The sequence below is a fragment of the Gouania willdenowi genome, chromosome 18 (genome assembly GCF_900634775.1).
Source record: "Gouania willdenowi chromosome 18, fGouWil2.1, whole genome shotgun sequence".
Taxonomy (NCBI): domain Eukaryota; kingdom Metazoa; phylum Chordata; class Actinopteri; order Blenniiformes; family Gobiesocidae; genus Gouania; species Gouania willdenowi.
In genome coordinates, this window is record NC_041061.1 from 25162348 (window position 1) to 25231224 (window position 68877).

The 68877-nt window shown below is 38.8% G+C and overlaps 4 protein-coding genes and 1 non-coding gene across 5 annotated transcripts; 1 reads left to right on the plus strand and 4 right to left on the minus strand.

Annotated features, from left to right (window-relative positions):
• Positions 1 to 6943: 6943 nt before the first annotated feature.
• mblac1 (metallo-beta-lactamase domain containing 1) lies at positions 6944 to 8986 on the minus strand. Its single transcript, XM_028474966.1, has 2 exons — positions 8389 to 8986; positions 6944 to 7309 (listed from the first exon to the last, which is right to left on the minus strand). The coding sequence occupies exons 1-2, from the start codon at positions 8809 to 8811 to the stop codon at positions 7037 to 7039; spliced, it is 696 nt and encodes a 231-aa protein (XP_028330767.1). The 5' UTR covers positions 8812 to 8986; the 3' UTR covers positions 6944 to 7036.
• Positions 8987 to 23002: 14016 nt separating this feature from the next.
• mpdu1b (mannose-P-dolichol utilization defect 1b) lies at positions 23003 to 34443 on the plus strand. Its single transcript, XM_028475318.1, has 7 exons — positions 23003 to 23148; positions 26071 to 26136; positions 30936 to 31068; positions 31145 to 31230; positions 33097 to 33215; positions 33351 to 33461; positions 33970 to 34443. The coding sequence occupies exons 1-7, from the start codon at positions 23031 to 23033 to the stop codon at positions 34102 to 34104; spliced, it is 768 nt and encodes a 255-aa protein (XP_028331119.1). The 5' UTR covers positions 23003 to 23030; the 3' UTR covers positions 34105 to 34443.
• An 11935-nt stretch (positions 34444 to 46378) lies between these two features.
• sox19b (SRY-box transcription factor 19b) lies at positions 46379 to 49171 on the minus strand. The gene is made up of 2 exons (XM_028474255.1): positions 48328 to 49171; positions 46379 to 46942 (listed from the first exon to the last, which is right to left on the minus strand). The coding sequence occupies exons 1-2, from the start codon at positions 48981 to 48983 to the stop codon at positions 46681 to 46683; spliced, it is 918 nt and encodes a 305-aa protein (XP_028330056.1). The 5' UTR covers positions 48984 to 49171; the 3' UTR covers positions 46379 to 46680.
• Positions 49172 to 59049: 9878 nt separating this feature from the next.
• Positions 59050 to 64789, minus strand: LOC114480274 (eukaryotic initiation factor 4A-I). Its single transcript, XM_028474254.1, has 11 exons — positions 64693 to 64789; positions 63647 to 63689; positions 63406 to 63538; positions 62952 to 63091; positions 62658 to 62826; positions 61746 to 61855; positions 60888 to 61031; positions 60665 to 60802; positions 60507 to 60596; positions 60152 to 60231; positions 59050 to 60064 (listed from the first exon to the last, which is right to left on the minus strand). The coding sequence occupies exons 1-11, from the start codon at positions 64713 to 64715 to the stop codon at positions 59920 to 59922; spliced, it is 1215 nt and encodes a 404-aa protein (XP_028330055.1). The 5' UTR covers positions 64716 to 64789; the 3' UTR covers positions 59050 to 59919.
• Positions 62433 to 62572, minus strand: LOC114480909 (small nucleolar RNA SNORD10). Its single transcript, XR_003676194.1, has one exon. It is a non-coding gene; the product is annotated as a small nucleolar RNA SNORD10 (small nucleolar RNA).
• Positions 64790 to 68877: the final 4088 nt, after the last annotated feature.

Consider the following 68877-nt stretch of genomic DNA (forward strand, 5'->3'; position numbering starts at 1 on the left):
GGGTTAAAAATTGTTCCCCTTTTAAGGTTTTCTGTGGGATTAATATTTAACATTAAGACATAAAGACACACACACGTTGAGCATTACTGACTTAATAACGCCTTTGTCACTGTTACTAGTATAATAGTATAGTACAGTATGTTACTAATTTTGGTAGCCTCAGAGCAGGCCTAAGACTTGCACCCCCCTTAAGATCTTTGGCTCCTCCCCAGGGAGGTCCCAGACCCCAGGTTGGGATCTAATGGATGAGGAATTTCTCCATCATAATAACAGTATCTAGCTAGAAAAGACCCTCTTGTCTCATCAGTTCTGTTGTGTTCTGACACCACATTGAATAAAGATTGATTGATTGCTATAGCGATCAGTTTTAGTCGTTGAGCTACGTGCTTTATTTGTTCACTGTCATAAAGGAATATGACTCTGCTTTGTAATTTTCATGAGAAAAGACGCCACGAGGTTTGTGGACTTCTACGTGGTGTCTGATAATATGGACACAAAATGCCAGGGCTGTATTTTTGTCCCAGTTCATCACTGGTTGCAGCATTCTGAGTTGCCGAGTTCAGAGGTTTGGGATCAAAGGTGAAGAGCAGCAGAATTATCACTATGACAACAGAGTCAACAGGGACTTCCTGAACCAATACCAGCCTCTAGTAATCATTAAAAAGCATTGTGATTTGACAATGGACAAGAGATATTCATTCACATTCTGGTCTATCTGAAATACATCTACATGTTTCTTCTGAGTTGGCATGGGAGTACCCTATGACCCAATACAGTATATTTATATATATTTAGTCATGACTTTAATATGAATGTACAAATACAGTACATATGCACTTATGTCTGGGACTGCAACAAATAATATTAAGAATTGAATTAAGCAATAAAAGAATAGTTTCTCAAATACATCAGCGAGAGAGAGATTTTTTTTAAAAAAAGAGTGTGTGTGTAAAAGAATTTATTAATTTTTTTTTTAAATAATAAAACACCTGTAATGAATGTGATGAGACCCCAGGAAGAATAGCGATTTTCAGAAGCTAATGGGGATCCTAATGAAATGAGTTATGGAATATGACTGAATGACTAAACTGTGAGGTGTGGGAGACTCCCTGCTTTACAGTTGAAACATGAGATTTATTGGCTCATTTAGCCAATAGAGGCCTGCCTGCTTTACAGCTTTATGGTGCTTGTGGCATGTTTAATCACCTGTGTACCTGGTACCACCAAGCACAAACATGAAGATGATGCATTGAGGTGACAGATTAAAGCCAGAGTCCAAACAGACTCTGTAAACAGGCTTGATAATAAAATCACAAGTGAAGTCTTTTACCGCTAGATGATCTTAATGACAGATTAACTAAGTTCTTGTTCTCATTATTACAGCCTAGATTACGATAGTTACTTAGTTATTCTAACATCGCCACTTTTTTCAGTAACACGTAATCTAACATGTTACGATTTGCAGATCAGTAATCGGATTAAAGTTACTTATTAAAGTCACTGTATGTTACTATTTCTGTCATTTTTCCTCACGTATGCAACAAGTGCAGAGGTGACAAGGAACAAATACTTTGTTACTGTACTTCAGTATTTTTTCTGGTATCTATGCTTTTGAGTATTTTTTGGGGGGGAGCAACTTTTTACTTTTGCCATGGACCAGTTTTCTGAAACTCAAAGCTTCCCTGGGTTTTATTGAACATTTGCACTTTTTTTTTCTTGACACATTTTATACACAAATTTTATCTATAAATGGTAAAATCTCCAGGTATTCATAAAGGGTAACATATTTAACTTGTTTCCATGTACCAGTATTCCACAACTTCTTAAAAAAATGAAAGATATGGAATTTGCTGGTTTAAAAATGCTGTTTTATTATTGAAGGGATGTTTGTTTTACTTTTTTACTGAAAGTACATTTAGTAGTAGGGATGTAACGATTAATCGTAAGGCAGTTAAAAATCGATTCATAGGTATCACATCGATTTTTTGAAAATTGAATTGCAGTACTTTTTTTAACCAGCAGAGGGCCAAGTGTAGGCGGCGGGCAGAGTCTGCTAATACTTTCTTTCTGGCTGCCTTCAACTCTTAAATATGTTAATAAATGATTCATTACCCCTTTAGCACCGAAAGAATATCTGTAATATACTTGAATATTTGTAAAAGTCACGTTTTTCTATTAGCTCTGTCTGCTAGCAAAGCTTCTCTTCTTCACTGCAAGATATCTGCATGCCAACCGACCACTGTGTTACCAGCGCCCTCTGCTGGTCCAAACAAATATGACATAAATCAGCGCAATCACGGTTTTTTGTTTTTTTTTAAGTTCAATTGTTAAGGCACAAAATACATTTTCAGTTGCACTTTTAAAAGAAAAAGAACTATTATGCAGTTTTGCATTGTTTATTATAGAACCAGAATTTAAATTAATAGGCTTAATTTTCATTTGTATTATAACTTTATTTATTTCATTCAAGATTTATTTTTAGTTAAATTGCATTGTTTTGAATTGTTTATCAAGGAATTCTTTTGACAATGAAAAATAAAAAGAAAATAGTACAGTATTTTCTAGTTTTTTTCCCAAAAAAAAAATTGTCTACAGTCCCATTTTGTAAAATAAATCGTGAGAGAATCGTATCGTGAACCCAGTATCGTGAATCGAATCGTATCAAGTAAGGGAGCAACTTCAACGCTGTAACTTTTACCTGAGTAATTTTTTATTCAAGTACCTATACTTTACTTGAGTACGGAAAACTAGTGCTTTTGCTACCTTTGAACAAGTGATGTTTTTCAAGATGAGGACAACTCACATACAAAATATGTCAGGTACCTACAGACAAAATACTTCATTTTATATATATTTTTAAGTATTTATGTTAAATGAAGGGTTTAGGCGTTTGTTGAATCAAACTAATAAAGTAAATTGTAATTTTTAAGGTACCTGTAGCCACACTGAAGACACCCTACCTGCTTGTTTGCATGGAACACATCGGAATTTTACAAGTCATTAATAACTAATGCTGTGGCACAGACCTGAGCTCATTAGTGCTGCTTTATGGGGCTTTAAAGGGCGACCGTGGCTCAGGTGGTAGTGGGTCGTCTTCTGATCGAGAGGTTGGGGGTTCGATCCCAGTACCTGACTGTGTGTCGAAATGTCCTTGGGCAAGACACTGAACCCTAAGTTGCTCCCAGTGGTCGACTAGCGCCTTGCATGACAGTCCTGTCCCACTGGTGTGTGAATGTGAGAGTGATTGGGTGAATGAGCTGATATGTAAAGCGCTTTGAGACTGCTTCAGTGTGGTGATAAAGCGCTATATAAAATCAAGGCCATTTATCATTTATCATTTAATTCCAATGAGGTCACAGTCAAAGACAATCCAGCCGTGGATCACGGGATAATGTTCTACACTTTAACTTGTTCCAAAGAGAACGATGGTCAGTGTATGTTGTGGTCATTGGATTTTCCGTTCAGAAAGACATTTAGAAAATAATAATAAATAATCTGTGTACCCTTCATTCTTAGGTTATTTCATTTTAAAACCAAATCAAAAAAACAAATAGCGTGGTTATTTTGTTTTACTGACTTAAAACCAAAACTGAAATATAGAAAAATTAAAAAAAAAACAGACAAGCAGCGTTTTTCTGTTTTAAAATTCAATCTCTCGTTTGTGTGATATTTGGTTTTTTACGGGGAAACTAGGATAAGAGCTTCATGTTTTAAGCTCACCACACACAGGGACCCACAGATTATTGTTGTACTTTATACATAGCTGAAATCAATGTTAACTCCAAAATCTTAACGTCTTCCAACTATTCTCGTAAAAGCCTGTGTGTCCACTCTGGCTCCCCTCATTACACATCATTCATTCCTCAGTCACCATTGGAACTGTCCCCTCCTCACTAAAAACAGCTGCTGTCACACTGATACTCAAAAAACCAGGTTCAGATCCCAATAATCTATGTCCTATATCCAACCTGCCATTCCTCTGTAAATTACTCAAAAAAACCGTTGCCTCACAGCTTCATACCCACCTCTCCTGCAATAATCTTTATGAACAGTTCCAGTCTGGTTTCCACCCACTCCATAGCACTGAAACAGCCCTACTCAAAACCACCAACGATCTCCTCCTGGCTGCTGATTCAGGTCTCCTCTCCATCCTCATCCTGTTTGATCTGAGTGCAGCCTTTGATACCATTTCACACACCATTCTCCTTGACAGATTTCCCTCTATTGGCATCACACACACCGCCCTCAACTGGTTTAAATCTTACCTTTCATGCCACACTCAGTACATTCAACTAAAATAATTTACATACCACCCACTCCCACTCACTGCAGGTGTTCCCCAGGGCTCTGTCCTGGGGCCCCTGCTTTTTATCATCTACTTCAGAGGTGGGCAAACTTTTTGGCTCAGGGGCCACATGGACTTTTAAAAATTGACAGACGGGCCAGGCCAGCACCCGATGCATACATACATTCTTCTTCTTCTTCTTGTCTAAAGTTCAAATTTATAAAATTTCATAACAAATCAACCATATGCTACAGATTTGCAACTTTCACCCAAATTTAGCCCCAATTCTAAAGAAAGATTTGTACATTTAAGGAGAGACAGGTCTGTTAGTAGAGCAGTGCTTCTCAATGTGTGTGGTAGAGAATGGAGACATGACAGGTTGAAATTTTCAATTTCATGCCAATCTTCTTAAAAACACTTTCTTCATCGACAATAAAGATCATTACTAGGCAAATTTAGAATCCTAAAATGTATCAGAAATTAAGAGAACATTCAATTAAGACTGCATTAGATATGTGACTGAGATCTAAATGTAACGTGTAACTAAAATACAAACATAATGATTTATGTTGGCATGTGACATATATATATATATATATATATATATATATATATATATATATATATATATATTGTGTGTATGTAAAAGTAGCTCAGTTAAATAAAAAGTATTTGCATGAAAAAACCCTCCAACATAATTTGTTAATAATGGTTATTTGCATAATTAGGAGCATGTTTGGAGGAAAAGTGACGGCTTTAAAACCGCAACAGCTTCTTTGCCAATAATAAGACATACAGCCATTGACAGGATTTCAGTGAGAAGTATTTACTTGTCCATTCATTATTAAACACTCAGCTCTCACTGTCGACTCTTCTTTTCTTTGGGCCACTCATTGTTGTAGATGTATATGGCTGTGTCAGCGACGCAGTTTTGCTCCGTCAACCTCCACCTGGTGTATTCACGCGACACCACGTGATCCCACAATAAAACATCAACAAACAGCTTAATTTGATGATCCGACATGGAAGAACTGTTTGTCTGGCCAGATATCCAAGTTTCCGCTTCAAACATGAGTAAGTTCTTCTGCCGCTTCTTTTTCTTCTTCTTCTTCTTTGTGGGTGTGTTATGGCGGCGACCATTCTAACTCTACTTTCTTCCTCATCTTACATTTTCTGTCCATACCAAGTAGGATGCCAGGCATCACAGGACTAAGTCAAAAGAATTCAGTCATAATTATGATATTATAACGGACTGAGTCCCAATGTAGTTTATTCAACGAGTGTTGTGGTTTCCCATGGCCGTGAAGGCATCATTGTTACATGCCGCTTTCTCTGCCAATGTTCGTCTTTGTTTACATGTGTTCTGCGTGTTGATTGGCTGGGAGGCTGGAAAAGGGCGGGCGTAAACGGAGAACGGGAGAACATTTGGTTCCCACGGGTGTTGAGAAAAATGACGGAGCAAGACGGTTCATTTTGTGTTTTGTTTATTTTGGCTTCGGCGGGCCAGATTAAAAAGACCAATGGGCCGGATGTGGCCCGCGGGGCGTAGTTTGCCCACCTATGATCTACTTACTCCCTTTCGGCTATTTTTTCATCAGCACCACATCAATTTCCATTGCTATGCGGATGACATCCAGCTCTACATCTCCACCAAGCCTAATATCTCACTTCCTCCCTCCTCATTATCTCACTGATATAAAATCATGGTTCACATCCAACTTTCTGAAATAAACAGTGAGAAAACAGAAGTTCTATTAATCAGTATAAAATCCACTCTAACCAAAGCTGACAGTTTCTCTAAAACCATTGACAACTCCTCCATCTCTCCCTCTCAACAGGTTAAGACAGTACTCTTTCATTCATTTCTCATATCAACATCACACGGTCTGCATATTTTCACCTCTGCTCATCTCTCACACCTCCTACTGCTGCCATACTCCTTCAGTCTGGTCACCTCCCGTCTTGATTATGCTATGCAATTCCCTCCTGTTTGATCTCCCCAACAAAACCCTTCATAAACTTCAACTCGTCCGGAACTCAGCCGCCAGGATCATCACCAGGACCCCCATTACTCACCATATCACACCCGTCCTCCAGCAGCTCCACTGGTTACCCATCACACATCGCATACATTACAAAATACTTATAAGGCCATCCACAATCTGGCTCCCCCATACCTCTCCAACCTCATCCACATTGCCATACCCTCTCGCTCACTCAGATCATCCTCTTCCATCCACCTCAGTGTCCCCCCTGCACGCCTCATCACCATGGGGAGCAAAGCTTTGGAACTCACTCCCTCCTGACCTTCAAAACGCAGATCCACTCACCACTTTCAAACCCCAACTCAAAACCTATTTGTTCAAACTTGCCTTTTCCCTCTGATCGACCATTTTTTCACTGAACTTTCGTTATTGTCCACCTTATTTTGTCTTTGTATTTTTTGTTGTTTTCTACTGTTTTGAACCTGTTTTACTGTACGGTGACCTTGGATACCTTGAAAAGCGCTTTTAAATAAAATTAACTAATAACATCATAATAATGATGGTAGAAAAATGAATAAAAACTGTGAGCCAAATAATTCTGTAAATGTGTAAAAATGTAGCTAAAATATAATTGAACAAATCTGAGTGTGAACTTCAGACAAAGAAAAACAGCTTTAAAATAATACTTTAATAAAATATTGTATTCGATAAATACTTACAATCTATTGCACAAATCATTCCAATATCAAAAATAGCTGAGTCATGCTTATGTAAGGGGCTTTTCCAGCTCAGTGAAGGTGCAGGAGGAGACCACCTTAAATGGGAGTCCATGTCCTGGGATGATTACATCAGATGTACGTAGCGCCTCCTGGCGGCTAACTTCTTGTACTGCAACATTCATGCTGAGATCTCGCCAGGTATTTTCGTCCGAGCAGCACTCAAATAAGTCCCCGGAAACAAGGACGGTGCCTGCAGAGGTCCCCTTCACTTGGACGCTCACATCCTGTCCTGAGTGCCCCGGGGTGGGAATTACAGTGACCTGTAGGAGAGAGCAACATGATGACATCACCAGCTTTCATGTTTGTTAGACCCTCAACCCACCAGCAGGCCTGCACCCAATTCTTTAAACGTGATTCGTCACCATGCTCCATCACGACTGCATTATTTCCCAGTAGTTCTTTGTACCGTCATCTATTTCAATTTAGGGAGAACTTCCTAGTCTTTTTAATATTTAAAAACAAGATTAAAGTTAAAAAAAAAATACTTTTCATCTGATTTTCAGCAACAATTCGAATTCATTGAATATCCTCCTAGTCAAAAAAACAAAAATTCAATTAATTCAATATTTCAAAACTGTAGAATGTCACCACACCAATCCCTAACTTTTTAAATTTGATCAAAATATGGCAATTAAAAAAGTGCATACACATTGGAGCCTGACCGATTAATTGGCATTCATGGCATATATTTAGGTATTAAGTGATTGATTTATTAATTGCATATATATATATATATATATATATATATATATATATATATATAAAATTTTATTTTATTTTTTTGTATAGGACGTTGCATAAAGCGTCTACACTTTTAATGCACTGTATATTTGATGTGAATATACATATATACATTTTGCTATGTCAGCTGTATATTGACGCTTTTCAGAACGTTATATATATATATATATATTGTTGTTTTTTAAAATAATGTTTTTTTGAGTGAATTCCGATTTATTTTTGGGGTTTTTCATTTTCTGCTTGGTTTTAGATTCTCAGTGTGTATTGTGTTTTGGTCCGTTTTTGTTTATATCGTCTTGCGGTGGTTTTTCCTTTTTGTCTTTTTGTTTAATTAATAATGGAAAACGCCACAAAATAGTCACATATTTACTATTAAAATATTTAACAAACGTCGTATGGTCTGTTTACATTCAAATATCACGTCCCAGGAGCTCTGTCGTAAATATTGCGAGTAAATAAAGTGACTTAGTCTACGCGCATGCGTACAAAGGATCCGAAAGGATCAGGCTCGACACGTCAAATCAAGTCACGTGACCAAATGTATACTGTACACAACTTTATTAACTCTACAATTCAACATATTCTGAATTAAACTCACGTGCTCGTCCAGCGAAAAAGGATGTCCGCGTGCTAGTCCGTTGGAGCGGTACGTGTCTCCTTGACTGACGTCATAACCCACGATAAGCGCCGCCGCGGGGAAAAGGTTGATGTTTCCGATGTGATCGGAGTGTCCGTGGGTTCCTACCACCCAGTCCACGGACCCGAGGCTCAGACCCCGCCTGCTCAGAGTGAGCAGCAGCAGGTCTCGGTCCCACGGCCCCCCGGTGTCCACCAGCACCACCTTCGGTCCGGTTATCAGGCTGATGGTGCCGTCGGCTCGGAACGTGCCGTCGGTCTGTGGCAGACTGTAGCCCACTTTAAGAACAGACACGGAGTACGGCTGGCCACAGAAGTCCAGCTGGGAGTCCGGGAGAGGGACTGTATGGTAGACAGAAGGCGGACTCTGTCTATCTGCCGCCATGTCCCACGTTGGTTTGGTGTTGTGTTTAAAGTGGTTAACGTCTCAAATGATGATTCGCAACGGCCTACATCGCCTGTTTTTTGTGTTTTTTTTACAATGACAATATACAAGTCAAAACGCATTTACAAATACTACAACACTGTATGAGGCCGTGTAGGAAAAAACACAGTGAAGACTAAAAAAACACAATGAAAACCCTGGGTTTACACGTTAGATGGCGCACTTTTACATTGAAATCCTTTTTTTTTCTTTTTTTTTTTCTTTTTAATATACCCACAATTTACATCAGATTTTTTTTTTTCACAATGAAAATGCGTGTCTGAATTATTTTGAATTATTTTTTCACATAAAAAAAAACAAAAACTTGTGCATTCTATCCATAGGCAGTGAAAGATTACCTAAAGGGCTAGACAAAGTCCACATATAGTTCAAGAATGGGTCCCAGATTTTGAAAAATCTATTAGCAGATTCGTTAAGGTGTATCTGATTTTTTTCTAGCTTGATATTGTGCATCATATCTTTGATCCATTGGTTGTTGTGATGGAGGGGTTACATCCTTCCATCTGCATAGTATTAGTCTTGCTAATAGAGAGGAAAACGCAATGACCTTCTGAAAATACGGAGGAAAATGCAAACCTGTTGGAGTTGAAAACACACCAAAGATACCCACAGTAGAAGAGGACACAACCATGCAGCCATAGAACTTGGAGAGAGTCGAAAAATGATGACCAGAACTGTGTAAGTTATGAGCAAGACCAAAGCATGTGATAAGCAGTTGCTGGAGCCTGTGTACACCTGTCACATATTGGGCTTAGATTAGGAAACATTTTTGCAAGTTTTTCCTTAGAAAAATGTAGCCGATTTAGTCCCTTAAATTGTATTAAAGCATGTTGTGCACATATAGAGGATGAATGAACCCCTGCGACGACCAGGTTTCACTCTCCATCCAACAGAGGGACACCAAAATCGGTTTCCCACTGCTCCCTGTTATGAGCTATCGGAGCAATAAATTCATCCATGATGTGTGAATATATCATTGAAATCCTACCCTTATTAAGTGTGTTGACCTTCAACAGAGAATCTAACCAAGACAGTGGGGGAATAGATGGAAAGTTCACATTTTTCTTCTGTGCAAAATCTCTGATTTGTTGCTATTCCTAAGTCCAAACTTTCTGGATAGTTGTTCAAAGCTAGCAAAAGTGTTATTGATATATAGGTCTTCAAAACTATGGATACCCTTGTCATACCTAATTTTGAAGCCTTTATCGAGTAAAGATGGTTGGAAAAGATGATTGTTTACAAAGTGAATCAATATGTTTTGAGGTCCCAGGCATTTTCTAAACTGTCTTTTAATGCCAGGGCTCTCAAGTTTTGAACTCAGTTCAGAGTGAGACTTTGGCTGCAGTGGTGGTTAGGGTACTAAAATCTGATAAAAGACATACATTTCTCCAAATAAAACTATTTATTTAGCATTTAGCATTTCTTACTGCAGGAGTGCTTATTGTGTGCGCGTGTACGTGCATGTGTGTGTTTATGGTTAGTGTTGTGTAATGTACGTGTTAGTGGCAGGTTTTGAGGCCTTCAGCACAGGGGAAATGACGTCCATTTGCATGTAATTGTAATGGATATTATGGATGCATAATAACCTCATGGGAGAGATGAAAAGTTAATTAAAAAACACCATAAATATGTTTAGAACTACAAATAAACTTTCTTCTGTTTATTCTTGTTTTTCTTTTTTTTTTTTGCCATTGAAAGAGGCCATTAAGTCTCAAAATAACTTCACTAATCAATCAATCTTTATTTGTATAGTGCCAATTTATAACATGTGTTATCGCAAGACCAATTGCACTAACATTGAATGTATGTATGGACAGAATGATTAATGAAAGATTAACATGTTATGCAGAAAAAAGAGGATATTCAGCAAAATATCAGAGTAGATTCATAAGAGGAAATGCTATGGATCCAGCTTTATGTTTAGAGCACAAAATTAGGAGGGCACAGGCCAATAAAGAAAGTTAAGTGGAAGTGTTTTTCGATATAGAAAAAGCTTACGATATGATGTGGGGAGAGGGATTGTTAATCAAACTCAATAGCTTGGGGATTAACGGTAGTATGTTTAGATGGATGAGGGATTTTTTAAAGGAAATTCAAGTGAGGATAGGAAAGACTTATTCAAGGAAATTTGGAATAGAAAATGGAACACCTCAAGGTAGCATTGTCAGCCCTTTGATTTTTTTCTCTAATGATTAATGATGGTTTTATGGAATTAGAGTGGGATGGGATTTTCACTTTTTGCATATGATGGAGCAGTTTGGAGGAGGGGAAGAAATCTGGAATTTATTGTGGGAAAAATGCAAGGCGCTATTAAGAAAATTGAACAATGGTCATATAAATGGGAATTTAAATTCTCTGTTGATAAAACAAAGACAATGTTCTTTACAAGAAAAAGGATTGGAAATGAGGTCAAACTTCAACTTTACAATCAAAAGATGGAGAGGGTGAAGCAGTTTAAATTTTTAGGAATATGGTTTGATGAAAGGTTGACATGGGCAGTGCACATTCAGAAAGTAATGAACAGATGTAAAAAGGTGTCAAATGTTATGAGGTGTTTTGTGTGTAGTGAATGGGGGGCAGACAGGAAATCACTTGATATCTACTGTGGACTAATAAAATCAGTCTTGGATTATGGTTGTGTGGTATATGGATCTGCAGCAATCACGTCTTTAAAAAGTTAGACAAGAATCAATATCAAGCATTGAGACTTTGCACAGGAGCTTTTAAAACTACCCCAACTGCAGCATTAAGGTAGAGATGGGGGAAATGCTGTTAGAACTTCGGAGGATGCAGTTAGCGTTAAATTATTGGGTTCATCTACAAGGTCAGGGACAAGATCATCCCACTATGTGGGATGTATTGTTTATGTATTACAGCCTTGCTGGGAAAAAGGTAAGAAGTTTGTAAAAAGCTTTGCGTGGACAAAAACAGAGAAGGCAAAATAATTTAAAATTGACCAATTAAAAGTGAGTCCTATAGTGCCAGTGTCAGCAATCCCATCTTGGATACTTCCAGATGCAGATGTTGATTTTAAATTATTAGACCAAGATAACAGGATAAATGCACTGTGATATATAGGTAGTTATTATGAGTATGTACAGGTTTATACGGATGCATCTAAGAGTTCATCAGGTAAAGTAGGAGTAGCATTTACCATTCCAGAATTTAACATTCAAGTGGCAAAAAGGGTCAGTGAGGGGGTTTCAGTGTACACAGGGGAGATCACAGCAATAGTGATGGCTTTGCAATGGGTAGAGGACGTTAGGCCTCAGAAAACAATTATTTGCTCAGATTCGAGTGCATCGACTTTAACTTTAAAAAATGGTTGTTCCCAGGGTAAAAAGGACATTCTGCTGGAAGTACAGCAACGTCTTTTTAGATGTCGGATGATGGGCCTGTCACTGGTTTTTCTGTGTGTCCCAGCACACAGTGAAAGCAAAGGAAGCCACAGAGCATGGAAATATTGACTTAGTAAATAAGCTCAGCAAAACAGAAGTGAGGACTATTATCAAACAGAGGATAAAGGAAAGGTGGCAAAAGCAGTTGGAGGAGAAGAGAAGAGGAAGATGGTATTATAGAATACAAAGGAGTGTTGGGGAAATGAGAAGAGCAGGAAGATATTATTTAAAATAGGGAAACATGATATGTAGCTGTGGAAAGACTGAGACAGTGGAGCATGTTATTTTTGAATGTGGGAAAGAGGTAGTTTGGTTAGAAATCTAGAGCAAATTAGAAACCACATTTACACCTATTTTCAGCACCCCTAATTTAATAGCAGTCTTTTTTCCCAGGAGTGGTTCACCATTACCTCTTATCATAATAAACTCAGCCTCCTCAGTCCTATTACCAATTTTGATTTCACATTTAAATGCTCCTTTAAGAGATAGTGACTGTGTTGAGGAATATGCATACAAATTCCTCTGCCCTGCAGGTACCTATGAATGACATTTTATTTTTTCAGCTTTTAGCTTTTCCCACACATTTTCTCCCATGACATTACTTCTAGCACCAGAATCTATTAACATTTTCAACTCTACTCCCCCAACAGAAAATGTTAGCTTTTCAGACACATCATTATCTTTTACAATGAATGCATAATCAACTTGTTCCACCACGTTCATATCATGCTTTTTATGTCCTCTTGTACGACATACTTTTGAAAAGTATCATGCTGGGCATTTGGGATCCTTACCCATGTGATCAGTATAGTCACACCTGTAACACTGTCTGTCCATTTTACTTCCATCCTTCCATTTTTCTTTTGGTTTCATGTATTCTGAATTAAATCAATACACCAAGCACTGTCTCGGTTGGTTTCTTTATTCCACCGGGCACAATCAACCATTAACAAAACATGTGGCTCCTTTTGAAGTGTCTCTGTGAACTTCCAGCAAGATGGCAGCCTGAGCGATCCTGTCTTCTGCTAACTCCCGGTTAACTCCCTCCAGCAACCAAGATATTGACTTTTATTTCCCACTGAATTAATCCCAAACTTTTATACATACTTTACAAGCATCCTGAGACAAAATGTCTAAAATAAACGCCAACGCACCCTGGATTTCATTGAAACAAAGTAACCACGGGTACGCTATGGAAACGGACCGAGGCAGCGACAAGAGAGGTCGGGAAGACTCGGCCCTCCCTACACCATCTAAAGATCATGCTCGTAAGTTGACAAAACCTAATGAAGATGTGGTATCAGGCTTCGTTATCCTTGCTGCTATCAACAAGCTCACTGAAAAGTTTGATTCACGAGAAGAGAGAGTTCATTGCTAAGCTAACGCAAAACTGTGCTTTGTTGGTTAGCCTCACCAAGATAACCGAGTTCAACGCAGCAGAAATAAAAGATTGCAAACCAAGATTACCACTTTAGAGAGTGAAACAAGCTGCCTGAAAACTGAAATTGCTGTGCTAAAAGAAAAATGTAGAGAACACGATATAAAAGAAGATGGAACCTCAAGATAAAAGGAATGAAAGAGGTTATGAACGAAGACGCCAGGCATGAAGTCATTGAGCTCTTTAAGAAAATAGCATCGCACTGGGCTGAAAAAATGGATGAATATGTGGATATAGCTTGGTCAGAAGGAGAACGGGAGAGTAAGGAACATCATCGTCCAGTTCCCAAAACGACGTCGCAGAGATGCATTTTGGAAGATGACCAAAGATTCAGGGATTTGCCAAAACGCTGGTATCAGGTTTGCCAAAGGTCTCACAAAGGAGGTCAAAGATGCCAGAGAGATGCTGTGGCCACGCATCAAACAAGCACGTCAGGAAGGAAAGAAGGCCAATTTTCGCGGGCCTTTTGGATACATCAATGGCCATCGTATCACATACGTATTTCTCTTTTCCAATGTTTCATGTGGGAGAACACCAACAGGAGGGAACAACCACGTTTACCTACTACCGTACCTACACCTTAACTTGACTCTTTTGTTCATTTTTGTATTGCTGCGGGATTATCCAGCTGATGAATGTTTTGAAAGCCAACTTAAGTTTTGTTTCATTGAATTCAAGGGGTATTAAAGACAACCTAAAAAGAAAAGCCATTTTTTTGCACTACAAAGGAGTTAAATGCCACTGTGTCCTTCTGCAAGAAACTCACTCATGTGCTTCGGACGCCACCTACTGGTCAACACAATGGGGAGACAAAATCCTCTTCAGCCATGGAAGTAATCGATCAGCTGGAGTTGCCATCTGCTTTAACAAGTGTCCGGGTGAGGTAATTTCATATAAGGCAGATGACAATGGACACTGGCTGACAGCTGCCATAAAGATTGACAATGCATACATAATTCTAACAAATGTTTATGGCTATATTAATACCACGCAAAACAAGAACTTAATACAAGAAATCACAAACGTTATTTCTCAGTATAAAAGGTTGTATCATACAGACTTAATACTTATCGGAGGAGACTTTAACTTAGCACCTGATGATTACTTGGATAGGTATCCATCAAAATTCACAGATACACATTTTAGTATCACTTTGATTTAATTTTAAACACATTCTAATTGCTTGATATCTGGAGAAACAGAAATCCAAAGCTCAGACAGTACTCATGGATTAAACCTAATGGGTTATAAGATCTAGAATTGACTTGTGGTTGGCTGCTCCAGAATTGGTGAACCATGTCTCAGATGTAACTATCTCCAATGCACCGTTAACCGACCACTGCCTGTTGTACCTTAACTTAAAACCAGATATAATTACTAACAAAAGGAATGTGTATTGGAAATTTAATGCAGATTTGCTGAAAAGCCAGGAATATTGCAACACAATTAAGGACTTAATTTCAGAAATCAGATATGATGTAACTATTGGTAACTACCGCTGTAGATGGGAATTTTTTTAATTCATGGTCAGACAGGTTTCAATATGTTTTGGAAAGGAAAGAAGCAAGACTTTGAGGGAACAAGAACTTAAACAAATACAAGATTTGGATGAATATTGTAAGAAAACTCCAGTGTTGGACTCGGACAAAGCTGCCTTTATAATTCTCCCTAACCACTGCTGCAGCCAAAGTCTCTAATTAAGTTCTCAAAGAGCCAGAGGAGCTTTCGTTAGATCTAGACCCAAATGGATTGAAGAAGGTGAACGTAACACAGCATATTTTTGTGGCCTTGAAAAGAGGAGACAGGAGAGGAATTTGATTGACACACTCATGATTAATGATGTTGAATGCATGGATCCCAAAGTCATTGCTGAGGAAGTTTATGAATTTTATAAGGATCTTTATTCATCAACCTCTGATAAAGACTCATCTCTTCTGGACAGTATAAAAACAACATTCCTACCATCATCCTGGATTTTAAGGACATGTGTGATGCAGACATTGATATGTTTGAGTAGATACTGCAGTTAAACATCTCTCCCTAAGGAAATCCCCTGGTCAGGATGGCCTCTCATCAGACTTTTACAAACACTTCTGGGAGGATATAAAATACCTTTTTTTCTTTGCCATATAAGAATGTATCAAAGCTAAATCTCTGATGAACACCATAAAACAAGGACTCATTTCTCTGATCCCCAAAAGTGGTAAGGATAAAAAGTATTTGAACAATTTAAGACCGATAACCTTACTCAATGTGGATTATAAACTTTTTGCTCATGTTAATTGCTAACAGACTCAAAGAAGGTATTTCACAAATTATCAATGAATCGCAATCTGGTCTTCTCAGAGGTTGCTCTATCCATAACAACATTAGGATGGTGTCTATAGACTTATTAGATTATCGGGACAAAATTGAGGATGATGGTTTTATTCTTTTCTTGGACTTTTGTAAGGCATTTGACCAAGTTGAACATTTGTTTATGATGGATACATTGCGTCAATTTGGTCTTGGAGACGCCTTTTGTGAAATTATCAAAATATTATACAGTGATATCAATAGTACTGCATTGCTCCCTTTTGGTACCTGTAAACGATTTGATTTTAAAAGAGGTATTCGACAAGGATGCCCTGCATCTCCTTTACTATTCATTATGGTTGTGGAAATTCTTAGCATTATGATCAAAAACTGTAAAAAGGTGAAAAAATTAGATGTTTTAGGAAACCCATTAGCTATAATTCAGCTTGCAGATGACACCACCCTTTTCCTTAAAAATGAGACACAAATACCTATAGCTCTACAAGTAGTCAGTTGCTTTTCCAAAGCCTCTGGTCTTCACTTAAATATTGATGAATGTGAATTAATGGCAATTCATGACCACCCTCAAATAGCCCTGTATGATATAACTGTTAAAGACCAGGTAAAATACTTGGGGATTACCATCTCAAAAAATTCAGAAGTGTGATTAAAAATCAACTTTGATAATACAATGAAAAAGAGTAAAACTATATTAAATACATGGTTACAGAGGGATCTCTCCATATTCGGTAGGTTATTGCGCTGTAAAATGGAAGGTCTCTCAAGAATCATTTACCCTGCATATTCTCTGGACATACCACAAACTGTTATTAAACAAATCAATCATAACAACTTCAAATTCATCTGGAACAATAGACCTCATTATATAAGGAAGAATGACATTGTCAAGTCTTTAGAGGAAGGTGGTCTTAATGGACTTTGAGCCGATGAATAGTGTTTTAAAACTAAGATGGTTACAAAACTTCATGACTCATGTGAATACCATAAAAATATCAAAATTCCATGAACAAGTCCTACAGTCCTACAAACGAGGTTGGATGTAAAATTATCTGTGTTCAAATTAGGGGACGGATCTGGATAAGCATAATGCTTTTTTCCGTCGCCCTTTCCGGCATGCAAAAGGACAAAAAATAAATAAATAAATAAATAATGATGTGATTTTGCTCTGAATGTCAAATGAATTCTGTGAATGCAACCATGTCGGAAATGAACTGAATAAATAAAAAAATAGTACTGGAAATTAATATATAAACATAATTTCACACCCCATAAAGCACCAATTTGGAACAATCGGTATATCCTTATTAAAAAAAAAAAGTCATTTTACTTTAAAGACTGGGATGATCAAGGAATATGGTTAGTTTAGCATTTAATGGATGAGAGAGGGCATTTACTTAATTTTGATGATTTCAAGCGTTAATACAATATTGCTTGTACAATCCAACAATTTTCTGATGTTATTAATGCAATACCACAAGATATTATTTGCACTCTAAAAGGTTCTCTATTGTACTCGCATCTTGTCCCTCATGTGCCCTCCTTACTGGTCCACTACTGCCCCTTTGTGGACAAGAAATGTAACAACAAGTTTCTCAGAACAGTGCTCACCAATGCATACTTCCTCTTTATCTCTTTGAAGACGAAATTTAGTACAAAGATTTACCAGTCAAAACGTTAAAAATATTAGATGCAATTATCTCAAATTTCCTATTTCACCTAAAGCTAAAGAAGTGCATTTTAAAACTATGAACAATATTTATCACTGTAAAGATTTTTTACACTCAAAATTTAATATTGGTGAAAATGACTGTGTTGTTTGTACTAACAACATAGAAACTGTTCCTCCTACGTCATCACATCAGAACCAATACATAACACCAATCACAGCGCCACTTCCTCATTGAGTGTGAATGTAGAAATAGATGAAACAGTTTCGGTTTTACTCAGACGCTTGGGCTTGAAGGTAATTCCTGACCACACAGGCCACACCCACATCCTCACACTTCCTTAAGTTACATCGCCCCGCACGTTGTTGCCACCAAACTCTTAAAGTGATAGTGTACCATAAACTAGTACCCTTCTACGTATCTTTTACACTTCAAACAATGGATGTAATAAAACAAAATACCTAAATGAAATCTTGTAACTTGATTGAGATGGAAACATTATGAAATAAAACTTAACAAAAATAAATCTCATTTTACAGTAGTTTGCATAATTGCTTCTGGATAATCTCGATGTGGCCCACAAATGAGATAACACATTTGGCCCAGCTATCAGAACATATTTGGACCAGTTCTGGTTTAGATATAGCAAGTTAGCATCAGCTAATCGGGATTTGAGCCTAATGTTATTGTTATTCAGTCCATAGATTGTGAAGAACAGCTGATGTGCTGTGGAAATGTTGGAAGTTCTTGGTTCAGGGGCTTCTAACAATTAGTAACAGCTAAAGTTTCATATGAATAATAATAAATAATTTAACAGTGAAACCAACCTGTGGTCAGAGATGCAGCTCTGCTGCCACCTAGTGGTGACTGAGGGTACTTACAGGTGATTGGCTGAAGAACAGAGAAGATCAAACAGATCCCAGAGGTTTCTAACTCTGACTTTTTCTTTCTGTCAGGTTTTACAAAGACCAACGTCTTCTGTGTTTACAACAACAACAGCTGCATCTTACCATGCAGCTTCAGATATGAAACAGATGTTCTCCACTGGCATTACATAACAAAGACAAGATATGACCATGTCCACTCTTATTATGAGAACAGAGACCAGTTTGAGGATCAGGACCCTCGTTTTAATGGTCTGACATCTCTGGTTGAGGATCAGGACCCTCGTTTTAATGGTCTGACATCTCTGGTTGAGGATCAGGACCCTCGTTTTAATGGTCTGACATCTCTGGTTGAGGATCAGGACCCTCGTTTAATGGTCTGACATCTCTGGTTGAGGATCAGGACCCTCGTTTTAATGGTCTGACATCTCTGGTTGAGGATCAGGACCCTCGTTTTAATGGTCTGACATCTCTGGTTGAGGATCAGGTCACTGGGAGGAAGACAGCGCTGATGCTGAAGAATGTGAAGGTTCAGGATGAAGGAATGTACAGATGTTTCATCAGAAATGATGATTTTGGTCCTCAGTCATCTTATGTGGTCCTTCAAGTGGATGTAAGAGAGTGATCCAAATAAATAGTGAGAGGAGCAGCAGTGTGGTCTCCAGCAGCTCTGTGTGACTCTGAGTTTTTTCAATTGTTCAACATAAAAAATGACTGCAATCATGTGATATAAGCACCGAGTTTCATTTACACAATTATTCATGTTTTCACAGTCGTTTTTACGTGTGTGTCAGTTGTAACCAGCACCAGCAGGGCTCAGATCTCCTGCACCCACACTACCACCTCCTTCAGGGACTTCAGCCTGCTGTGGAGGTTCAACCACAGACACTGATGGACAACATGTCTCAGCTCAGTGGAAGAATCATGTTGAGGCTGAGAAGGTCTCAGACGTTCTTCATCTACAGAACTTGTCTTCAGATCAGGAGGGAACGAATAGCTGTGAGCTGAGCAGAGCTGAGGAGACCACATCTACTCACACACTGCTCAGGGTGGACACAGGTGACATGTTAGTGTTAGACAGACAACATAGAGGATGGACACAATCAGAGAAGAAGAACAAACGCTGACTATGGGTTTCCTCTGTTTCAGGGATGAAGTCACGTATAATGGTTGTAGATGCTGTGATACTATTAGTACTACTAATACTACTACTACACTTACTCATGCTATTACCGAAGCTGCTCTATCTGTGGAAACAAAAAAAAGGTAATGTGTGTGTTTAACAAGTTGATAGTTTACAGTCTTCACAGGAGCTTCACACATGGTTTGTTCATCTTCTTTCCAGAAAAATCAAAAAACAAGAAGAGTGAAAAGGAAACCAAAGTTTTCATCCAAAAAAAAAACTGATCCCAGCTGCCGCGCCGACCCCCGGCGGTGAGGCCAGGAAGTAGGGGAGGGGACGCGGCGAGGAGAGGGGGGCAGCAGCGTTGGCTAGTCCTCCAGCCACGGCACGAGCCCAGCCACGCTTCGAACCACAACCCGACCGACCCAGCCCTTAGAGCCAATCCTTATTCCGAAGTTACGGATCTGACTTGCCAACTTTCCTTACCCGCCTTGTTCGAACATGCCTAACTGTTTATCCAGTCGTCGTCCTGAAAACACCAACAGTTTCCTTCATCTCCATAATCTTCTTCTCGTGGAGGAAGCATCAGACAGTCCAGCAGCTCCTCACAGAGGCTTTTTAAACTGCCAAAGGGAGTCAGTCTCCTTTTAGAATGGCATCTGGTCTTTATCCTGTACATGATTTTCTGCAGCTACCTATACCCTATGTATATAATTTTTTTAGGGTCGAATGATGATGTTCTCAAAAGAAATAGGTATTTCATCAGTTCCAAGTAATTCATTTTTGCGTTGATCATACTTCCAACATGGTTCAACAAGGTTTATTTTATTGTGGTTTCAAAGTTCTTAGAAAATCGCTTTTAAATAAAATGTATTATTTTCATATTATTTATTTGTTCACTTTTGAATGTCATTTTTAGTTTTAATCGAATTTGAGGTGATTACTTAATATCTGAACAGGGAAGTTAGTATAGTTTCACTTCAGTAAGAAATTGTCACACCCACGGTTTGTTTTGTGCACTATTTTGTAACGCCAAAAAAAAAAAAAAAACTTGCATACTGCAGCTTTAACTAGGGCTAACATTTTTTGTAATTTTGTTTTTAATCATATTCCACATCTTCTGTTAGTCCAATGAACCTAGTTTCACTGCTGAAACTTATTCCACTACATCAGTTTTTTGACAGATCAAAATGAAGTTACTGATCTAAACACCCAATGATTTATTAATGGAAATTGTCAGGGCGTGCCCAAACTTTCTCATACCACATGTTGGCCATCTCACTACTAAAGTGCCAGATTATCTGTTTACATTCCTGACCAGTGATCCCACGTTATTCCTCATGCTCTGCTTGTTTTGACTCCTGTATTTTGCCTCAGCCTTCTCCCTGTGGCCTGATTCTCACTGCCTGTCTGTGTACTGAACCTGTTTTGGAATAAACTCTGATTCTGGTCTGTCTGGTCCAGTGTTACAATAAATGCCTTGTTCAAATACTAAAGTTATATGTTACATGATTTTCTCTTTCCGTAATATGTTTTGTTTTCAAAAAAAAAAAAGTGCTTGTTAAAATGAAATAATGTGCATGTAAAATAAAGTGCACATTATTTTAAGTTTTTCTTTTTATTAAGCGGAACCCGTCTGTTCGCATTTGTTCCGCTGGGGTCTTTTTATTGTTGCACGTTAAGGGCAGATATCTGCTGATCTCTATTACACCACTAGATAGTGCATCCGGGAACAAGACTATCTACAAAGTTGAGGTTACCAGCCACCATCTTGGTACCCTCTAAAACTACTGGTAGTGCAATGTACACAACAGCTGACTACGGGTTTCTGATGCTATTTATTTCAACAGTCAGAATAAACATAACACTGATGTACTGTATGTGTATGTGATGATATGTAATCATTACTTTCTATTACATTTACAAACTGAGTATTATCAATTTTCTGACTCGCCTCCACCTTTTTCAGGGTTGCGGGGGTCTGCTGATGCCTATCTCCAGCTTTGTTCAAAGGCCAAGATACACCCTGGACATGGCGCCAGTCCATCACAGCATTTACATACTGAGTATTAGAATTACCTAATAATATATTAATAATAAAATCTCAGAGCACGATTCTTTGAAATTTTACCCATTTACTTTTAGGTTTAGAATATAGATTTTCTGCCACCACGATTTCTTATTCCCACATTATGTTATTAGTGGTTCAAATTGTAGAACATGTTTTCATTGACATCGACACTTATACTGACTTGCAAGATCAACATGTTTACTTCAGCAGTTCTGTCCTTTTCTGTTCAATGAGTATACAGATGTGCCATTACTAAGTTTAATTTGTTACATATGTTACCTAGAGCATAAGACAAGATAAGACTATACATATGTTATATGTACTCTGGTGAAAGAAAAATGTACTTTATTGTATTTTAGGTATATTAAAATGTTCAGTAGTATATTGAAAATGTTAGTTGCACAATTTCATGGAAACACATTTAACACACTTCAAAAACAATTGTACTCTATTACACTTTAAAGAATGTTTTACTAAAATATACTTTAAATGAAATGTGTGTATTTTTTTAAAGTGTTATTTTAAATTCATTTCTTTTTTGTTTTTTTGACATACTTCTTTCATCCTACACTGAGAGCATATTTCAGAAGTACACATTGCAAATCAATACTCTGATATTAAGTCTGAACGTATTGTAAGTCTAATTATGAAGTTATTTTTAGTTATTTATCAAATTTATTTGGAAAGTGTCTAATAGTTTTACTGTGAACATGCACTTCAAACCATTTATTAAATTACTAATTTAATTTTATCATTTAAAGCACAGTAAATACACTTTAAGTTGTTCCACTTTTTACAATTTAATTACCATTAAAAAGTATTTAGTACAAAATTAGTTGTTCCAAAAAAGCATGCTGTAAGTTAACTAATCATACACACACTTAGAGTATATTGAGGATTAGTGTGGTTTCAAGTACACAAAAGTGTGCTAAATTTTAGTACACTTAATTCATTTTTAACCAGGGTATGTCAAACTACATAATAATGACAAGCAAACATTAAATTCCAAAATATGAACGCCATACCTGTCAAAAAAAAAAAAACATTTTCTCGATAATGTCGTGGTTTTTAAACAGAACAAATGTTGGCTAATGCATGCGCACCATCCATGAAATCACTAACTTCATGTGTAAACATGTATTTTTTAATTCATTTGATAGTGAATAGTGTACCAATATGGCGACCCGGGGCTTCACTACGTTCCACCGACGCTCTATCCACCCTAATAGAGATCTGTGCTGACGTCTTCTACGTTCTGTAAAATGGCGACCACGGTGGAAAACGGCTCTTTCATGGATCCTTTGAAGGGGATTTTATTGACTTACTTCATGCCGGAGTCCTGCTACGATCAGTTCTTTCTCAACTTTAATTTACTTGACGGTAAGCGACCAAAGATGCGGATAAACCCAGTCTTATTGCTTTAAATCGCAGAACCAGTCCTCAAAATCTCGGTACCAGTGCTTTAAGTCAGGGTTTTTCAAATGGAGTTAATGGCACTACTTCTTGAGACACAGAAAGAGGAAAGTTAGTAAACGAATGCATTAAAAATAGTCTGTTGCTATTGGACACGGACCTCAGACAAACCTGACTATAATCCGTCACTTCCTGTGTGCATGCGCAGTTCCGTCACATACATAGCGTAATGTGTATTCCCACCGAAGGATGGCCGAGTGGTCTAAAGGCGCTAGATTCAATGATAGGTTCAAATCCCACTTCTGACATATTATTAATATTGTTTTCATTTTAACATATTTAACACGGCAAATACCACCTTTAAAAACACATATACAAAAAAAATAATAATAAGGTATTTCCTGGGTTGGGGTTAGGTTATTTGTTAATAATTTTTTCATTTTAACATATTTAACACGCTAAATTCCACCTTTAAAAATACATATACGAAAAAAAAAAAAACTTATGGATATGGTTGGGGTTAGGGCTAAAATAAAACTGACGGAACTATAGCTAGGAGGACACGGGTCCGGCAGTGACAGGGACGGCTCCGGCAGTGATGGAACTACCGGCATTCCGCTTACTGTGCATGCACACGCATGCGCACAGGAAGTGCCAGAACTATAGTCAGGTTTGTCTGAGGTCCAGGTCCGAAACAAAAGCAACAGCCTTAAAACTAGGCCGTGGCTATTCGTACGATAAATTAAACGATTATCAATAGATCGGCATTCTATCCGTACGCAGCGCCCCTCATTGGCCAGTTTCGGTCAAGTGTCACCTGTCACGTGACCTAAACTGGCCAATGAGATGCTTCTTACTTTTCCGACTTTTTGCTATTAACTAACTAAACCTAACCCTAAACTACGTTACGGACTAACTAACCCTAACTGTAAACTACGTCATGGACTAACTAACCCTAACCCTAAACTAAGTTTGGGACTAACTAACCCTAACTGTAAACTACGTTACGGACTAACTAACCCTAACCTAAACTACGTTACGGACTAACTAACCCTAACTGTAAACTACGTTACGGACTAACTAACCCTAAACTACGTTACGGACTAACTAATCCTAACCCTAAACTACGTTACGGACTAACTAATCCTAACCCTACACTATGTTACGGACTAACTAATCCTAACCCTAAACTACCTTACGGACTAACTAACCCTAAACTACGTTACGGACTAACTAACCCTAACCCTAAACTACGTTACGGACTAACTAACCCTAACCCTAACTGTACGTTATGGACTAACTAACCCTTCCCCTAACTGTAAACTACGCTACGGACTAACTAACCCTTACCCTAACTGTAAACTACGTTACGGACTAACTAACCCTTACCCTAACTGTAAACTACATTACGGACTAACTAATCCTAACCCTAAACTATGTTACGGACTAACTAACCCTTACCCTAACTGTAAACTACGTTACGGACTAACTAATCCTAACCCTAAACTATGTTACGGACTAACTAACCCTTACCCTAACTGTAAACTACGTTACGGACTAACTAACCCTTACCCTAACTGTAAACTACGTTACGGACTAACTAACCCTTACCCTAACTGTAAACTACGTTACGGACTAACTAATCCTAACCCTAAACTATGTTACGGACTAACTAACCCTTACCCTAACTGTAAACTACGTTACGGACTAACTAACCCTTACCCTAACTGTAAACTACGTTACGGACTAACTAATCCTAACCCTAAACTATGTTACGGACTAACTAACCCTTACCCTAACTATAAACTACGTTACGGACTAACTAACCCTTACCCTAACTATAAACTACGTTACGGACTAACTAACCCTTACCCTAACTATAAACTACGTTACAGACTAAATAACCCTAAAGTCACTTGACTTCCCCTACGAATAGATATTCCTAAAGCAATGGGCTATTGTTACGGTAAAACTTGCCGTACGAATAGACACCACCTTAAAAATATGGGGTTTTATAATGTTTATTTTAAGTTAAAAATGATCATCACACTGAATATTACCAGCAACTCATAAAATGACAACAAAAACACGCAAAATAAGAGAAAAATATACTGAATAATAGAAGGAACAAACAACAATAAAATACACAAAAAGACAGCAGAAACACACACACTAAGAGAGAAAGATACTTAACATTACCAGCAACACACACATTGACTACAAACACACACGAAACAAGAGAAAAATACCCCAGATCACTACAAAAATACACAAAAATAACAAAACAAAACAACACAAAACATGCACACACACACACGCACACACACACAGAGATAGAATACTTTAAATAATACCAACAGCACACAAAAATGGCAACAATAACACACAAAATAATATACTGAATAATAAAAAGAACAGACAAACAACAAATAAATACACAAAATCACACCAAAAAAACACACAAAAGATGATAGAAATTGTCTTGATTAGAACATGAACTGAAAATACCAGGCAGGAGATGACCGTAAATGATAAAAACTATATAAATAAATCTATTCATGATGCACTAAATACTGTTTCAGTCCACTTATTTACCAAATGAGATTTTTTAAAATGTGTGCATCACTCATTCATTCCATCATTATGCTCTATAGTTATTTTTTCACAGAATTCTGAGTAAAATGTTCTAGTCGGACAAAGGTCTGACTAGTAGGAAAAGTCAAAAAAGTTTGAGAACCACTACTCTAAATCATAATACCAGTGCTCTAATTCCTGATCCCAGTGTTTTAAATCCTGGTTGATGTGTTCCTGATTATTCCTGCTGTGTGTCTGTTTATGGTTCCTTTGAGCTGACATCATGGTTAATGCTCGTTTTGTTTCCTGTCCCAGTGCCGTGCCTGAAGATTGTGCTCAGCAAAGCTCTGGGGATCGGTATCATCCTGGGATCAGTGATGGGTAACGGCACACGTCCTTACCTATAAGATGAGATCACAATAACCATATTCATATTATGAAACAGGGAAAGAAGACCCAAATACATTGCAGTTGGAATATTCAATATTGACTTATTATTATCCAGCCCCTACCGCTCTTACATTGACAATAGATCGTTTTAAAGTTGCTGCTCAGGTATAGACATAGTGTAGGCCTCATTGATCAATAAATCATTTGCTCAAAATAAGATATATCGGTTGACATTTGCCACATGAACGTTTGTTTTGATCTCCACTGTAAACACTATCTGAAAGGTTTTGCGCGTTGCATTGTGGGATGTGGAGTCCCGTAGACCAGTGTTTCTCAAAAGAGGGTACGCAATGGCACTACAGGGAGAGAGAAAGATTGGAAAATTAACAAATGAAAGGGTTAAAAATCATCTTGATTAGAACATGAACTGAAAATGCAAAGGTCAGTCTTGGTTCCACACCAGACAGGAGATGACCGTAAATGATAAAAACTATAGAAATACATCTATTCAGGAGGCACTAAATACTGTTTCTTTACACTTATTTACAAAATGAGACTCTTTAAAATGAGTGTTATCACTCATTTATTCTCTCATTATGCTCTATCGTTATTTTCATAGTATTCTAAGCCCAAGGTTCCCAAAGTGGGGTACGGGTACCCCCGTGGGTACGCAAATTGTCATGGGGGTACATGGATAAAAAAATAAACATTTTAAACTAGAATATAAATCAACCAGCAGTCAGGAGCCTCGATGCATTGCCACAAATTACAGATTAGCCGATTTAAGAATACCCATGGCGACAGAGAAACAGTCTCATCAAAAAATGCGCAAATATGATGAGAGCTACATTGCTTTACAGAGTTACATTCCTTACAGATTATTATACTTTTTAATGATACATCATTCCTCAACAGGTTAGGTAAAATTCAGAGACAAATTTTACTGTAGGGCTACATTATATATGACATTACATCAGTGGTTCCTAACCTTTTTTGGGTCGGGACCCCATTTTATTATCACAAATTGATGCCTTCTCCAGAGACTTTTGGTAATGTTTGTTGTTGCCAGGATTAGTGAGAAAGTGACAAGATATGCCAGCTCAGATATTTTATACTGCATTTTATTTGAACTTATAGTTGAAGTATAGAATACAGTTGTTTAAGATTGTTTTGTGTGTGTGTGTGTGTGTGTGTGTGTGTGTGTGTGTGTGTGTGTGTGTGTGTGTGTGTGTGTGTGTGTGTGTGTGTGTGTGTGTGTGTGCGTGCGTGCGTGCGTGCGTGCGTGCGTGCGTGCGTGCGTGCGTGCGTGCGTGCGTGCGTGCGTGCGTGCGTGCGTGCGTGCGTGCGTGCGTGCGTGTGTGGTGTTATAATTAAAAAAAGAATAATAATTCAAAATATTTAAAGATACATTTTTCATCAATATTTTGGTTTTACTAGACATTTTCAGGGGACCTCATTTCAATTCCAGGCGACCCCACGAGGTCACAATCCCAAAGTTGAAAAACACTGCAAAAAAAAAAAAATTGTCCAGTGTTTATTTTGGGTTTTACATCGAAATATCCGAATCCGGCCAACGTTGAATGCCTGGCGAAGTGAGATGATCTAATTATGGGGAATACCTGGAACAAAACTAGTACACAAAAACAATGTCAAGTGAATCATAATAAAAATAAGGGAAAAACACATCTATGTTTCCTTCTGCTGGACTCCACATCCCACAATGCAATGCGTGTAACTTTTTTCTTCTGACAATGTCAGTGTTTACAGTGGATATCTAAACATATGTTTGCACGACAATTTGAACCTTTAAATATTTTTTCCGAGCAAATAATTTTTGATTTATTGATCTATGAGGCCTACACTGTGTTTAACCCTGTTACAACTGCAGCGTTAGCTTAGCCCTGTTACAACTGCAGCGTTAGCTTAGCCCTGTTACAACTGCAGCGTTAGCTTAGCCCTGTTACAACTGCAGCGTTAGCTTATCCCTGTTACAACTGCAGCGTTAGCTTAGCCCTGTTACAACTGCAGCGTTAGCTTAGCCCTGTTACAACTGCAGCGTTAGCTTAGCCCTGTTACAACTGCAGCGTTAGCTTAGCCCTGTTACAACTGCAGCGTTAGCTTAGCCCTGTTACAACTGCAGCGTTAGCTTAGCCCTGTTACAACTGCAGCGTTTGCTTAGCCCTGTTACAACTGCAGCGTTAGCTTAGCCCTGTTACAACTGCAGCGTTAGCTTAGCCCTGTTACAACTGCAGCGTTAGCTTAGCCCTGTTACAACTGCAGCGTTAGCTTAGCCCTGTTACAACTGCAGCGTTAGCTTAGCCCTGCAATAAAGTGGCTGTGCTCACTGTGCAGCTGTGTGAAGATAAGAGCAGAGTTACAAAGTCCTAGTTTTACACAGACACAAGCTGCATGTAGCAGCTGAAGGAATGTACTGTTGGTACTCCAACACACTACAAACAGACAAATACAATCCCACAGGACATAAGGCCTCTGCACAGCTTTAGCAATGCCCAATAGTAACGTATCACTGCAAACTACCATAACGCTAACTAGTGGCAAATCAAAAACAGCACATGGCCTGTTTATATTGCACTGTCCTGCTTTTAAAACAAAAAGTCCTGTAACTGCGTGTACGGCTTCTGAGATGGAGAAAAGAAAGAAAACAGTAGCTACTTTCTGCGTTTCCATTACCCTTGGAAATGCACAAAATTTAAATGGCACAAACTGGTAATGGAAACACCTGGATTTGGAAAAAACACTGAAATATCAGCTTTGACGCTTTCATGAGGAGGAATTTCAGGTGTTTCGATATTAAAATGTGACGCAAAAGAGCCATGGAAACATCGTTCCTGAAAATACACGTCACAGAACGGGACGTGCATGGTCACATGACCACTGCTCTCTGAGAAAACATGACGTGGTACGTGTAAACAGAAGATTAGACTGAAACATTTCTTAGTATTATACTTTAAAATGATAACTGCCACATTAGACGTGAAATGATAAAGGAATACGGAATGTTATAAGGAGGTTTGGAACATCCGTCTTTCTGCAGCAAAGTCTCGCGGGATGTGATTTCACTGGAGTTACGAGGCTCCTGCTCAAAACAACGTTCAATGGAAACACGTTCAAAGCATAATTATACTTTGTCGACATTTAGAAACATCGGTTTTATTTTGCAGAAATCAGTAATGGAAATGTTAAGAAGTGCAGAGAGGAACAAGTGCTGAGACATGTTGGTGTCTGACATTAATAAGGCCTCCAATTTTCCAGTTCAAAATTTCCCAAATTCCGTTTCAGGCTTTACTTATTTCCACGTCAGCATCACATTGAACTTTTCAGTTTTCTTTTCGTATCATCGTCTTTCCCTGTTTAGATGACTTTACTTTACTGGCTATTAAACTTCCCAAAATCATACCAAACATGCCAAATAGGGCTGATAGTCGACTACAGCCGTTAATTCATTTGATATGCTTCAGATGATTCACAAAAACGGGATGGTTACATTGGAATAACACATCTTAAGAGGGGATGTTAGCCACACTGCTAGAGCCTCAGCTACACGTTTAATAAGGAAAATCCCATAGAAATGTATGATATGTTTCCCAAACAGTATTTGTAAAACCTTTTCATTACAACCGGATACGCATGATTTTGCACAAAATCCCACGCAGCAGTGCTGTAGATGCGTCTGCTGTGACTGTGATCACCAGTTCAGCTAATTCACCATCAGCTAATCCTGTCTTTGTACCAGAGCCTTTTTTCACATTTGAACGCAGTCATAATAATCTGAACCAGCGCATTAAAAACACACTTTAGATGAAGCTCTTTCCTTCCTTACACTAACCAGGGCTGAGGCCAATTACATTACAATTATGATTACAGTGACCAGAATTTTTTTTAATAACAATTAAATTACGATTATTGGTTATCCTCAGAAAGTCAATTACAATTACGTTGTCATTTACTAAGGTTCATTTACAATTATAACAATTACTGAGCCTGAAATAAATAACCTAATAAAAGTTAACCCTCCTCTTGTGTTAGCTTTCTGTTAGCATCTCTTATGATAACGGGTCCTAAATCATCTGTAAAATACACTAAAAACAAATATCTATCATCTAATTTATTTCCTATCTATTGGTTTCCTTGTTATTGTTTCCTTATCGATGAAAATAATGTTTGTGTAGACATCTGAGCCTGTTTTGTGTCAGTGTACCTCTAGATTTATATATTTTTAAAATGGTAAAATGTGGGAAAGTTGTTAACTACATATGTGTGGAAGTGTAACTTGGTTCCCCAGTTTTATAGAATTTTCATGGCAATTACAAAGTCAATTACAATTTAATTACGATTACGACAGCAACTGATCAATTGTGCAATTACAATTAGAATTGACCCTGACTCTAACCTTTTCAGTCACAGGATAACATGATCACTACTTGATACGTTACACATTTTGAAAGGAATTATGGGTAGAATTTGACATATTTGTTTGTTTGGCACACTTTATAGACATTCAATCCCTCGTTATCCATTGAAAAATATTGATATTGGGCCAAAACATGTATGTGTCCTGTTGGTGCCCGATTTCAAATAAAGAGAGGGATTGAAAAGGAACGGGTCAGATTGCCTTTTTTGTTTCAGAACTTAAATTCTGCTTTTTTTTCTCCGTTTTCTGCGATAACGGCAAATGGAAGTCCCTACAGAAGTAGCACGTTCTAGAGCAGTAGCCTGTTTGTTTTCACCACCTGAGAGGATGTTGCTCCACTGTGCTTCTTTGATCTTAGTGAAGATGCCTCAGATTGTGAAACTGATGACAGCAAAAAGCGCTGAAGGTCTGAGCTTCCATTCTGTGCTGCTGGAGCTGCTGGCCATCTCAGGAACGATGGCCTACAGTATAGCCAACCACTTCCCTTTCACGTGGGTATCTGTTCATTTCACCAAAGTTCTCTGTGCACTTGAAGCAGCGTTTGTAACTTGCTGGGTGTTTCCTCAGAGCCTGGGGGGAAGCCCTGTTCCTCATGCTGCAGACCATCGCCATAGGCTTCCTTATTCAGCACTACGGAGGAAAAACCAGCAGAGGTAAGACACATGAGCGACTTGGGAAGGATTTACAAAGCTACAAGCTAAACCAGCCTGTGGATCCAGCTCCAGGGTTACATGTGTAAAGCTGCCCACAAAATCCACAAAATTACAGGAAATCTCTGGGTTGGAAACTTTCCATGGGAATTAGCAGGAATATTTGGGAAATTTACATAATTCTAGGTTGGACCTTGACAGGGATGTTAAAAGAGTTGTGGAAAGGTATTTTAGCAACATCTTGACTCAAACAACCAGATTTCATCCTCTAGTGCAGGGGTTCTCAACTCGTCTCACCGTGGGACCCACATTTTGCCTCGGTCATCAAATCGCGTCCCACTCGTTTTTTTTTTTAATTCAACCAACCAAATTTAGTTTTTTTCAAAGATAGCTGTTGAAAACATGCATATATAATCTTTTTTAAAACATAAATCTTTATATTTTGCTGTGCAACATTCTCAAAAGAAGTCACACATGACAGACATTAAGTATTTTTTTTTTTTTTTTTGGCCACGACCCACCCAGTAAGATCCGCGACCCACTTTTGGGTCCCGACCCACCAGTTGAGAATCACTGCTCTAGTGCAGTGGTTTTCAACCTTTTCAGCCCACGACCCCCCCAGACACCGGGGACCCCCGCTGTAGCTGAAGGTGGTTGAACACATACAGACAGGACCATCTATAAGGGGGAATAAAGGAGAGAGTTTTTTGGGGTTCATCCATAAAGTCAGTAAAATGATGTGATAACCGCATTTATTTATTTATCTGAATAATATCCACTGTTATCCAGGAAGTGTAGTATTGTTCTTAAAGATTATCTTTAAAATGTAAAGCCTTGTTTTAATCAGATATGTTAAAACTTAAAATGACTAAAAATGATGGAAAAGGTGATTAAATAGGATTTTAAAAACCACAGAAATTGGTTAAAAGTTGAAAATTAGTGGCCAAAAAAAGTGGTAAAAAGGGTTCAAGGTGTCAATATTAGTTTAAACTGCCAAATAATGGGCATGACAAATTGTGAATGTGGCTAAATTGGCAAAAATAAGCATGAAATATGGTGAAAAGAGGGTCAAAGTTTTACTTTCTACAAGTCCTAAAATAACAAGATATAGACTAGAAATATTTTACATTTCTACATACAAATAAACCTGGTGAAATGTTATGTCTTCTAAAAAGGTATTATTTTTCATGGATGCCAACATGTATGTTTGTTATACAAAGTTTTTTTTTCTACATTATATTACGTAATTTTATTATTATTATAATAATAATAATAATAATAATAAATACATTTCTAACACATTTTTATCATTCAATGTTGTTCTGTGTTAGTTTTCAAAAATGTTTTTGAGACCAATTTGACCACAAAAACAACAAAGAAGAAAGCTATTTATTGTGATATTGCTATAAGTTCAGAGTTGATATATCAGATTTCTAAACAGCTTAAACAGAAAGCTAATTTATGGATTGTGTTTCTCTGCACTGTATATATTATGTAAATGATAGAAAGCGCACAGAAAATACACTAATCTTTAAAACAAAGTTACGTTAAGGAAAAAAAACTTTTTATGGAACAACATAAACATATACTGTATATACACATACATGTGATGGTGTACTGTATAAATATTGTAAATCAGTGCAGTTATTGACGACAAATGACCAGAAATCCCAGTTATGTCAATAGATTCGAATTGCCCGCCCAATTAGTGAGGATACCTCCTGCATCATCACTAATGAAGCGCTGCATGTTTTCAATCACGAGTTTCACCATTACACGTAGTGCAAGATTTTGAACAGGATTAATGGACATAGAGTATTTTGTCACACGTTCTAGACGTTGAGTCAGCAGTTTTGCTCTCTCCTCCAGGCCTCCTCATGGTGCTGCTGTATTTCTGCATGCTGGCCGTCCTGCTCTCTCCTGTCACTCCCATGGCTGTGGTCACCTGGATGCAGGCCTCTAACATGCCAGCCATCATCATTGGAAGGGTACAGCAGCCACATGTTGCAACAGTTTCATGTTTAGTGTATATCTTTTTTTTCATACTGGATGTACTGGATGTTTTTGAACATACAGTACAAAGTGTAACTGTGATCTCATCTTCTCCCTTTACTGTGTGTTAGCTGATTCAGGTAGCCACTAACCTCCGTAACGGTCACACGGGCCAGCTCTCTGCTGTCTCTGTGTTCCTGCTGTTTGCCGGCTCTCTTGCTCGCATCTTCACCTCGTTACAGGTGAGTGGACTGTGCAGCTTGGGGTACCGTCATTTCCGGTCTATAAGCAGCTACTTTTTTCCTGCAGCTTAAACAATGACACGACTAATTTGTGGATTTTTTCCAGTTTTTAAGCTTCATGTCGCCAAAAAAATGAGACTGTTTACATTAAATCATTCGCTCTCCAATTGAATCATTCTGATCAGTCATTTTGTCAATGCAGAGAGAGAGAGAGAGAGAGAGAGAGAGAGAGACTGTATAAAGTATAAGTCAGCCAGTTTGGAATAGAATAAAACAAACTGCATAAAGTTATTACATCACCACGTTACTTTTCACTTTTTTAATGAGTTCTACTTCACAAAGGAATATATTACAAAAATAACTAGTTACTCCCAACACTGTATATCACGCATTACTGTATAATGCGTTAACCCCAACATTGCAACTCGTAATGTACAGCCTTTATCATTGGCTAAGGCATTACTGTATAGCAGGCACTCGGTAAAAAAGGGATTGTGATCTTTTACAGGAAACTGGAGACTCACTGATGGCACTCACCTACATCGTATCTTCAACCTGTAACGGCATGATTGCCTTTCAGGTTCTCTACTACTGGAACAGCTCCCCAGAACGCAAGAAAAAGAAGAAAAAGAAGAGCGAATAGACAAAGAACAGTCCCCAAAGCTAATTCATTGGAACTTTAATCTTATTCTGGGCCTTGGGCACTGATTTCTCATACTTGAACAATTCAAATATAACATTCAGCTGGTTGTTTATGATAAATGAGGCTCAGACACCTGCAGATCTGTCTTGTTTGGGCCAAAGTGGAGATGTGAGGCCATCCTGCTGAGTAGAACATTCCATGGGCTGCACAGACAGTGAGAGAGTGAACGTTTAGCAGAAAGTGTTGCTCGTATCATTCCTGTGCTCAAATGCAGGAGCTCTTCTTCTGTCACAGACTGAAGTCTGAGCAGAGATATTTTCTTAAAATAATTTCATGAAAGCTGGACTCTGTGAGATTTCTTTTACCTGCACCACTCTACATAAACACAATAATTACAAGGGAGGTCATATTGTTTGGTGGTTATGTATGTATTTGTTTGTTTGTTAGCAGGATTACATCAAAAGTACTTGACGGATTTTGACAAAGTTTTAATCAGAGGTTGACCTTACACCATGGAAGATTCTATTACACTGAACAAAAATATAAACGCAACAATTTTGTTTTTGCTCCCGTTTTTCATGAGCTGAACTCAAAGATTTAAAACATTTTCTATAAACACAAGACCTATTTCTCTCAAATATTGTTCACAAATGTGTCTAAATCTGTGTTAGTCAGCACTTCTCCTTTGCACACAGATGTGGCATATCAAGATGCTGATTAGACACCATGATTATTGCACAGGTGTACCTCAGGCTGGCCACAATAAAAGGCCACTCTAAAACGTTCAGTTTTTTCACACAACACAATGCCACAGATGTCGCAAGTTTTCAGGGAGCGTGCTATAGACATGCTGACTGCAGGAATGTCCACCAGAGCTGTTGCCCGTGAATAGAATGTTCATTTCTCTACCATAAGTCGTCTCCAAAGACGTTTCAAAGAATTCAGCAGTACATCCAACCGGCCTCACAACAGCTGACCATGTGTAACCACACCAGCCCAGGACCTCCACATCCAGCATGTTCACGTCCATGATCGTCTGAGACCAGCCACCCGAGCAGCTGCTGCAACAATTGGTTTGCATAACCGAAGAATTTCTGCACAAACTGTCAGAAACCGTCTCAGCGACACTGATCTGCATACTCGTCATCCTCATCGGGGTCTCGACCTGACTGCAGTTTGTTGTTGTAACTGACAAATGCATGAATAATGTTTCATGAAGGCTGTAGGTAGGTTTTTAAGGGTTAGGGTAACAACACTTAATAACGGCCTTCATGACACATTATTCATGCTAATTATTCACAATAATGACAGCGTAATGTCAGCCATATGTATAAAACTTCAAGTAAAGTGTCACCATCAATAATGATGTTATACTCAAGTTTTTCTGTTCTGTCCAATGATGACTGTCCTGCTATTTGTGCGTTTTGTTGTGGCTGAAGAGTCCAATCTGTGATCTGTGGAGCAGGTGAAGTCAGACTGCATGTGGTACTTGTGGTACTGGCTTTATGTCTCCTCAGGTGTTCCCTGGACTGTCGATCTGGCCCTCCTCCAGTTTGTGTACCCCTGTATGACAGAACCCCGGGCAGATGGATTGATGGCAGACAGTGTCCTCCAACTGTGTGGAGTTCTGGCAGCACCTCTTCATAAGGTCTTTGAGTTGGTCTTTTTAACGCATTCTGGCCTCCTTCTGAGGTGCGGCTACTGGACCTTTCGTGGCAGGCCATCCTGATAACATGGCTGAGCTAGCGGCAATGGTGCTGGACGACTGTGGCCTCTGGACGACTGAGGTTTCAGTTTTAGGAACTCACGCCAGGTTATCCCCAGGATACGCTGTAGAAATCAACCTCAGGTTGTGGTTGTACAGGGTTCACGCTTCGTAGCTATAGAAGAGTGTTGTTATGACTACTGACAGGTAAACACATAGTCTAGTGTGGAGTGTGAGGTCTCTATTCTAGAAGACCCTTCTCCTGACTTGACCAAATAAAGATGATGAAGGTGGAAGTGATGGATTAAAAGTACTCACGTTACTGTAATTGAGTTGCTTTCATGGGTTCATGGGTTCAGTATATTTCTAAATCAGTAATTTTTTCTTGTAAAATTTTAGTTATTTTAAAATAACTAAAGTCATTTGTTACATTTCTACACCCAACCGTTACTGAGTAAATAATTGTTTTTTGTGAGACAGACAACAATCAAATGCATCACATCATAACCGACCAATCAGATTAAACAGGATGTCCTTACATAGTGACAGCTTTAGCAAATATGACAAAAAGTCACTTTTATAAGAGTTGCAGACTGCACCTTTAAGTATTTTATGTGTGTGTGACTTACTTGTACTTGTACTTCTGCTTGAGTTGGTTTGTCAGTGCTCTTTACACCTTAGCTGTTTAAAATGTTTTTTTTTTGTCTCCCTTTTGATCATAGAAGAGAAAAACTGCCAGGGTTTGTCGGTGATAGTGAAGGTTGATGGATGTGGTGGGGGAGTGGATGCCCACTGGCATAGGACTTCAGTCTTTGCTACAGCCTGTCATAGACACTTGCAGTCACTTGCAAAGATGACTGTGTAACCATTCACTTTTAGAAAGAGTTACAGGGTGACCATGTTCTAATTTCCAAAAAGAGGGCACTTGGCTTGACCTGGTTATATTCACAAAGTACTCAACACTAAATATGTAACAGAACTATACAATATGCTGTTTACGTAAGTAGTTATTCTCTGTAAGGTTTTATGTTTTTAAACAAAACACTTTTTCTTTGTCACAAAGACTAAAAAAATTGGAGGTGACTTAATCAATCACCTTTTTTATGCCTTGCAAGAATCGGTCCATGTCATAAATACTTTTAAATGTCTCAATCGTTGAAACACTATTAAAAATATTGTCTCCTAAAAATTCAAACTGTAACAAAAATTTAGGCTTTCACAGCTGTAAATAATCATTGACAGTTTGTAGCACCACGGTCCAATGCTGGCTCTCTGTACTTTAGACCACAGGATGGGAGACTGTGGAGTGTTATAAGTTATGACTTATCTCATAGTTTCATAATAAACTGAATTTGTTCCAGTCACCTGGTGGGACGTGTCCAACTGTGCATGTACTTAAAGAAAAAGAAATAAAATAAGATTCATATATTGTCATTTCATAGCACATCCCCATCAAAAAGAAAACAGGTGGTCTCACACATTGTAGCTGTACTTGGAGCCTGGAATTAAGTTCCAATCGCGTATGAACTTCCTATTTAAGTACAAAAATGCATATATAATATAAAAAATTCCCACATTTTTAATGCTTTTATTTATTTATTACTTTTTCACTCTCTCAAGTACTCTCTGTAGTGCCCTTGCATACCCCTAGGGGTACACGTACCCCCATTTGAGAAACACTAGTGTAGTGCACATTTACTCACAGAAAGCCAGCACACACATATAGTTCAAACAAACAAACTCGATGCACTGTTCTTAAAACCTCACAAGCATCCATTTACGCAAATATTAAAACCTACAAAGTAAAGATTACCAAGAAATAATATTGGCGAGGGTTAATATGAGCAAATTTAAATATTTTGCTGGTTTTGATGGGGAAACCTAAATAATTCCAATGGATTTGTAGAAAACCTCGCACTCCCCGGACAGGACGTGTTTTGGTAAAACCAGACAGAGTCACCCTTGCTAGGCGTGACTTATGTCGTACCTATAATAACACAGGGTTGGTTCTCAAAGGAAATATGCTTGTCAAGGTGACTTTATTCTTATTATCGTTGTCTATTATATTACAAATCACATGAGGGTCGAGGGTTGAGCCTGTAACTGAGCATGCTGCCTAACAATAGGTCAGTGGTTCTCAAACTTTTTTTACCCAAGTACCCCCTTTCTTTTATTTCTAAATCCAAGTACCCCTTTTTTAGAACATTTTCCTCGGAATGCTATGAAAAAACAACTTGATGTGATCAACGAGTGAAAACACACATTTTAAAGAATCCCATTGTAATAAGTATAAGTATAATTTGTTTTATTGTTTCTGGTCATCTCCTGCCTTGTGTGGGACCAAGACTGGCCATTGTACTATCAGTTCATATTTTAATCAACTCTAACTAAAAATAAACTTATGAAACCCCAATATTTTTTAATGATTTTGTTTGTTTATCAAGTAACCCCTGTCGTGCCATTGTGTACCCCTAGGGGTACATACCCCCATTTGGGAAACATTGCAATAGGTCAACATTCCCCAAAAACTGTAGTAGGCCTTTTTTCAATGATTGGGGAAACCAGAGAACTCACACAGTCATAGGAGAACATGCAAACTTCCCACAATGGTCAAAACACTAAACTTTCTGCCCATGGTTCTTAAGGACTTGTAGGGATTTGGATCGGCCTCTCTCCTGTCCAGGTTTGTCTTACTGCTGCTAAAACTTTCAGCAAGACAAGACACATAATCAAAGCCTCAAATGGCATCTAAAGATAAGATTCTGGAACATAACCAGAGTACGCACACGCTCTTACTCTGAAACTCACCTGATCCTCACGCATAAACGCTCCTCCACACACACAGAAGGACCACAATCCTTTGTGGAGACGTTTAAGTCACTCTTAGAACTTCCATGGCAACCACTTGTTGAAGCCTGGCTGCTTGTTGCTAGGTGATGGGATGCACTGGACCAGAAAATCTTTCCATTGTCCCTCCCTCCAGTCCTTTCTCCAACCAACCCCCTCCCATCCCAGATCCCTTCTCTCCCACAGACCCCAGCCAAAACAACCTACGTGTTTGCTCCAACTTCCTCCGCTTACAGGGCAACACATCACCTCATTCTTCTGCTATACCTTCTCATATTTTACTAACCCAACTCGCTCTTTTTACACCAGATTTGATGGTCAACGTGTCACAGACTTGTCAGACATATTTCCATTGGGTTTCTAAGCTACTATTCCACTGCAATAAAGTGGAAGTAAGAAAAGATCTTGGTGACCTCAATGGTGTCCCACGCCGTCTCATCCCGCAAAACATCTACGATTGGCAGAGAAATGTTGAACTTGATAAGTTTTTAAACCTCATGGCGTGCACGGCTTTAGCTGGGCTTGTTGGTATTCGGTGTTATGCTGTGGGAGAATTTTGGGGTCCAATGTATGTGCCCCCCCCATCCCCGCTCCTCCTCCTTCTGTGATCCCAGTGCCCTCGTCCTCTCACTCCCCTCCCCTCACTGACCGATTAGCTGGTGCAGGGTTCGCTCCCATTTCCATGAGAAAGGCAATGGTCGGTGAAAGGGTTAAGCCTGAGGCTGAAACCCCAAAAAGCAGCCCTCATTTTCTGCTCGGTGGGGGGGGTGAGGAAAGCAGAGAGAGGGAACAAAGACACCCAGGGGAGGAGCACAGACTCCGGCTTTACTGTGTGCACCTGCGGCCTGAAAAGCCTCGGACAATGTGCCTCTGAAACGGCCAATTACCAACGGGCCATCCACCCGCTTTCAGTGGAGGGACTGTGGGAGGGTTGGGGGGTCGGGGCGTTGGGGGGCGGATTTTTGAGGCTGCTAAAGATAAGAAAGTAAATAATCAAACTCTAAATCTCTCTAGCCACTAAAGACCTTCTCTCTCTCTCTCACACACACACACACACACACACACAAACACACACACACACGTTTTGATGGGGAAAGGCCTCAGGCAGAGCTAAAGGAAAAGTTTGGGTTTGGCTCTCCATGACTGTAGCTCTGTGTTGGAATACAGCTGAGAAGAAACTCTAGTGGTGATGTGTTGATAGGATATAAACAACAACATGAAGTATGCATAGAACAAAGTAGCCTAGATGCAACTCGCCATGCACCAATATCAAAGATCTGTTGAACTTATTAGGTGATGAATGATAATTAAATACCCAACCCTAACTTTATAAGATAATCAACATAATCCCTGTTTTTTTTTTTTTTTTTTTTAACTTTTATTCAAAGGTCATCACCTAACACTAACCACAGACCATCCTCACCCTAAATGTATGTATTTCATTTTGTCTTCTGCACCTGCTTTTCCTCTACAGGGTCACAGGGGATGCTGGAGCCTATCCCAGCAGACAGGACGTAAGGCAGCGTAAACCCTCCTGGATAGAACAGAGCATGAAAGAGAGAATTTTGGGGGGCACCAGCAGGACTCTACAATCTCTGCACTAAGAGGCAGCACTTCTCCCCAGTGCACTGCATTTTATTTATTCCCTATCCCTGGGTAGAGTGTACTTTCAGACACACGGACACATTTACATTGAAAATTATTGAATAGATCAGTGGTTCTCAACCTTTTCAGCCCGTGACCCCCAAAATAAAGGTGCCAGAGACTGGGGAATTGAGGAACAGTCATGTGGAGACGGTGTCATCTATAAGGAGGAATAAAAGGGAAAGCTTTTTGGGGCCCATCCATAAGATCAGCCATTGTATGACCACATTTATTCATTTATCTGAATAATATCCACTGTCATCCAGGAAGTTTGTTATTATTTGCGACATAGTATATAGTCATCTTAAGTCCTTGTTTTAATCAGAAATAAAATGAGTTAAAAGTGACAAAAAAATAGTGGAAAAGGTGGTGAAATGGAATTTTAAATACCACAGAAATTTATTAAAAGTTGCAAATTAGAGTGACCAAAAACTGACAGAAAAGTTGTAGAAAAAATGACTTCAAACTGGCAAATAATGGGCATGACAAATCATGAATGTGGTCAAATTTGTCAAACTAAGCATGAAATATGATGAAAAGAAATTAAAAGTGACAATAATGGGTCAATGTATGCGACATTAGGTGGGAAAAGTAGTGGAAAAGGTATATAAGTGCCAAAAAAATGTATTGAAAGTGGAAAAAATGTTCAGAAAAAGTATTTAAATTGAATAGGGAAGTGGCAGGAATGGGAGTAATGGAGACAAAATGCATTAAACGGAGCAAAAATATGACAAGAAAAAGTTTGGGGTAGTAGCAGAAAGAGTGTTAGAATAAGGAAAAATAGGCTCAAATTGTTAAAAAAAAAATTTCCTAAGTTTCTTGAAGGCATCTAATGCTTATAGACAACAACACTGTTCATTTTTACTTCTTACGACTTATTGGAAAACATACCCATCACACTGCTTTACACACCATGTCCACCCCATACTCGTTCTCATTCCACTCACACATAGTTTAGCACCAGGTGTTTCCATGCAGGCAGACCTGCTAAATACTGTACCATGTTTTTCTGCAGTCTGTGCCTTCTCCTCGCCCATCTCTTTCTTTTCTGTTCCAGGTGTCTAATGCTGGAGCTGGCAGTTCCTGATCTGTGGTTCGAGGCTCAACTAGTCCTGGACACTGATGTTCTATCACTCTGTTCTGTTGGTCCTTCTGTCCACTAACCCCAACCAGTCGAAGCAGATGACTGCCACCTTCTGCTGGATGTTTCTTCCTGTTAAAAGGGAGTTGGTTTTTCTCATGCTTCTTCATGTGGATTTGTTGGGTTTTGTCTTAAGAATTTTTATATTTGGATAATTTGGTAATTTCCGCTATATAAATAAAGTTGAATTGAATATAAAAAAAAAGAATCATGAATTGTGGCAAAGAATCAAACTATCAACCAATTTTCCTTCACCTTAGTCCAGTCGTGGTTAGAAGTCAGGAAATCCAGGTCAAAATGTGATCCTCCTGCTGCTCCCTGGAATCCCACACGTAATCAGGACTCAAATGTGCTCATAACATAAATTCCGGGCATTCTTGTACAAATTTACATGTCATACATACTAGCTTTACTCGTTTACATATCACAATAGGGGCCACACACCCCCACACTGCATGATACACTGTTACACATCTTAGTGAAAAAAGTCAGTTAACATTAACCAAATTCTCAAAAGGAGTTGGAGTTACTCATGAATTTAATTTAACTTGTCTATGTCTTGGTGTTCATGTTTGGTTCACAAAAATGTTGAACATAAAACAAATTATGGGTTCGCATTTTAAGATATTTTAGGTTTTTCAGTCTATGAATCATCACAATGTTTCTAAGTCGGCATCCAAATCATTTTTAACATCACCACAAATAGTCTCATAACACACTGTTGCTTGTACGTGCCAGTAAAACTAGTGATCACCCTCTGTTTCATGCTTTTGAAATATGAAAATCTGTTGTTGTCTATTTAAAGTGGTTTTGTAGTTGGCAAGAAAAGACAAAGGCGAGAAGTGATAAGTATATTAAAGATATAAATACACTGGCTATAATAATGCCAAAAAAAGGACACACAGCAGCTTTTGCGTAAACTTTTATTCATTTCTCATGTTTTTTGGGTTGCCTTAATGTCAATGGTAAACTTTGTATGACAGTGCAAAATGAACTGATGATGTGACCACTTTGGGATCAAATTACAAACTCCTATCAACCTCATATTTTTTCGGTCCACACTGAAACGTCCAATATGTGCACTAGAATCTAAGCCAGAAAACATGATCCCATTTTGTGAGGTGAACGTTCTAAACACAACAACATGCTGGTCCCCATTACACATGATATATATATACCTCTAAATAACTGTCTGTGTGTGTAAAAGTTATGACTTGTCATCTCATTAGCTGAGTAGCTACGTCACTGCCTTCAAATGATGCACATGTCCTTTTTTTTTTTTCACAATTTATCAACGTTAGTGAACTACTGTTAAAGAAGCGCACACAACTCAACATACAATATTTCCCATCATGCATGAGTTCTGTGTTTTCTGCACTAAAGGTTGGTTGGCCTGGTTGTTTAAGTGACCTCTCATCTCACTGCACTGTGTTGACCTAACCGTTAAAGAAGCTTTGTAACTGGAAGGTTGCAGGTTTGAAGTTGCTGTGGGCTCATGAGCAAGGCCATTAAACCTAACTGCTCCCCAATCTTTACTCTGTGGTTGCTCACTGCCGCTCACGTATTGTTAAACAGATTTTTGTATTTCAACTCATACCCATGTGTTACCACTCATCTGAAAAACTTTTAAGAAACCCAAATGGGCACATGGGGTCCGACTAGTAGTGAGATGATTAAAAAAAAAGTGCTTTTTTTTTATTATACCAGCACAGCATCAGATGAGCACCATTTAAAGGTGAAAGTAATGGATTGCACACCTTAACTGTAATTGAGTTGCTTTTATGGGTACTTCTACTTTTCTGAGTATATTTCTAAATCGGTAATTTTACTTGTACTTAAGTACTTTTTAAAAGTCATTACATTTCTACACCCAACCATTACTGAGTAAATAATTCTTTTTGATGTTTTTTTATGTCCGTTTCATGGTGTCTTTATAAACTGCTGACCTCACATTGAACATAATCCATATGTTCTGAGTCGTGCCTTTTCTGATCAACGTCCAGCCATTTTCTTATGTTCAGGTTGGGGTTTCTACCTATTATGCCATGGCACTGTTTTAGAATTCATAATGTTAACTATACTTGAAGCCTGAGAATTTGAATTTAATAAATTGGTCCTATTTTATTTAAAAAAAATAATTCTACATTTTGACAAACTTATTTTATACAGATGCCTTTGTGGAAAATAAATTAAATTCCAATTGTGCAAGATTTAATCTCTTCCTTTTTAAGTTTCTACATGAGATGTTTACTGTATGCAAGGGGCAAGATTTATTATCAAAAATAAATGTAACTTTTACTTTGAGTACTATTTAATTCAGCTACTTTTTACTTGTACTTTTACTTGTAATCAAGTAACAGCACCTGTGTGACAGGATTAAACACATTTATGGTATTATTCTGTTCCTGGTTGATAATAAAGCTCACACAATACTTATGACTTATGAGATCCTCTATGTCAGGGGTCACCAACCTTTCTGAAACTGTGCTGCATAGTCTGAAGGGCTACCAGTTCTTAAATACTACATTTTCATGGTGTTACTAGCAGTAACACTAAAAAGTAGGAAATTATTTCAGCACGTTCTTTTTGAATAAGGTTTAATTTATTCAGACAACTGTTTTTCAGGAAATTGACTTTGATTTCCTGACATGTTTCGACTGTCAACTGCCAGTCTTCTTCAGAGGCGTCTGCTGGTCTCTTTGATGTTTCCTTGACTTCCGCGTAATTATTCAAACAAGTTATTTTTGTCTTCTTTTTGAAAAAATGTTGTTTCATTTATTCAGACTACTGTTTTTCACATCAAAGCAGCAGAGGCAGACGCCTCTGAAGAAGACTGGCAGTTGGCAGTGAAAACATGTAAGGAGATCAAAGTAAATTTCCCGAAAAACAGTTGTCTGAATAAATGAAACCATAACATATTAAAGGTAGGAATAGTCAAGGTTTCAACATGAAACCCTTTTCCTAATGTATGCAATGTTTCATTTTTAATACATCTTATAGAAAATCCACCTTGCATTTTTAAAAATATATCTTACATATATATTATATATAATGTACCACTGACCATACACCAGATCTGTCACAATGTTTCAGTGAACATAAATATTTAAAGATGATTAACTTAATACTAAAACTTTATCAGCAGATGTATATATGTATAACTTTTTAGGATTGGAACTCACAATTTGTCACAAAGATATAATCAGATTTTAGATGGAGCTCATTGGTGACTAGAGCTCCTGAGGGCCCCTCACATGGCCCATGAGGGCTACCTGGTGCCCACGGACACCGTGTTGCTGACCCCTGCTCTACGTTGTTTTGAGTTGGCTTTATTTTATGTTTTAAAAAGGATTCAGGTGAAGAAAGTGTTCTTCACAATGAGGCCTAATTCAAACAAAGTCAATTTACTGTAAAAACCTGCCCCTCACCACAGACTAAACCCTAATGGGAGCATTTCTGATTGTGTTCAAGTCATGTGAAATTGCTGCGACCCATAAAAACTACATCATGAATGACAAAGGAATAGCAGTTTTTATTAATGCTGTTATGAATGCCATAACATTTTTATTACAAAATGATTCAGACTCTTACTATAAGAGCCTACAATATGGACATTATTTACAAGTCTGATAGTGACAGAAACACAGCAGCCTTTACACAAAAAACTCATCAAAAGCATTTCAGTAAAAAAAAAAAGTTACATTGTCAGAGACTAGAGTAGCACTGTAAACATCTTCCACCATGGTAAACATTGTGCTTTCTCTAAAAGCCGTCCTGTGTCCATAGCAGCACCAGAAAGCCCATTGATACACTAAGGTTAGGTTGTTGGAACATTTTCTAAGCTCTAACTTCAAGCTGAGTTAATACTTTTAGTTTTACACTTGGAAGGCCTTCTGTAGTTGGAAGTGAGCATAACTGGAAATGATTCTGATACCCTGCTAAAAAAAAAAAGAAGAGCTCAGACTCTATACAGTAAGTTAGGGCAGGGCGATATGTCGAGATTCAAGAGATATAGAAAATTACAATATCACCTATATCGATTGGTATATATTTGTATAGCTTATTTTGTTTTAAAACCCTTGTTTTAGGAGTCACTGCTTTTACTACTTTTCAGAACAGCATTAAAAGCACAGTTAGATGGATTTCTGAGTGCATCCTAACCCAGACCTTCCCCTCAGTAAATTTTGTGCAACCGTTTGTTAATAAATGTGCCTGTGTAGCATTTTGCAACAGCAAATTTAACCCAGAATTGTCTTTCTGGTCAGACTTCATACGAATTAAAATTATCGAGATTTTTTATCGTATATGTATAGCCATTTTGACAAAAAATGTTGTGGGGATATGAGATGTGGTCCGATATCGCCCAGCCCTACAGTAAGTACAGTTCTATTGAAAGCACTGAAACTCTGCACACTTAAAAACACAGCTGGACTGGTCATCCAAACACATACAGGTAAAAGGAACCATAAACTACTAGAAAAATAACACTTCATCGAGCAGCAAAATTCTAACCACAGAACATATCTGAGTCAAATGTCCAACCCAGATTTGGTGCAACTGAGCATTATAATCCTCCTGTGTGCAGGATGGAGCTCCTTCCAGGTTCAACACAACACCACAAACCAAAGCCCACAGGGTTGTGTTCGGGTCCTTTGGATAGTGCTGATTGTCCAATTGTCTCAACAGAAAGTTTCAAAGTGAACTCTAAACAAAAGGAAAAACACTAAAGCGAAGCCAAGGCACTAGTTTATTAGGAAAGATGTTCGTTTTCAAGACGTGCATCTGCTTATCTCGCTGAAACAGCAGATACAGATGCATGTTTGTGCTCCAGCGACCAGCTTAGCAGTTAACATGCCTTCGTCCGATGGTTGTCGATGGCAGCCGATGGTCAAAACATGAAACCGCTGAGAATCAGGGTGTAACAAACATGTTTGGGGTGTCCTGAATTTTCTTCCCCCCTCTATAGTCTAAGAATACAAAAATAGCTCCTAATATGTACACAATACAAACAGGTGTGGGCACGTGTTCACAACACTCCTTGAGCATGAGGCATCTCGGCTCTGTGTGGTAAAGGTCGTATGGACAACCTCTCAGGGATGTAAACACACATCTTCCCCATCAACTGCCAGTCGTTCCACAGCATCTTGACTTTTTTTATTGACTCCACATGTGAAGTGATTCCCTTTCCCACAACCCGGTGCATCACGGGCACACTTTTAGACCATTCCTCTTCCAAGTCCTAGATGTGTGTGAGAGGCACAGTCCCAGTGAGGTAGTGCTGCTGGACGCTAGTGTAGCCTCGCTGTGCAGCCGTGGGGTCACCAGCATCCCCTCCTGGTCCAGGAATGTACATGCTAATCATGTCTCTGAGGTCCCCCTGCAAAGCGCCCCGGTGGTGGTTTGCTGTGCCTGTTGGAGGTGAGTGAGAAACAGGTTCTGCCTTCACCATGGACATAGTGACGGGGCTTGGCTGCTGTGGACTGCTGCTGTACGACATGGGGCTGGAGGGGAAAGAGGAAGCAAAACGTCATCAAACATTAATGGGAGCTAAAAGGCTCAACATCGCGTTACCCTGGTTGAGACTAGCTGCACTCTACTGGAAATATAGAAATGACAAAGTAAATACGTAGACATTTGGTCCAAATTGTGACGTAAACACAGAGAACAACAAGAGACCAGACTGTATATGGCTTCAGATGATAAACTTTAAAACCTAAACAATGAAATGTGTATTAAACATTTGAAATCTGCCAACAGAAAATGTTCAGGCAGTGAAAACATTCTTTCAAAATAAATCCTCACAATTGTTTTTGAGAGACCAGAAAATTCTGAGTATCCGCTGACAGCTTTAAAAACTCCCTGAGAGTGAAACTACCAACTTCCAACTTTATGATAATATATACACAAATCTACAATATCTACGCAATAAATTACAGATCTTCACTTCTAAATTTCTTGATTTTGTGACCAATTTTGTGTATTTTTTTTTTTTTGGGGGGGGGGGGGGGGGGGGGGGGGGGGTCTTGTAGGTGTGTTTGTGCAATGCAAGATTTTACGAAATCATTCTGTCGTTAAAAACACTGAAAAATAACGAGGGCCAGCAAATATTGTGGCATTTCAGTAAATTTTTGAATTTGGAGGGACTGAGATATCAAAACTAACTGAATTAGTAATTTACATAATAAGTAACATTTTCTGTCATTTTTAGTTTCTCCTGTGGGACAAATTGGATGCTCTGAAGGGATTTATTTGGCCCCCGGGCCTTGATTTTGCCTTAGGGCATATGTGTCAAACTCATGACCCGGGGGCCAAATCCGGCCCTTTGGAGCATCCAATTGGTCCCACAGGAGAAAGTAAGTGACAGAGAACACATGAATCATTGTGTAAATGAAACTCAACAATATTTGCAGGGGCTCACAGTTTTCCTGGTACTTTTATTGCATGATTGCAGTCATTTTTAATGTTAAACTGGTGAAAAAACTAAAAATTCTGACAAAATCCATTAATTTTCCTAAAATGATGACATAATATTAACCTTCATTAAATAGAAATTGGTCACAAAATCTAAATGTATCTGTCACTTAACGTATTGCTTGGATATTGTCGGTTTCTAACATATTTTGTATATGTATACATAGAAGTGTACACAATAATGTTGAAATTAATCGTTTTTACGCAAAAAATCTGTGGCCCACTTGAGATCAAACTGCTCCGTATTTGGCCCCTGAACTAAAAGGAGTTTCCCCTGGTTTAGGGCTTCAGAATGACTAAGGGTCACTCAGGAGCCCTAGTCATCCTTATAAAGTGTGCACCCAGCGGGCAGAGGCGCTGTCCTTTCATCACTAACTTTCCCTATGTTTACACTGCTGATGGAGGAAGTGCTCACCTGTACGAGTTGGCTCCGTTCATGTAAGTCTGTGCGGACATGGCAGGGGGGTACTGGAGGGCCGACAGCTCGTAGCGGTGCAGCTGTTGGCTGTAGCCCAGCGCCTCGCTCTGCATACCGGCGTAGCCTCCGCCGGGTCCCCAGCCGTAGCTCTCCATCCGGGGGCTCCCGCTCTGGCCCTGGGCAGCGGCCAGCAGGTTCCCCGCTGACAGCGGGTACTTGTTCCCCGGGGAGTCCTTCTTCAGCAGCGGCTTGGTCTTGCGGCGCGGCTTGTACTTGTAGTCGGGATACTCCTTCATGTGCACGGCCCGCAGCCGCTTTGCCTCGTCGATGAACGGCCGCTTCTCTGCGTCCGTCAGCAGCTTCCACTCCGCCCCCAGCCGCTTGCTGATCTCCGAGTTGTGCATCTTGGGGTTCTCCTGTGCCATCTTACGCCTCTGGCCTCTGGACCACACCATGAAGGCGTTCATGGGACGCTTCACTTTATCCATGGGGTCGGTCCCCGGCGCGCACGCCGTTTTCGAACTCGGGTGAGAGTTCCCATTGTTGCCCATGTTCCCGGTCATGTTTCCGGTGACCGGTGACATTCCCTGAGGGTTCTGGTGGGAGGGGGGCTGGCCCGTGGGCTTCAGCTCATGGTCCATCATGCTGTACATCTTGGAGAAGTGAGAGTCACCGGCTCACTCTGGGTCAGGTTGTCCTGGAGCACCGGGGTCCGAAAGAAGGGCCACCGCAGGGAGCTCCTGGGTTCTGTGTGAGAGTGTGTGAGTGAGAGCCGTCCGAAGTGGAAGAGAAGTTGTGCTCCTGTGGACGGTGGAGCATCTCACTGCAGAAAGCCACCTGTTGTCTGCTCACACACTGCTGCGCACGCACTCTGCCCAAACTTCTCCAGTCCCCGCCAGTGGCCGCTGACCAATAGGAGAGCAGCAACTCCACTGCATGCACGTGCATTTGCAACTCAAAGACAGAGGACGAAACATCCAACAAGGAGAAAGTTTCTCCTTACCCCCCCCCCCCCCCCCCGTGTCTCACACAACCCGGAGAAAATGACTCTCTCCTGGCTGCGTGTCTCACGCTCTGAAAGTGAGACAAGGAAAAAGTAAGAAACACAACCAGGAGAAAGTGAGATGTCCAACTAAGGAGAGAGTGAGACACGCAACAATGGACACGGTTACATGATGTTTTTTTAAGTCAGAATTAGTTATTCCGAATTAAAGTGTTCTGCTTCGTGTTTACATGGAAATTGTAATTCCGAATCAAGCAAAGCAGTTTATTCGGCTTTATTTAGTCTGCTTTCGGTTTGGAAGGCTTCTGATTGGACGGGGCAGAACGTGATGTGTCACGTCTATCGGAAAAAACACAAAACAAACCTTTTCTTTTCAGCTACAACATAGAAAATCACATGAAAACTGTTTTGAAGCAGCAGCTGGACAATAACATACAGTTTCACTGTAGAGGAGAGATAGAGCAGCGGAGATGGAAGTCCGTACTTTGGTCAATCAAAGCCAGTGTTAATGCAACAGCTGTTGTACCTCCACTATAATGGGTTGAGGATGTTGAGTGAAAAATGAACTTCATAATGATCCACGCCATCATTAGTGACGCTCTGTGGGTCTAGTGCTTCATGGCCCGATAAAGCCATTCCATTTGCTGGCCTAGGTCTGTGTATGCGTATTAAATCCGTGTTAATGGACATCCACTCTTTTCATTATATCCATATCTTTTAAGGCTCTTATTAAACCAATAGTCTCAGGCCGTCCTGGGCTATGTCGTCTGGAATTAACTTAAAGAGGAATTAAGTGTTTACAAGAAAAAGGAATTAATTAATTCAGAATTCAAATTAAAATAATCCAGCCACCTAATTCGGATTTAAATTTAATTCAATTTGCATTAGGAATTAAGTTGGTCAGTTTAAAGAGGAATTACTTTTATTCTGAATTAAAGCTCCCATGTAAACATGGCCACTGAGAAAGTAAGATTTCTAACAAGGAGAGTGAGACAGGCCACCAGGGCATCCATAAATTGTGAGATATCCAGTATACTCATATTAAGTAGAGTGCTAAATCACTGAGATCCTATACTTTGAAGTGATTTATTATGTATTATAAAATGGGGGGTCCAGGGTGAGACCATCGACAACTCTTGCTTTTAAAGTTTGGTAAAGTGCTTTGAGATGATGCAGAATCATTGCCGATATATGAGGTTTTTTTTTTTAACTTTGTTTTTTCAGATAAGTGTTGAGTTATTATAAGTAATATACATTCATGACTAGTCGCTTCAATGATCGTCCCTCTGCTCTATTGTGACATTGGGGTTTAAACATCGTATCCACTGATATCAGACCGTACAGTTTCCTGTAGAATCAAATGTGCACAACCACTCACAGCATCAGTGCAGTGACTTTGATTTGCTTTAAAGAATTTTGACCGTGACGTTTTTTTTTTTGTGTGTGTGTGCGTTTTTCTTCTTTACCACAAATACGAAGAGGTTCCAAATGTTATGGAACTTGCAGAGATAAAATAGCTTGATGGAAGGAAGGGGAAATCTGAATGAACAGAAATTAATTGGGATGAAATAGGAGAGAGAAGGGCTGCGATGTGGGGGTAGGGTGTAGATTAAAGGGTGAGAAAGGGCCAGTGAAAACAGGCCAATGAAAGGCGCACACTGAAGGAGAAAAGGCAGGCGATGAAGAGCAAGTGAACAAGGGGAGGAGTGAGGAAACGATGAAGGGATGGATGATGAAGGGGTGGAGTGTCAGGAGGGTGGATTTGGGTGACAGGCTTCATTGAATAGGCTTCTATTCTTCCCTCTGCTGGCTTCTCTTCTCATGCAAAGCAGGCCTGTTCAGCCTCCGAGCCATCCGTCACACAGAGAAAGACCATGGCAGCTCTTTTACGATCCTCACACTCGCATAATCCACCCACCCCACCCTGCCATCGTTCTCAACCTCACCATCCACCAACCTACAGGAGGTGGAGTGTGCATGTGTGCTGGGTAACTGGGGGATGGGAGAGAAAAGGCCCACCAAGGCTGAGAGCAGGACTAAAAGTAGGGGACCAACATCATTACGTGACACTGGGAGGTTTGGGGGAGGGCGGGGTGGGGGGGGTGGTGGATGGATGCAGTTTTTGTTTGGGCTGCTGACCTCCCGGACTCTGTGCTCATCAACAGTTACTGCACACATTAATGCTTATTTAAATGGCAGATGGCAAGTTTTAAAAAAGTAGAAATGAGTGGAGAAATGACTAAGCCAGTTAGAAAAATAGAACTAGTTCACCTGGTGTGTGTGTGTGTGTGTGTGTGTGTGTGTGTGTGTGTGTGTGTGTGTGTGTGTGTGTGTGTGTGTGTGTGTGTGTGTGTGTGTGTGTGTGTACTGCTCAAACCAATCTATCATCAGATGACTAATGGTGTAAAGAGTACTGAATTAGAAGTATTGTTACTTGATTTAAATTGTATTCAAGTACAAGTTATACATAAAATACTTAAGTACAAGTAAAAAGTTGCTCAATTAAATACTACTCAAAGTAAAAGTTACTAGTTACTTTCACCCCCCATGTTTATTTTTTGTAATAAAACAGTGCCATGCCAAATATGCCATGTGGGTAACAACATGATAGGTAGAAACCCCAACCTGAACCCGAAAAAGTGGCTGGGCGTTGATCAGAAATGGCACAACGAAGAACATATGGATTATTTTATTGTTGTCTGGTCATTTTATTTTTTGTAGTTTCACAATGTCCGTAGATCATTTTAAAACAAAACATCATCATTTACTCAGTAGCAGTTGGGTGTTGAAATGTAATGAATTACTTTACTTAGTAAAATTACTGATTCAGAAATAAACTAAAAAAAAAGTACCCATAAAAGCAACTTAATAACAATAATGTGAGTACTTCAATCAATCTTTTATTTGTATAGCGCCAAATCATAACCAATGGTATCTCAAGACACTTTACAGTAGAGCAGTCTTAAAGACGGACTCTTCATTTTATGGATACACACATATGCATATATACGTATATACACATACATATGTATCCCACACCCAACATGAATTCATCATGGCGGCAAGGAAAACCTTCTGTTAAGCAGCAGGAACCTTGTGTGGATCCCATTCCTATGATGAACAGCCATCCACGTTATGCTGTGTTGGGTGTGTGCAGAGGAAAGGGTGGAGACACTTGTAATCCATTACTTTCACCTCTAAAGGGTGCTGATCTGGTATAATAAAAATAAAAAATAAAAACTTTTTTATTCAATCATCTTATTACGAGTTGGACCCCATGTGTCCATTTGGGTTTCTGAAAAGTTTTTCAGATGAGCGGCAACACACACACACATATACACACACACACACACATTCAGGGAGAACGTACAAACGTGTCTTTCTATCTGAGACACAGAGTTTAAATTGGCTCAGGAACATAATATTTGATCAGCAACAATCAATATATCGATGACCATTTGCCCGAAAAAAGATGTAAATGACTAAAAACTTTGTTCTGAACTCTACCGTGAACACTTGGTTATTGACATTGTTGGAAAAATGTTCCACGTTGCATTGTGGGATGTGGAGTCTTGTTTTTTTTTTTACTTCATTCTTTCTATGAGTTCTTGGGTTTGAATCCAAACGTTTCTGGTGTTTCACTGTGACTGAAAGTTGTGGCAAACCAATGACGGATGTTTATTTTGGGACTTATATGGAAAGATCCGAATCCAGCTGAAATTATGTATGTTGCAGAGTGAAGTGGGAACAAACTACAACAAAGAAACATAAGAAATCACAAAAACTCAAAGTTAAGAAAACTTCTATGCATCAGTTTATGGGACTCCACATCCCACAATGGAATGTGCAAAACTTTTCCAACACTGTCAATGTGGCGAGGAGATCAAAACAAACCTTTTACATCTTATTACGAGCTATTGAGCTTCGATTTATTGATCTATGAGGCCTACACTGTACATTTATATATTAGTTACTAGTCAAAAACTTTCATTACAACTCTCCAGTAAGACGTTGGTGAAGGAATTAGGTTGTAAGACCAAAGTAAATTGGTGTACCTACAGTATATATAATATTTTGACCTCGCCATAAATATTATGGAATTAATGTTATTTTAAGTCAGTGTTCCTCAAATGGGGGTACGCGACGGAACTGCAAGGGGTACTTGAGAGAGAGAGAGAGAGAGCGAGCGAGAGAGGAAAATTAAGAAATGTCTATTTTTAATTAAAAATGATAATTATACTAGATATTACCATCCATCCATTCATTTTCAAACCCACTTTGTCCTAGTTCAGGGTCACAGGAGTCTGTCGGTGCGCATCTCTGTCTCACACTGGGCACTAGGCGGGGGTACACCCTGGACAGGGCGCCAGTCCATCAAAAACACACAAAACAAAAGAAAATATACTGAATAATAAGAAGAACAGACAAACAAAAATACACAAACTGATGATAGAAAGGATTTTGATTAGAACATGAACTGAAAATACGATAGAGAACCACTGGTTTAAGTAACCGAAATTAGGAATAAACACTTTTAATGGCAAAATAAACCCAACTCTGGGCATACAAACCCAAAATAACAACCCTGCACCACATGACATCCTGATGGACAGATGATCCCAAATCATTACAAACGTCTGAGTCTAACTTAGCAAAAGCCATTATTATTTACATGCAGGAAAAAAATCTATAAAATATAATGATATAAAATTGGTGATTAAACATTACTTGGGCCAGCATTTAATCATTCTAGTGAAACAAATGGGGATATACTGTATCATATGGTACTCCACAGCTGGTGCATTATTCTGTTATCAGGAGTTCTCAACTAGTCTCAACCAGGGACTCACATTTTGCCACAGTCATTAAATCGCGACACACTTGTTTTATATATTTCAACCAACCACATTCAGTTTTTCAGAAATAGCTGTTGAAAACAACATACATATATAATCTTTTTAATAACATAAATCTACATTTATCCCTGTGCAACATGCATTTCACAGCATGCCTGTCAAAATAAAAGTTTCTTTCAAAATAAAAAACAAGTCCAACATGAGAGACATTAAGTAGTTATTTATTGTTGACCCGCTATCCGCGACCCGCTTTTGGGTCCCAACCCACCAACTGAAAATCTCTGTTCTATATATTAGTGATTTTCCTATAAACACAGCGCAGTAACAGTGTGACGTCTGATTATTGGTATTGTTTGTGCTAATCCTTAAAAAGTGAAGATGCTTTCAAATTATGTAGATCCTAGGTTCTCAAAGTGGGGTACGGGTCCCTTTAGCCTCATTCAGAGGGCCTAAGTTGAAAAAGTTCTGTTTCCTCCCTTTCTTGTTATTACACATTTTGTAAAACGTCAGCTCCAAAAGGGCGAGTTGGATTTTTCTCGCTACTTGACGTCACCTAGCGGAAACTCCTCCTCCTGACAATCCTGGCTCCTCCTATCCTATAAGAATGTGAGCTTCTCTCTCTCAACCTGCCTCACAGCTAAAACAAACACAGCAGTTTAATATAGAATATATATTATACTTTATTGTAATACACGAAATGTGTTCTCTGCATTTAACCCCTCCCTGAGGAGCAGTGGTCAGCAATGGTGTAGAACCCGGAGAAGTTCCATTTTTTGTACCCGTTATATCGCCTCGTATCAGCTTTGACATGATATGACGTGTTTGTGACACAACACGACGCAGCTGTTGGACCAAACAAATGATTAATGCACTATTCCTGTGGTTAGTAGAGATGAGAAGATGAAGAACGTTACTTAGCAGCTTAACACACCAGTGAGTGTTTGAAGAAACTTACTGACTCTGCTGCTGCTGTAATAAACACAGACCCTGATGCGCTGAGACGGACTCACAATCACAATAGCCGCTTAAATATCTGTGTTTTACTGTAATGTGCAAGTTTTTTTGACAACAATAACAACAGTGTGTGGATAACAAAATAAAATCACTTCAATGATCACTGATCTCCCTCTCAGAGCGAGTCATGAAGTCTGCGTCGATAGACACACCCACTCATGAATAACCATAAGTAGGCCCGTTGTTAGAACTGCTCAGAAAGTCATTTTTCAGAGGCTAAAACTATGGAAAACAGGCGAGTTTAGGAAAATAAACCTCAAATACTATGTTGTTGGGGTTCTTAGAAGAAATGGAGATGGGTGAAAAATAGCATAATACTGGACCTTTAACATACAGCAGCACAACATGGTCCGCTGCCTGCTCAGCTGAAGCCAAAACCAGAGGTGACACTGTACTTAAGTAGTTTTTTTTTCCTGTTATCTGTACTTTCGACTTAGTCATTCATTACATTACAAATGAGCTGGTTACTTTTAAGACTTTGGAAGATGACACAAACTGATAACCGTGAAGCTGAAGGAGACCAAAAAGGGCTCGTCTCCATTCCAGAAACCTGGAGAACATGATTCTATTGAGACTAAATGAAAAATGTTGGTAGTTTGAGCTTTTTTCTGTGACACAGGTCCCTTAGTTTTATAGTTAACATTTTCAAGTTGTTTTTTTTAAATGTTAAACTCAAAGTTGTACTGGGTTTAATTGATTATTTGATTTTTTTTTTCTTCAAACATTTTATTTACAAATTGTATCTATAATGAGTACCCAGGTGTTCAAAGGTAACACATTGAATTTATTTTCATGTACCAGTTTTCTCAAAATAAAAGATATGGAATTTGCTGGTTTAAAAACCCTGCCTTATTATTGAAGGGACGCTTGTTTTACTTTTTACTCAAGTATATTTTAGTAGAATTTACTTTTTTGCTCAAGTAAGGGAGCAACTTCAATACTTTTACTTTTACCAGAGTCATTTTTATATATGTATCTGTACTTTTACTTGAGTACTGAGACGAGTACTTTTGCCACCTCTGGATACCACAGGAGAGCAAAAACCATCATCACAGACACTTCTCGCCCTGGTCATCACATGTTCACCCTTCTGCCCTCAGGGAGGCGACACAGGACAATCACACTCAAGTTTCTCCACTTTCTAAACAACCAACACACATCACTGACACCATCATCACTACTAATAAATGGAAAATGAAATACTCTCTCTTTTTTTTTTTAAATTAGTCTCTTTTCTAATATTTTATGTATCATGTACTTTTATACTGATGAACTTTATATTCTGACAGGCTTTTACCTTACACTGTTACCTTATGTAACTGTGTCTGTTTGGCTTAAATCTTTGAGTGTACTTGAATGTTGTTGGGAGGGACATGTGCAATGTTATTGTACTTTCTGTAATGACAATAAAATGATTCTATTCTATTCTATTCTATTCTATTCTATTCTATGTGCATCATTTCGAACTCAGCCTTCTCATTAAAATTGTATTTCAGTTTCAGGGTGATGAAACTGTGAAAATACTTTTATGTGTTTAATCAACAAATGTTTGGTAGATTTATTTTTCAAAAAAAAAAAAAGAGAGAGAGAGAGACTTGTTTATCACTGTAAATACCAGTATATGAATTCATTAAATAAATCAAGTGATAATTCTGAATAAAAGGTTTTGAAGCAATAAATGTCGCCCCCGAGTGGATGAGGGAAATGTTCAAACTTTGAAACGCTGTGCTTCACAACACGTCACACATGGCTTTGAACAGGTACGCATGCGCATATGGAGAGCCCTTTGATTTGATGTGATAACGAATTAGCGCACATGTGCTCAGTGGTTAAATATCATATTTTATTTTATTTTTTTAACCCTTTTTCAGCACCAAACGTACCATATTTTAACCTATTTTCATCACATTTTCTCGTGATATTTTTGCTTCATTGCTCCCATTCCTGCCACTTCTCCATCAAATTTCAATGTCTTTACTTCACATTTTTTCCCTTTTCAAGACATTTACGGCACTTATTAACACTTTTCCCACCCTTTGTCGCACATGTTAACCCAGTGTCACTTTTAACCAAATATATTTCATGCTTATTTTTGCCAATTAACTACATTCACGATTTGTAAGCTAATTATTTTCCAGTTTAAACTAATTGTTCCAACTGTTTTCCTGCCACTTTAAGCCAATATTGACACTTTGAACTCTTTTTACAGCTTTCGCTGTCCTTTTTTGGCCACTGTTATTGCAGCTTTTAACCAATTTCTTTAGTTTTTAAAATCCCATTTCACCAACCTTTCCCAGTCACTTTTAACCCATTTTATTTCTGATTAAAACAAGGATTTACATTTTTAAGATGACGATACACTATGGCACAAATAATAAAATTCCTGTATAACAGTGGATAATGTTCAGATCAATAAATAAATGTGATTATCACAGATTCATAGAAAAATGGACCATCATTTTGCTGACTTTACAGAGGGTCCCCAAAAAGCTCTCCCTTTATTCCCCCTTATAGATGGCCCCATCTCCACATGTCTGTGTTCAACCACCTTTAGGTACAGTGGGGGGGTCTCCAGCACCTTTATTTTGGGGGTCGTGTGCTGAAAAGGTTGAGAACCACTGGACTAGAGAACTTAAATAGTGAAGAAAACAGACCCTTTCCAAAAAAACTAACTTTTTCCAAAAAAAAGTTAAACTGCCATAAACTATCGATTCAGGGCACACAATTTAAATGATTTCAAGTACTTGTTTATTTTTACATAATTTGGGCTTCCAGCTCATAAACCCCATGAAAACAGGAATTCAAAAAATGAGAATACTGCAAAGGAATCACCATTTACTTTTGTTTTTGCAGAAAAAAGAGAAGGACTGAACTGTTGCCCAGTGGTCCAATGTCCTCTTTTTTGATGAAAGTAAAGTGTCTTTCATTTGGGAATCAAGGTCCAAGGGTTTGGAGTAAGACGGGTGACGAACAGAACAGAGCATTGCACCCCAAATCATGACTGTTTCTTCACACTGGATCTCAAGCAGCTTGGGTTCTGTTCCTCACCCATCACGTAAAAATAAACAAATACTTGAAATGGTTTAAATTGTGGGCCCTGGATTTATAATAGTTTAACTTTTTGAACAAAATTATGGAAATTAAACAACTTTTCAATGATATTCTAATTTTTTGGAAAGGGTCTGTATTACTAGTCCTCATGTGCTGTTATGGGGGTGGTGGAATATTACAACCAGAGTACTGGATTTATGATCAGTTTGTAAAGCACTGTCATCTCTATCCACAGGAACGTCTCTAGGTCTTTGGACAGATTGAATCAACAAACCTGCTCCATGCACTTAAGAGGAAGATGATGCAAGCACTCATAGGTTGGACAGCTCTACATACTCTAAGTACCTTTACTGACACTGTGCGATGGCTATGCGGTTTTGTGCTCTTGTATTAAAGCACATTGGACTGTTGAATCCCAGTCTGTACAAAAAGTAACATCAACCTAAAGACAAATGCTGAAGCCATTCAAATTGGAACTTCACCTGACTTTGTAGATCAGTCATTTATAACATTAAAATCATTTATTCAATGCATTTTATTTTGTGCTGTATACACTCAAGCCATTTTCTTTTAATACAAAAGGTCAGTAATCCTGTTCAATTTAAACATTACTCAAATTGTAAAAAATAAAATCACTTTAGCTGAAGGTTTCACATTCTGGCCACACAACTTACCTTTATTTCCAAGGTACAATCATACCTAGGAATTAAAGGTATGATTGTATCATTTAACCAGCTCCACACACACTAGCCTTAAGGCAGCTCAGTAACATCTATGCCAAAACAGAGGCCAGTGTACACTTTAAAAAGGAGTTTATTTTTTTTTTAAAGACCATTAAAATAAATAGTTTACAGAAGTCGATGTAGAAAACTGGGTACACTGTCTGAAAATGTTAACACATCTTTAATGGGGTGTATGATGAGCTTCTGGAAAGGTGCATTATTTCAGCTCCAATTTGGTCCTTTCATGTGAAATATTCTCACCCAACATTTCAGTGAGCAGGTTACAAAAAGCTAAAATTCATTCACTTCAAACATTTAACAAAAAAAATAATTTGTAGATATTTCCCACCAGGATTAAGAAACTTAAAAGCCACTGAACTCACCATTGTTACTGTTGCCAGCTGCCAGTCCTCTAAACTGAAGAATGGAACAGGAAGTGGATTCATCACAGTTTTACTATACAGATCTTTTATTGAATATGCCCTGTGTATGACTGCTGTTCATCACATGGTCACAGGTGTGTTTTAAAGGCTGCAACATTACACTCAAGGCTGAATAAATACTGACAGTCAGAGACAGCTCCTCTCTGTTAGTCCAATCCAATCAGGCACAAGGGGCCCTGCACATCACCACCACATTTACCAAAGGCAGCAGTCAGCATAAGACCACTGCATCCACAGCTTATTACACATCGGTCAGTCCAAAAAGATGTCCTTTTTAAAATGTACACTTGGAATTAAAGGTATGATTGAAAAAGAGGAGCTAGCCACTGGCAGAAGACTACATTTACCTTCCAAAAATGAAGAAACTCTGTAAAATGTGGATGTGGTGGGTTAGGAGTGGAGTTTATCTGAAGCTTTTAGAATTGAAATCAGAAAGAAAAAAAAAACAAGTTGAAAAAAAACAAAACTGGTTGGGATGGATGGTGGGCTATTAGAATCTTCTAAATAAGATCAGCCACATTCATGGGCATCTCTTCCACGGTGGTGTTGTAGAATGTCTCAATATCTCTCAGGGTTCGCTTATCGTCCTCAGTCACCATGTTGATGGCTACGCCTTTCCTGCCAAAACGACCACCTCGACCAATCCTGGAGTGACAACAGAATGCAGGAGAAGCTCATCTTTTATTTCAAACACGGAGGTATTTTGAAGAGTGACTCTGAACAGTAAGTTACCTGTGAATGTAGTTTTCCCTGTTGGTTGGCAGGTCGTAGTTGATAACCAGGGACACCTGCTGAACATCAATACCTCTGGCCTGGTGAAAACAGTTAAAGTTCAATTTAACCACTCAATCTATGACACAACAGCTACTTAACTCTTTAGCTAATACATATTAAAACAGAAACATTGTCATCTGCCAGTTAGTTGTGAGTCAGGGACTGGGACCCCGCTACAGTGGAGGGCAGATGTGCTTCTGTTCCAAGAAACATTCAGTCCTTCAGCAACACGACAGATGGAAGGAGAGGGAACCTTGGGTTTGACAGTTCATACAGGATTCACATACAACCAGTACATCGTCTATGCACCTACCAGCAGGTCAGTGGTAATAAGAACGCGACTGGAACCAGAACGGAACTCCCTCATGATGAGGTCTCTCTCCTTCTGATCCATGTCCCCGTGCTGAAACACAAGATAGACGTTAAACCTCTTACCAACATGTCATTGTGACCTTGAGGTCAATCTCTTACCAGGGCAGATACTGTGAAGTCTCTGGCGTGCATCTTCTCAGTGAGCCAGTCCACTTTCCTCCTGGTGTTGATGAAGATGACGGCTTGTGTGATGGTCAGGGTTTCGTACAGATCACACAGTGTGTCCAGCTTCCATTCCTGAAGAGCAGAGACACGAGTCATTCACATGTTCGACTGTGGTTGTTCTATTCCAACATTCCAGGAGCAGAAGAACCCATCTCACCTCTTTCTCCACGTTGATGTAGAACTGACGAATACCTTCCAGGGTCAGCTCCTCTTTCTTCACCAGAATGCGTACGGGCTCACGCATGAATTTCTTGGTGACTTCCAAAACATCAGCAGGCATCGTAGCAGAGAGGAGGACAACCTACAAACAGGACACTGTCTCAATACCGTGCTGGCAGAAAAGTACATTATTGCATATAATTATTTTTTTTTTAATGTTTTATTTTATGAACTTGTCTTTTGATATCTCATTGCTTATCAAATACTGTATTTTTTTTATAATATGTAAATGAAGTGTGATATATTATGTAGTTATATTTTTCACTGTATATTTCCTGTAATTTGTATTTTTTTAGGGTGACATTTGAACATTCGGTCCAGGGATCACATATTAAAGATATAGCCTTCTGGCTAAATCTGGTACATATCCTATATAAATAGGTACGCACACTATTTGTTACAATAAATGTAATTATTTTTGTTTTATTATTACTGTATTATTTATTTTGTATTACAGTTTTATTTGATGCATCATAAAAACAAAGTGATCTCCTGTCAGAAAGTCAATTTCCTGGAAAATTGTCTGAATAAAATTTAACTTTACATTACTCCAAAAAAAACTAAATCAACTTGCTGGAATTATAACTTATTTTGTATTCAAATACTCTTTAAGGAGTAGCTGCTTTTGCTACTTTTATAGGAGAAATGGGTTAATGCGGCATTTCACATCAACAAATTTGGTAAGATTTTATAAAGTTAAAAATAGAGATTTATGTAGTATATTGACATTTTGGAGAAAAACATCAAGATGAGTTTGATTAGTATTGCCCAGCCCTAGTGCTTTGTCAGCACTTACCTGTGTGCTGCTCGCCAGTTTCTGAAAGATCTCGTAAATTTGATCCTTGAACCCACGACTCAACATCTCATCAGCTTCATCCAGCACAAATATTTTGATGTTCTTAGATGCTGTAGAATTTTGACAAACAGAAAAATTACTACATTTAAACAGAAAATGTTTTATTACTGAAATTCACAGCTGTTATGCTAAAAAAGTACATCCAACTATTAAAGGAACGTATATATGTGCAGAATAATGGGAAAGCAAACTGTACCATGTCATTTTGATGCTTACTCTATTTACTGCATATAACCGTACATGCATAAATGTGATTATTTTTTGTCAAATAGTTGGAATTACACTGAAATTCTATTGAAGCTGCACTTTTCTAACCTTTATTAAGTTCAGTTTATTTTGCTCAGCATTCCTCTTTGAAGTGCGTCAACAACTAGTCAGGTAAAGTGTAAGGCAGGGGTCCCGAATCCTGGTCGTCAACAGCCACTATCCAGCATGTTTTAGACCTTTCCCTCTTCCAACACACCTGATTGAAATGACCAGGATCGTTATCAGGCTTCTGCAGAGCTTGATGATCAGTTCATTTAAATCAGGAGTGTCGGAAGAGGGAAACATCTAAAACATGCTGGCTAGTGGCCCTTGAGGACCCCTGGTGTAAGGCAAGGAACTGATCTAACAACCATGTCTGCTGCATTCAGAAATAAAGTGTATGATCACATCTTTGGATCCCTGCTGTATTGAAAACCTGAGCCAGCAAAACGCCAACTCAAGCATCAACCCAGGAGGAGGCTCCAAAGTCAGATGACACGCATGAGTTTTCATCATAATACAGCTTTGGTGTTTTTGGTCCAGGGTTATGAAATCACATGGTTTAATTTACTTTGATGGGGTAATATAGACCAAGTCAACACTTACAAATGTTTTTACGAGTCAACATGTCAAAAACACGCCCAGGGGTTCCCACCACGATGTGAGGAGCTTCTGCCTGCAGCTTCTGGACCTCATTACGGATGTTGGTCCCTCCAATGCAGGCATAGCAGCTGGCTCCCATGTAGTCACCCAGGGCCAGGACCACCTTTTGGATCTGAGGGAATCAAACATTTCAAAAACATGGATTAATTTCTGATCAAAGACAGGTTGAATCTGACTTCGTGAAGGTGTGTCACGTCGTGTGTGCGTGCTTGTTGCCATGTAAGAAAGAAAGCCCACCTGCTGAGCCAGCTCCCTGGTAGGAGCCAGGACCAGAGCCTGAGTGGCTTTCAGCTCCACATCGATCTGCTGAAGAATGGAAATGGCAAAGGTTGCAGTCTTTCCAGTTCCAGACTGGGCTTGAGCTATTACATCGTAACCTAGAGGAATACAGACAGTCAGTACCGGTTTACACACATTTGTGCAACAGTTTACACACAATTTTTTTTTTCTTTTTACAGCTGTTGGATGTGTGCAGAGTAGCCTTGCCTAGATCAAGTGTTAACAGCATTAGTAATAACAAACATGATGGATCACAATGTTGGGAAACACCCATGAACTCTTGGCCGGATTCTACAGAGTGGTCTAACGTAGTTACTGTAACTTCACTTGTGAGTCATAAAACAGGAAACTTTCATTCTAAAAACAAGGAGAAATGGGGGGTAGTGGAAGAAGTTAGAAAGTTTAGACTCACCCTTGATACAAGGAATAATAGCTCTTTGCTGAATTGCAGAAGGCTTCTCAAAACCGTAGGCGTAAATTCCCCTGAGCAGAGCTTCACGAAGGTTCATCTCATCAAAACTGTCCGTGATCTGGTTCCAGTTACTCTGAAAAAATAAAAGCAGATTTATTTTCACAATCAGGGTAACTAGATAAATATTAATAAAAAAAAAAAAAAAAAAAACCCGGATGGTTGTTGCTTCAGACTGACTTACCTCAATGATCCCGTCCGGCTCCATGCCCTCGGGGCCATTATCTCTGTAAAGACAAATGTACAGTCAGAAGTGACCACCACAGCGAATCTCAGATTGTCCGTGCGGGCCTCAGGCCTCACATGTGGCGCTCTGGGCCTCCTGAAGTGCAAACGCTTTGTCAAGTCCGCCATTTCTACCGCTAACACCCAAGATGGAGGTGAGGCGGCGCGGCCTGTGAAGCCCAGCAGCGATAGCGGTAATCGGGCACATTAGCAGCCAAAACAGACACTTTAAATACATCGCAGCCAACATGGTCACCAAACTGCCTCCATGGCTTCTTTCAGAGCGGGACTAGCGGTGACGTGGCTCGAGGTAGGAACTGGGATAAGCCTGCTAGCATAAACGTGCTAACTCCCAGGCCCCGCTGCCTGCTCAGAACAGCTCAGTCCTCCAGCACAAGGTTCCCGCTCACTGCCGGTCAGCGGAGCAGAGAACCGGGCCTTAACCGAGCGTCAAGCGTCCCGGTGCGGCCTGTCGCAGTCAACGAACTACCGGACAATTAGCGCGGCCATGTGAGGCGAACACAAAGAACAAACTGCTTTTCATAATCGACTATATCGTATCACAGCTACGGTGTTTTTTTAAAGGACTAAATAAACCGACACTATCGCCATGATATCCGGACAGAGTCGGTGTAGGCCCAAGCCCGCCTCGTTCACGTGCTTCCCACCTCACCGATTACCTTCCTCCCAAATCCGTCACGTTCCCAAACCCCGCACAACAATCGGTACCGAACAGTATCGAAAGGATCCTGGAGGCTAATTGTAAACCACACACCGAGATAAAACCGAGCTCTGAGTAACGCTAAGACAATAGAGGAGCCCGGACGAGGAAACGCTAACAGGCCTCGACACTACAAACTACGGCCACAAAAGACTAGATTTACTCATCAATGTATCCGCCCTCACGGTTGTTCAGTGACGGGCACAGATTAACCTTCGAGCTACGCCATTTTCTGATAGCACCAAGGGCCAATTCACACCGACCGTGTCTGTGCCTTCCCTCACCTGTTATCATATTCAGCCGACATTATTCCAAAGAAAGAAACTGCGGCAGGAATGTGTTTTATATGTTGACGACACAAGGTGACGCCGTCTTATTGGAACAAATACCCGTCACTCAGCAATCGGCCCGCCCACGCTCATCTCTTATTGGTCAAAACTGCGTCATTTCCCGTAGCAAAGCCGGAAAAGCGGGTTGTTCGTGTTGCTCGTGTTAAGGATTAACTGCGTTTAGATTTACGACGAATGAAGATCAAAATGCTTGACAAATATTATATGCTGTTGCTATTGGTCTGTGTCCAGACCTCAGACAAACCTGACTATAGTTCCGGTACTTCCTGTGCGCATGCGTCCACATGCGCAGTAAACTAATGCGTTTTTTTTGTTTTTTTTTATTTACTGAAATATTTACAATGTACAAACAATATTTACCAATTATATACATATATACAGCCAATCACTCCACCCAGGAAACATTTTTGTGAGTGAGCAGAAAAAAGTAAGAGAAAACTAAAACAAAAATAATACAGATTTAATGCAGGGTTGAGAAACAAACAATAAAGGCGGATACAAAGTCGTAGTGACATATTCGTTCTAGATGTTTAGAAAGGATATTACTTTTTTATTAGTAGAATGTTTGGCAGAGATTATATAATTGTTTATTTCGGCTAAGAAGAATTTTGTTATGGGTATTGACTTTAAGAATTTTGCTTTATGTATATGGTATTTTCTGATCAGAATGAACATGTTGGTCAGTATTTCTATTTTGATGAGTGAAGTGATGTTTTCCTTTTTTAGCTCTATTATATTATGATTTATTTTTTATAAGATAATGTTCTGTTGAATTCCAGGATGTGAGTTATTGAACATTGAAAAAACAGGTGAGTAATATTTTCAGGATGTAAATGACAGAAGTACAGTTTATGTCAATTCCCATAAATCTTGATAAATAGTTGTTGGTGGGATAGTAAAGGTGAAGAATTTTGCATATTTTATTGTTGATTAAGAATTGAAAAGATGTCATCCAGATTCTTTTCCAGTTAATATATGATAATTGAGAAGTGATGTTTACAACGAGGTTGGGTTTGTTTTGTGATCTGAATACAGTTTTGGATGTGTTTGTTGTATTTTTCACTAAAGAAATCTATCCCATCAACAAAGATCATGTAACTGAGCCCTTGGGTAACCCTTTGACAGCCCTTCATTAACTGCAGTAAATTGCCAGGAATACATTTGATGACAGAATAAGAGTCTTTGAAGGGAATCAGTGTTTTACCATGAACCGTTCATAACTTAAAAGTTGTCCAGAGTTATCCAAAAAGTCTAAATCAAGCCGAATGCCGGTAGTTCCGTCACTGCTGGACCCGTGTCCTTCTAGCTATAGTTCCGTCAGTTTTATTTTAGCCCTAACCCTAACCCAGGAAATACCCTAAAATGTTTTTTTTTTTATATTTGTATAAGTATTTTTAAAGGTGGAATTTGCCATGTTAAATATGTTAAAATATAAAAAAAAAATACATCAGAAGTGGGATTCGAACCCACATCAGGAAAAATCTTTGAGATTAGCGCCTTTAGGCCACTCGGCCATCCTAACACGATGGTAACACAGGTACATTACATTTACGTAGAAAAGGTCCGGCAGTGACAGAACTACGCATACATACAGGAAGTGACAATACAATAGTCAGGTTTGTCTGAAGTCCGGGTCTGGAACTATAGACACTTCGAATATTATATTCATAAATGTCGTTTCCTTAAATTTAAGCCTCATTTTACACACTGGAAGAACAAGCTTAAAGTTTTTGCCAGTTCTTTATCTTTTGTTCATGGCAGAAATGCCTCTAAACTTTTCTTTTATGAAATTTTTTTTTTTAATTTCCAAGCCCTGCCAAATTTTTTAAATTTTTTTATCGTATATTGTTTAGCCCCTTAGTTCTTTTTTTGTTTTGTCTTTTAACTTGTCTGTAATTTGCATTAATGTGAAAAGGTGCCTATTTGTTTGTATCTGTACATATTCAATAAAAAATATTTAAAAAAAAAAATGCTTGACCGTTACGTGATGCATGTAGACTCAAATAGTTCCCGGAAGTTATTGTGGGGCAATTTTAATCCATTGAGTGACATAACTGAGATTTTTGGTAATTTGTCATCAGTAACTGATTTACATATACAGTACACCGTCACACGTTAATAATGTATTATTAATTAATAATTTGTTAATAATGCACACGTTAATAATGTAAATAAATAAATGTAATAATTTGTTAATAATGCACACGTTAATAATGTAAATAAATAAATGTAATAATTTGTTAATAATGCACACGTTAATGGTTTCGATACACTGATAATACTATCCAATATGATTATTTAAATGTCTTACTGTTCAAAAGTGCATCACAAACTGTTCACTTCCGGGAACTATCATGAGGCTCCATGAACAGCCATTGTTCATTGGCGTGAACGGAGATGTAACTCTCTCTCTAAACGGCACTGGATGTAAATAACATTTATTTTATAACTAATCATAAACGTTCTGAATCAGGAAGTGTTTGTTACTTCATTGAAGAACTGTAACATAAGAAGTTCCCACTTTTCAAAGATCTATAAAATACATTCAAGTATTAAAGTAGCTTAATTTGGAAGAGAATAACTTTTAGTTGAGCTAATACATTTTTACAGACACTATCACTCCGCTATTCAGGCGTTCTAATAACGGTTAACATTTCACGTGTTGCCTGGCAACAGCCTTGTCTATCTTCCAGTTGTGGACCTATTTGTTTTGGAAAAGCAAAATAAATTAATAAATGAACTAATCAGTATCTCTTGTCACTTAATACTGTTGTATCAAAGCAATATCACACTAGAGGTTGTGCTGAATATCAACAGTGGAGTGATTATCTACGCCAGTGTTTCTCAAATAGGGGTGTGTGTAAAGCTTTTTTTAAATAATTTTTTATTATTATAACACAATCTCATATTTATGGAAGAGGATTAGGACCACTGGAAGAAGACTGGGAAAAAAAAAGTTAAGACCATCTTCCACTACTGGCTCTCACTTTGTGATTTATAAATCTAGTTTGACTAAAATGCAGTAAAGAAAAACAAAAAAAACCAAATCTGAGCTAAAGAAAAAAAAAAAAACATCTTTGGGGTCGGATGAAATTCTTGATATTAAAATGGAGTCGCAATCCTAAAAAAGGTTGTGAACCACTGCATTACATACTGTTTATTTCCACTTATTTATAAAATGAAATTCTTTAAATGTGTGTTATTCATTCATTCCATCATTATGTTCTATAGTTGTTTGTAAATAGTTTTCTAAGCAAAATGTTGCAGTCGGACAAAGGGGGTACTTGGATTAAGGCCACGTTTACATGGAGACGCTCTCAAACCAAAATGCGATAGTGGCGTGTTGTTTCCACTTTTAACTCCACGTTTACACGAGCGTGTTGAGGTGGAATTCCGTGCACACGACAACGCTAAAGTGTGTGAAACTCCCTTATTTATACATGTAATGTGCGCGCCGGGTGGCAACATAGAACCTTTCTTCTCTACTTCCTGTCAATCCCTCCGCTGCTCTCTGGGCGTGAAGGAGTGTTTTCCTCTGTTCTTGTCCACCCTCTAATAGGAGTCGTGACACTTGCTGACAACTCTTGTACAGCATTTACCGCAGCTAAAGCTAGTTGGAGCTCGGTAGTCATTTTGGTGTTTTGTTTACCTCCACTGCCGCATGCTTGTGATGTCATCTGTTTGCGACGAGAAATGCAGTTTGCCGTTTATACTGTTTACACGATGGCGAGACAGCGGAGTGTCACCAGGTTTCCCACTTTGGAAGGTGGTCTGGGATTCCTGCGTTTTTTACCTCATGAAAACCCCGGCACCGTCTAAACGATATGGACATCTGGGAAAATATTTTGCGGGTTTCACCTGTGAGCGTTCTCGTGTTAAGCTAAAAGAAAGAGGGAACTGGAGCCTAAAAAGTTTGAGATCTACTGATCTACGGCACTCAGCCGTCCAAATCACACCTGTGCTATATTTCAGCACAACAGCACTCCCTCTCATGTGATATTGCTTAAATATTTATTATAATTGTTCTTTATTTGTGCATTGTTACCTATACAGGTGCTGGTCATATAATTAGAATATCATGAAAAAGTTGATTGATTTCAGTCATTCCATTCAAAAAGT

Excerpts from the sequence above, each read along its gene's own strand:
- mpdu1b (XM_028475318.1), top strand. The coding sequence starts at position 23,031 with ATGGCGACCACGGTGGAAAACGGCTCTTTCATGGATCCTTTGAAGGGG. Across the intron at positions 23,149-26,070 it reads CAACTTTAATTTACTTGACG|TGCCGTGCCTGAAGATTGTG; the intron begins GTAAGCGACCAA and ends TTCCTGTCCCAG. Across the intron at positions 31,231-33,096 it reads CGGAGGAAAAACCAGCAGAG|GCCTCCTCATGGTGCTGCTG; the intron begins GTAAGACACATG and ends TCTCTCCTCCAG.
- sox19b (XM_028474255.1), bottom strand. The coding sequence starts at position 48,983 with ATGTACAGCATGATGGACCATGAGCTGAAGCCCACGGGCCAGCCCCCC. Across the intron at positions 46,943-48,327 it reads AACGGAGCCAACTCGTACAG|CCCCATGTCGTACAGCAGCA; the intron begins GTGAGCACTTCC and ends TTTCCCCTCCAG.
- mblac1 (XM_028474966.1), bottom strand. The coding sequence starts at position 8,811 with ATGGCGGCAGATAGACAGAGTCCGCCTTCTGTCTACCATACAGTCCCT. Across the intron at positions 7,310-8,388 it reads CTTTTTCGCTGGACGAGCAC|GTCACTGTAATTCCCACCCC; the intron begins GTGAGTTTAATT and ends TCTCTCCTACAG.
- LOC114480274 (XM_028474254.1), bottom strand. The coding sequence starts at position 64,715 with ATGTCGGCTGAATATGATAACAG. Across the intron at positions 63,690-64,692 it reads TCGGCTGAATATGATAACAG|AGATAATGGCCCCGAGGGCA; the intron begins GTGAGGGAAGGC and ends TTGTCTTTACAG. Across the intron at positions 60,232-60,506 it reads TTATTACCACTGACCTGCTG|GCCAGAGGTATTGATGTTCA; the intron begins GTAGGTGCATAG and ends TGTTTTCACCAG.